The sequence below is a fragment of the Drosophila grimshawi genome, unplaced genomic scaffold (genome assembly GCF_018153295.1).
Source record: "Drosophila grimshawi isolate 15287-2541.00 unplaced genomic scaffold, ASM1815329v1 contig_848, whole genome shotgun sequence".
NCBI lineage: Eukaryota > Metazoa > Arthropoda > Insecta > Diptera > Drosophilidae > Drosophila > Drosophila grimshawi.
In genome coordinates, this window is record NW_025063692.1 from 16,066,025 (window position 1) to 16,138,113 (window position 72,089).

The following is a 72,089-nucleotide window of genomic DNA, read 5'->3' on the forward strand; positions in this document are numbered from 1 at the left end:
AAAGCAATACAAAAGCTGTACAGGATTATTTACAACTGACGAGCTTAAAGCAAAAACCAATTCAAAAGAACGAAAGAAACCAAACAACGAACAACAAATAAACCAACCAACGAACTCCCATCCCCCTCTGCACCTCCGCAATCGCGGCTCGCAGTGGTAAGGGCTACGATGTGGAGTGAGGTGGGGTCGGGTGGGGTTTGGTTTTGGGGAAGGGGAGGTCTCAGTAATACGCGTGTATAAAAGAATCAAAAATCTAGATTTTGATTTGAGATACTATGGACTATAGAGACAGACTGGCAGCATGTTCAGTTTTGTTAGCAGACTGGGGCCGGACTGGGTGGCTGAGTGGGTGTGTGGCTGGGTGGGTGAATGGTTTGGTGATGTTGGGGTCAGGGTTGAGTGCTGTATTGTGGATATGTATAAGTAGCTGTAGCTGAAACAACAACGATTCCGACCGTAAGTCAAGTGGCGCTTAGATTTTTATATGCGCGCGTTTTGCCCGCGACTAAAACCGCTCAAATTTCCAGACGGCGACTTTTGGGTTTCCTTCTTTTTTTTCCTTATGGATTCCACTTCAATGAATTGAAAAATTGCCTTGAACAAATTTGATGCGGCAGTTTCGTTGACGTCGCTGCTGCTTTGCATTTTGCTGTCTCTTTTTTTTTCAAGGTTTTCGTGCGGAAGTGCGCAGAGTTGGAGATGGTGGGTGGTAGATGGGGACCAAACAAAATTTTTCCAAACATGACATTTGACATTTGATAATGTCATTTGCCGCGTAATTGTTTTTTGATTTGATGCTCCGTTTTGCCGTTGTCATTTCAATGCTATTGTTCTTGTTGTTTTTATCTGCCACTTTGGTATCTTAGCCTGGGGATGGCGGCAGATGGACCTGGGAAACGGAGTGGAACTGGAGGTGGAACTGGAATTGGAATTGGGGGGTGAGTCGGCCTGTCTGAAACGCGTGCAATGTAAATTGATTTGACTAGCGATGCGTCAGTTGCCTTCACGATGCAGTAATTGATAAATTTCTTAAATACTTCATGCAACACAATATTCTACGTTTAATTCGAAACTGCTTAACGTTCCCCCAAAGTATCGTTGGTTAAATGAAATACCAATTTACAAAATTAATTTATAAAGCAAGTTCAATACTCACATCAGTTTATTTATGATAAGAAAAAATAAAAAGGAATACATTTAAAATGCATCACCTATCTTCATGACTAAACAAGTTCATTTTTAAATATTTCGCTTTAGTTTATTCCAAATATGCAAATGTAAATCTAAATAATCCATTCGCATATGCGGAGTATGCGCCAAAGAAATATTAAACAGAGTAACCCAATTTGTTTCAGCGACGGTCTGCAAATAAATATTTAAAAAAATTTAAGGTTTTTTAATTTAATCATAGCTATTCAGTGCAGAGTTTGGGTATTGCAATAAATATTAGAAGGGGATGCATAACCCCTACATTTCATTAGGGAATTACCATGCCCCAAACTAAACAACAACCCAACCCTACTTACTTTGATCGTTTATATCGTCGTCATATATACACCTAGGTGTTAGAGGATTGTTTGCGTTCTCTTTGTTCCAGTATTGGGCCATATCATAGACCACGTGGTTGAGCATCGGCGATGGCGATGGCGGAGGCGGCCCTGGTGGCAGTGGAGACAATCCCGGAACTATTTCTGCGCCAAGATATAGGATTGCATTTAGCAGGATTTAATTCATCCAAAATAAGCGCCTACCTGTTGAGCACATTGCCTCTTCGCAGGCCAACCAGTAGGCTGCATTCAATTCATTGTCGCTAAATGGCATATATGACAAAAACATTTTCTCCTCATAGGCGTCCAGGGAAAATTGATTAATGGTCATTACCGGGATGTGATCTTTATTCATTTATTTAAAGAACATTATCAAAGATTATAATCATATTTAGATATGTCGAACTTTCTGTGCTTTCTGATTAGGTTCATAGAGAAATTAGTTTAAATTTGTACCGATTCTGATATGGCATGATAAGAGCTTATGAAAATGTTAATGTATTATTTAAAATAGACTAGACACTTACCTGACGAATGTGAGTGCAAGGAGTCCAACGACGGCATTGTAGTGGACTGCGAAGAAGCTGCGTGTTGCTCACCGACCATGGCCAAGGAAGTGGCACGGGCCTGTGCCGAGGTGCTGGGCATCAGATTGATACATTCGCTGTGCAGAGAAGCGGCCTGAAACGGGAGCGTCTCTGTGTCTGGCATATAAGGAAGGGATCGCATGATAGACCCGTTCTCATACCAGCTGGGCAGTTGTAGTTGCTGAGTCTGTGGACTGGTGTCCTCGCCAATGGCATGTTCAGACAATTTGGCGGCAAACATCATATTGCCAAAATACGTACGACCTGAAGATATCTGAAAATGAGAGCATAGGAACTACTCCTCAATTTGTTGGTTCGGCTTACCCAAGGAAGCTGGCTCGTTAGCTATGAGCGTAGAATGGAATCGATTTTCCTGATCTTCACGCACACAATTATAGCGAAATTTCTCAATGTGTTCCATGCCGAATTCGCAATCTAAATCAATTTCGGACTCCAGCGAAGATGATGTCTTCAAAGGTGTCTCTGCAAAATTACCCAATTATTGTTTGTATTCAAAGTTTCTGCATTTATTTTGTACTTTGTGTGTGTCTCATGTCCAGCGGTTTGGGCAAGCGCTTAACAGAATTTTCCTGTCGCTTGAATTTCGACTTGGGAAGCGCACCAGTTGGCACACCCACCCCATGATCCGAGCTCAAGGGCATCTTCTGCTGCTTTTTTGCCTCCGACTCGGCGATCATCAGACTGTTTAATTCGCCAGACTCATGTTGATTCATATGGTGCTGAAGTTGCAGGACGAGGTCCTCGCAAAGCGTGAAAATATCTGAAAATTATATGGAAATTTAATTACTTAATTCCCATTTTAACGAACGATAAGAAGGTACATTTTCGTTCAGTGTATAAATTCCGGTAGGCTGAACTTACATAAAGCCCGCCGCTCGCAGCTCCTCCCCAAGCGTTTGGGATAAGGAAAGCGCGTATCGTAGCCCAGTCCGTTCCTCTTGGGTGGCGTGCATTTGGCGCCCTCGAAATTCTGGTGGGAGACGACTCGAATAGGGCAATCCATTTGTAGTTCGACGCTAGACGTTGTTGGCTGCAAAGCCGGTGCCATCTCCGAGAATTTTAACAGTTCCAAATGCTCATCCAGTGCCTCGTCTTTAGGCATAAGATGTGGCTCGGCTTCGGGCACCCCTGTCATTTGCGATTGGGGCTCATCGTAGATCTCTACTAGCTGCAAGGACAGCGGTTCGGGCAGCGGAGTTGTCATTCTAATAACCGGCTCACTCCAGAGCAACTGTCGCATTTCAAGATGCTCCAGACGCTCCTGCTCCCGGGCTATAATGTCCAGCAGTACCTGTTGCTCCTCAAGTAGTTCGTACAGATCTAGATCTATGTGACTTATAAAGTGATGTTCCGAAAGTGGATGCTCAGGCGAATTCGTGCGCTCCCAATACGGCATCTCGATTATCGGACTTTCCTATCTCTAAAAAGCACAGTAAAAAATTGAATTTTATATTTAAGTTTTGAGTTGTGTTCAGTTAACTAAGTCAAGCAACTAAATGAAGTATATATAAATTGATATCTGAAGACCAATCAAGTTTTAGCAACTTGAAATTGCAAAACTGCTTGCAGTGTGCTTGTTAGCTGAGCACGCCCAGGCGAACCTATTGGTTATTGGCTATTGGCTATCAGTAATCAGCTATCAATACAATAACCCGAGCAGGCGCAGTAGCCACACGAATACCAATCACAATTTTCAATCAGCTCCACGGAAGGGGCCACTTCAGGGATGCCAGACAAGCGCCACAATCATAAAAACTTTGTTGCAGTTGCAAAAAAAAAGAATAATAAAAAAAAACCCTGAACACAAGCAAAGTGAGAATCACACTAGGAAGAAATGTAGAGCGTAGCTTGAAATTGGCAGTCGTTTGGACTCTTGAGTGGAACATCAGGAAGCAGGCAGAGAGATAGAGAGAGACAGAGACAAAGATAGACAGAGAGAGAGAGAGAGAGAAAGAGAGAGAGAGGGAGGCGTGTTGGGGGTGGGTGACTGGTGGCAGGCACTTCCGGCTGTTGCCGCCCAAAATGTAAAACGCTAACCGTAAATTGCTCTCCATTTTTATATAGTTTTTCGCCCGCGGCAACCAGCCGGTGTCAATTTTGGCCAGTAAGCGCCCAGCTGGGCAGAAAGGGGTTACAGATGACCAGCAAGCGAAACAAACAAAAAATTAAACTAGACTTGATGCTGGGGTTGGGCAATAAAACCAAATGATAGCTAACTGCATGAACTAAGCTTTGGCTATCAGAGGTAACAACCATAAGTAAGAGAACTACAAGATTAAACATTAAAGTAAGCATATATTTGTACTTGGTTAAAATGTGTTCTTCTTATATGCAAGACTGGTACCAAAAACTTCACTTTAGTCATAAGGAATAATTAAATATATTTAAAACTATTGTTTCAAAGTATTTAAGTCTGTTAAATAAATGTGAAAAATGTTTAAAAGTTGCCTGCAGGTATTAAAAGCGTTTCGGAAACTTTACCTAAACGGAATTTGGAAGCGGCTCAACATATCCAATATAAAACTTATACCTTACTACGTCTATGGAGAGATTGTGTCCAAAATTGGTCAGCGGGCTTACTTAAGATATTTCCGCGAAAAAAATAATAATAACTGAAATTCAATATAGCAGGTAAGGATACGGAATCTGAAGGACTACAGTATTGTATATAAATATTTATGTATGTATTTCTCAAGTTTATTTATAGAGTTTTCTGTGTAAATCAGTTTAAATTTATTTTTCTTGTGTTTTTTTACCAGTTTAATTACAATTTATACTCGTCTATATGTGTGGTATATAACTTAATATCGAACCGAAATGTTAGCTGCTTTTAAATTGTAATTTCAACTGCATTCAGGTTGGGTTAAGAGCTCTTCGCGTGTTTACTCAACCCTGCCAGACCCGACTAATAACCAACGGGACTCCTTGTCGCTCCTCCCGCTCGTCGAATGCTTGAACACCCACACCCACCCCACAAGCACACCCACAATGCCCGCCCCCTATCAAGCACCACAAAGTTAGTTTACGGCCAAAGTTCAGCGAGAAAAAATACTACATAAAAGTCATAAAAAATTGCAAGCAAAAAAAATAAATAAAAAAAAAAACTAAAAAAAATTGGCCAAAACATAGTCACAAAAAAGTCACACCGTGTGAGAATCCTGAAAATGCTGTAGAACAAAAAAAAAAAAAAGACATTTAGTACAAAAAATGAATGGAACGAAAAAAAATTGGTTTGTAAAGCAATTTTTTTCGTGCTCCGCTTTTTATTTGGCGTTGGCAGCCATTAGAGCAAAAATCAGCAGCATCAGCGGGGAAACTGCGCAAGGGGGATGCGTTGTTGGAGGAGGGACGGGGTGTGGGGGCGATATGCAGCACTGTTGTTGTTGCTGCAGTTTCAGTTGTTGCCACACATGTGGAAATTTTGCGCGTTTTGCAGTTTTTTAATTGACCAACAAATTTATTTGATTCGTTAGTGAACGACACGGCGCTTTTCGCTGCTGCAAGCCAGACATCTTTTTTTATTATATACATACGTACATACGTACATACGTACATATAGACAAAAATACGTATAAACGTATATATGTTGTATATAATATATATTAGCAAGCATTTACAAGCATAAAGTTAGCTGAAGCCTTTAAGCAGGAGTCAAGTCAAGTCGACATCCAACAAATCTCTTTGCCAGCCAATTGAAATTCAAAGCCAACAACGCCTCTGTGGAACAAGTGCTTAAGGGAGGCGGGGATGCGGGGGTGTGCTCTTTGTTGTTTCTAAGGATTACATATTGGTAAACAACGATTACAACAACAAAACAACAACAACGACTACGACAACTTATTGTGCGGCAAATTTTGTTTGCCCGGCAGCGCCCCAACTTCGTTTCGGGGTAGTCAGGGCTGGATTGAGGGGCTGACAAGGGGCAAAAAGGGCAGCAGGGGCTGTTTGATTTCATTGTTGACTTTATCGGTCAAGCGGCATTTTGGTGTTGTTGTCTGCTATTGTTTGTATTGTTGTTCTTTGGCTACTTAGTTGTGGTTGTCTTTGTGTTTGTGTTGTTTTAACGATATTTAATCTATGATTAGAATCGGTTTTTGGCCAGTAAAATCAATTAACCGCTACACTTGACTTAATTTATTGTCGCGCTCGATGAGCATAGAAGACAAGTAGCCGCCAAGTAAGGGGGTTTTTTTTTGTTCCGAATACCCTGTAACTTCAGGCATGCGGTACATGTATACTAATCATAAGGCCAGAAGACCAATACAAGAATCGGCATCGGTCTGCAGTTCAGGATTAGTAGAAGTACTTCCCAAACATAATATTGTTAAATATTTTACATGGTTTAAAGAGTTTACAGAAGACACTTAATGGATATCTGCTAGTCGAAAGTGCTCAGTCTCTGTCTGCATTTGTATTTGAGCATAGGTCGTCCGAAAGCCAAATTCGATGCAAACTGATATCACATGAACGTACTGAAATGGTCGTAAAATCAAATTGGCCTCTCTCGGTCGTCCAGTCGAATGCCAATAAAAATACGACAACAAATCTGAATACACACAAGCACTTTGTCGGTGTTTCTCCGCTCGCATGTTGGCGTTTATCTTTATAGCTCGATCTCGTTCTCGACGTGGAAGATGACTGTTTCGGGGGGGAGCGGAAGTATATTGCCAAAAAACCAAAAGCCAAAAGCAAAGAATAATTAGACGAAATAAAATAATATAGCATTTAAAAGTCAGGCATTAGATAACCTTAGCTTATTCCAATTCGCAAGCATCCAATTTTGTTAATACCTGGAGAAGCATTGAACTATATAAATAGACACGTTTAATACACTGAATCCAATTCAAAATAAGTTAAAAGGGTATATTGTTTTTGTGTGAAAGTATGTAACAGGCAGAAGGAAGCATCTCCTATATATATAAATATATTCTTGAACAGCTTACTCGACTAAAGCATTCAAACTTACGTCAATTTTCGTGTAATTCATATATAAGTTGTAGTCAGCAATATGCAAATGTGATATTTCCCAAGGTAAATTATTTCCGTTGAAATTGTTCACCCCACCGCACTACAAATTATTTCTTCAAGCAGTTCAAGTCAATATTTTTGCATTGAAACAAACACAAATCGAGAGTCCAAAAACAAAAATTGGCAAACATCCATTTGCAAAGCTCACCAATCTAAAATCTACAACAGCAAAACGCAGACCAATATGCAAATGACATCTGCATAGGCTAGAGCTACACTGAACGAAACAAGATCACACGAGGGTGGCATTAAAAATTCCGTTTAATGATGCAATCGGAATTTGATGAGTTGGAAAACTGACTAAAAATCTGACACTGCTGCTGATGGAACGCAATCAATGCGATGTCGAGGAGCAGGAGAAGGAGCAGTAAGGAGCCGGCTCTGCAGTTTCAGTTCGAACCCGCTGCCGTGCTCTGGCCATGGAGTCCACTGTCCGCAGTCCGCAGTCCGGAGTGTCAACAGCAACGGACAGGTAAATTGCAACCAATAATAATGAATAATTGAAAATCCAATCAAACACCAAATGAAAACGGAGGCGCACAATGCTATTGCCATTGCCATTGCCATATCCCATATCACCACCCATCAAAAGAACACCACCCCCTCCCCCTCCACGCCACCCGTTAGGCACATTTTGACAAGGCCGAGCGGTCGGTGGATGCTGGTGTTGATTTTGCCGACTTTATCGAAGGACATTAGCAAACGGTCGTTGGATTCGGTGAAAATGCAATCAAAAGTGTGGGCCAACAACCAACAGACATATAAAACAACAACAACAGCAACAACACCAAACAGCAGCAGCAACAACAATAACAACAAGAACAGCAGCAGCAACGACCAGGAGAGTAACGACAAACCAAAGCGACCTGCATAGATGACACCCCAGGGACATGGCCAAAGTCAATGAATGGTAATAGGTGTCGACATGGCGTTAGGGCGTGGTACCCATACTCACACCACCGTCTGTTGCCCAATTCGTGTGTGAATGTGTATGTGTGTGTGTGTGCTGTTGTTGCTGCGGCTTTATTGGTGTTGTTCTTGCTGATTGCCACTTTCGGGCATTGGATCGAATGTGCCCTGGCCGGGAGACGGGTTCAGCTGAGGTTCAGGGCCATGGCCAGGACCATTGCCGGGACCACAGGTGCACAGGTTCGAGCAACATGCATTAATTGCCAGTTAAATTGACTTTGACTGCGGCCGCTCTCTGCTTACCGGCAATGCATTGATTCTATTGCAGAGACGAGGCTTATCCCCAATACAAACAGTTCTTACATGCCACTTACAAGTTGCGGCCAAATTAATTAAACAAATCTGCTTTTTTTTAGCGTATTTATTTTATTGTGTAAGTATTTTCCCATTTACATTTTAAAACTTCTTATTTTGTTATTTAATATTGAAATATTTGAAGATATAGTCACTTTTACTTGAATTTTCATTTAAATACAGTTGAAAGTACAAGCTGGGATCAATCCAAGAAATGTTCTTTGCGAAGAGAAAAATATATTATGTCAGTCTAAAATCTGAAATTCATATAGATTCCATAGTGTTTTGTTGGTGTATTTTAGTGGGCAACACTTTGTATACATATGTGAGTATAAAAGTGGGTCAGAATGTTGAGGAAAGCGTTTTGCAAACTGCTTCAGCTCAAAATGGGAATTTATGGCGGCGCGTGCTTTGCTATTTGTGCGGAGCAAATAAATTAAATATTTTTATTGGGCCACGTATGCATGTGTAAACAAACAAATATTGAAAATGCCACAAGGCGATCGACAATACTTACCCCGGGCAGACCTCGCAACCCGCCTACCCCCCCCCCCCAACTCAACCCCAGCTTCAGTATCAGACCCGTGGATTGGCAACCCTCCGCAGCTGAAGCCGCAATCGCATTGCAAATTGTCGCCGGCGGGCGTAGCAAGACAAAAGTTTATATTTGCCTTTTTGCAGCACTGATATGGCAAATATATACACACAGACACAGACACACACACACACACATCCATGGACATGTCTATATTACATTTTGATATAATTACACACAAATATGCCGCTAACGTTAAAATATTCGCGAAATTGAGTAGAGTCTGAGACGTGTGTGTTTGGCTGTCGAATGTTGTTCAATTAACATGGTGCGCTGTGTTTTTGTTTCTGTTGTCTGTTAGTATCGAAGCACACCTCCCCTCCACTTGGCCGCAACCCCTTGCCACACGGCAGCCAAATGACACCGCGAGCGTTTTGCTCGACTGCAGTGAGTAGCTGAGAGACACGAGACAGGAGACAGGGGATGCAGGGGCAGGAATCGCGTCGGGGCGCGTCGCATCGCGGCATCAGCATGTTGCACAAATATAAACATAAATCAATTAACAATTTCGGCGACGAGCGCTGAACGCCATCAAGTTGAGAGGGCTGAGCTCTTTTTGGGCGTCTCGCCTGCGGCCTTCAATACAAAATCGACAATTTGTGGCAGCTGCTGCGTTGTCTGCGAAAATTGCGCGTTACCTACTTTTGGGCGCACACGAAAATGCTGCCAAAAGCCAGTAAGTCCACGACTGTGTGGGTGTGTGTAGTGTATGTGTTATAAACTATAGAAAAAGTTACCACTTGTTGTCACTTAAATTGACACTGAGGGCTGCCTATTGGCCACAACTTGATTTAGCCTGTAGGCATATTGCCTTTCTTTTTAACTTTCACATCTTCAGATTAATTTCCACAAATATAAATGGTTGTTGCATAATACATTTACCTCAAAATTTTCATTTACCTCTGATCGAAATTTAGCTGTGTTGCAGTATATATTTAAGTCTATTTCAAATTCTTAAATAGAAGAAACGAATGAATTCCGAACATTTAACGAATTGCTCTTTCGAAGTCCGATTGAATTTATTTTATTTACTTTATATAAAATGTGAACTGAAAAATTCTAAATATACGAAATAATAGTGGTTTGGGTTACACAAGATAAATGTCTAAAATAATTTTGTATGCTGTTTATCTATACTAACTGACAAATACTTTATACGAAACAAGAACAACGTTTTAAAGAATTTGGAGCATCAATCGATGCTGCTTTCGGAATTCGGACAGGCGGCATTACTTCCATTTAGGTGGAGTGCTTAATTTCCTTTTAATATGGTAGCTCTTGGCCAAAAAAAAAAAAGAAAATAGAAGTGAAAAACAGTTTTGGTTGCTTGTCAATTATTCAGTTGAATGCAATCGTGCGGAGGAACGCATATTTTATGTGGTCTGATTCACATTATACCCCAAAACAAAAGAAAAAAGCAAAAAACAAAACGAAAAGCACACACATTCATATATGAGAAGACAGTTGGGCAATATAGCACACATGCCCATAATGGCACGCCCCATAACCGGCTCAGACCAGAGCGAACCGAACAGAAACCGAAAAACTTGTTTCATAAATTTTCTATTCAAAATGTAATTAAACCCTTTCGCCGCTGCTGCCGAAGCTGCCTGCTCATCTAATTACAACAAAAAGGCATACTCGAGCACCCCACCCAGCAGCACCCTCGCCATCCAGCAGCATCCTCAAACAGAAAGTCAAAAGCGTTACAGCTCAAGTTCGACTCGTAGAAGTAAAAGGTCCCAGGACGGAACGGGACGGGCTTTAGAGACAAGGATGGAAAATTATACTCGATAATTGCAAACGAAATGGCAGAGGGGGAAACAACAACAACAATAACAACAACACCACTAGCAACAATAGCAACAGCAACGAGAGCAATAAGAACTGGGATATGAATGCGGGAGGATCAGAGTGTCTCGCCTATTTCCATAAATATCTTCAGAGTCATTAAATTTCACACATGTTGGAGGCAAACGCTGAATTGTTTTAATTTTAATTATTTTCATTAATTGATTTTTGATACAGACTTACCACCCACCAGAGCCCATTTTCAACAGAAGTTGAGACCGGGCATCAGTCATAAATCTGCATGTGTGTAAATTAGAAGCAGGGACAGGGAGCAACATTAAGAACCGTGGGGAGGGGAGGGGTGTTAGGGGGGGTTACAGTGCGTAGCATATTTTCCAACAGTTGCGATAAGTGTGAGCAAAACAAATAAGAACAAAAACAACAATAGTAGTGACAAATAATTAGTGACTCCGAAAAAAGCAAAGGGTTAGACGCCTAGACAATCCAGTGGGTGGGTTTCGGATGTATGGAATTAAAATTGGAAATGGCAATGGCAATGGCAATGGCAATGGGAGTGCAGGGTTTGGGGCTGGCCAGGCGTCAGCAGTGGGAGTTGGTTCGAGGAGAGCCAGGGTAGGGAGACGGGTGGTTGCTTGTCTGTGTGCTGGCTGCACTTTACGGTTTTTGTGTGATTATTGAGACCATTATTTTTGTTTAATTACGTTACGGGCGTTAATGTGCGGATAGCACCAGCAGCATCAGCAGCAGCTCAACTTTATATGTGTGTGTACGTATATATGGGCCATGCCATGAATTCAACTCCCAAAACTCAACCTGGTCACATTAATTTCATTTTATATTTATATTCAGCAACAACAAAAACAACAACAACACTTAAAATAACATTTTTTTTTACTTTTCAATATATGTAGGTATGCTTTTATGTAAGTATTTTGGTAGTTCACCACTGGGGGTTGGCATCTCCCTCACTTTGGGGTTGACTATTGGATGTGCCAAACAACAACGTGAATAGGACTTTTGTTAAGTGCTTGCATATGACAATATAATAGAAACTAAAAGGCTTATAACCTATTAATATATGCTATGTATATGAATAGTAACTTATATAAATGAACAAAATTTATACTCAACTTAGATCTTCATATTGTTTAATCAAAGCAAAAATAATGATTACATTTAAATACATTTTCAGCTTAAGCATTAATCATCATTTCAACCATGGATTCCGTGTATTGCATATGGAGGTAGACTGTTCGCAAACAATAGTATCTGGCTTACAAATGCAGTGTCGAAGGGACTTTGAAATATAACTAATCCAAGCACACAATAAGTAACGTCCATTTAGGCGTTTTGACTCTGCCTGGCTTACCCAAGTAATCCCAAAAAGTAGGCAACGCTGTTTTATTTATTTTGTTGCTCTCATCCAACAAATTTGTGACACGTTTGCGACACGTTCGCCATGTCGATTTTTCTTAAGCAAAACGTTTGTCGTTCGCCAAACTCATATGCATAAGCATATATTTTATAACTGTAGACGAGCAAGCGAAAGATGCAAGGGGTCGGGGTCGGGAATGGGAGATGGGAAGATGGGAATGGGAATGGGAATGGGGACTGTGACTGTGACTATGACGTTGACTGCGATACATATCACGCTGCTGGTTTCGAGAGGGGAGCTAGAATCTGACACTGGGGTGCATATGCATACCTGTGCCAACGCCAAATGGGCTAGGGTGGTGCTTGTGGTGGTGGCGGTGGTGGTGGTGGTTGAAAGATAGCCGTCAGTGCCGTTGACTCATACGCAAATTTTTACTCATATGCCAGCTGGTTTTGGCCAGGGGCAGCTATGTGTTCACTCCCATTGTTGTTGTTGTTGCTGTTGTTGTTGTTAATGGTTTGATGGGTTTAAAGTCGTGTGGAGCGTGCGTCAATGTATCGCCTTCCTCGCTCTCGCCCCGCCAAAGTGCCAGCAGTCAGCACTACACTCATAAACTCGTATATTTTGCATATGGACGCACGCCTGGGCGGGCACTAGATTGCAGAACAGCCGCCTAACCACCCAACCACCGCACCACCCACCCGCTTGGCTGTCTCTTATAGCTTTAATAACTTTAGTGCCGCTACGTGCCATTGATCCTTGATATGTAAGCGTGTGTGTGTGTGTGTGTGTTACTCCTATATGCATAGGCAGTAGGAATAGGTATAAATAAATGTATGTGTGTGTGTGTGTACACTTGAAGAAATATGGACTTAAGATCAGAAATCCTAGACCAGCGAACTCTCATCTCAACAACGCTATTTGTAATTCGAAAGTTAATTTCTTTCCGCATAAACTTAGAACGATTGCGCTCATTTTAAAACAGTTGCATTCTTAAAATATTTTGAATCAAGAACTTGATTACGTCTCGTGAAATATTTTACTGAAACGTTAAGCGCTTTTTTATTGAGTATTGTTTACTAGGCTCCAGAATTTTTTACGTAGTTTCTTAAGCAACGTTTTCTCTGAGTGTGCGGATTTTTTAAGGTTCTGGCAACGTATGTGAGCTTGTAAACTAATCTCTAGCTTTAAGAATATGTGATGCGAAGAGAGATTGTCTGGGAATATTTAGCAAGAGATTTTGTAAAACTCACGCAGCTTACAAGACCATGTTCTTAACTCATTATGACTGCAAGCTAACCGAGAACTAGATTCAGTTAAACTATAACATTAAACAGCGTGAGATGCAAGACGGAGAATCACTTCATTTACATGAATTTCCATGAACGATAATTTCGAAGATTTGTACAAAACGATACAAAGGATGCTTTTTACTCATTTTCAGATTTATAAATTACTCACTTCAAAGATCACGAACTTATAACCCTTATCTCAATTCGTTTTTTATTAACATTTTACAATTGTACAATGAGTTGACGTGTGAGTGGCAAATTTACCACTTGATCCAAATAAAACAGCAGATCGGCTTATTTAAGTTTAGGAAAATCAATTAATTAATATATGGGCCAGGTTATATTAATTTGTCTGCAAACAACTCAATAATTAAGAATAAAATGGTATATCTGCTGTTTGTCACAATGATATTGGTATATTTTTCATAGCATCGATGCGAGACTCGATAAATCATCGTAAAAATTACGAAATACTTGGGGTGAATTTCTAACATTCGCAACATACTTAACGAATTTTGAATGTACAAAATGTTGTCTCCTATGGGAAACGTACTGTAGAAGTTGAAGAGTGTAAGAAGTGCTTGCTTTCACCTTATATTTTTTGTCTCTGTCTCGAATACGAGTTCGATTCAATCTTGGCTTGATTCCCCTAGAAATGTTCCACCCACTTTCTGCGCCTGGTTTGCTCGATTGTTGTTATTGTTGTTGCTTTATCGTTTCTTTTATTTGCCGCGCTTTTGATGGGCCATTTGTACGCCAGCCTCTTTGGCATATCTTTTATTTTTCTTTTCTTCTTTTTTTTGTTTTTTTTTTTCTTTTCTTTTATGCATAAATTTCATTTTCTGTTCTATGCTTATTGTTCATTTCTCTTGCATTTTGTATTTGGCGTTGCTTTTCTTTTTGCTTATTTAGCTACAAGCATGTGAGTGTGTATGTGTGTGAGTGTGTATGTGTGTGTGTGTTATTAATCTTCGTGGGAGTTATTGCTATTTTCTCATTGCTCTTGGAATTATTTGTAATTTTTTTTCCTTTTTTTTTTGTCAGCAGGATGCCACAGCAATTGGCGCCAAAGCTCCACCCCTCCCCACCCATGTTCAATGCCCCCGTGCACCGCAATGATTTGCGTTCATTTGTGTATGAAATTAAAATCACACCCATGAGATGCATTGGCCTTAGGGGGCGGGGTGCTGGCAGCTGGCTGCTGGATGCTGGATGGAGTGGAATGGAGAATGAACCTGCATTTGGCAGCCGATGAATACATATATATACACTGTATATATGTATGTAATTCTTTCATATTTTATTTGAAATCTCTTCTTGGTTTTGTTTTCTTTCCTGAAATGGTCACCCCGTGGGCAATGGAATTCCGCGCGTCCGGCAACTGTAAATTGAGTTGCTGCCCTTTCGACGAAACGGCCGACGTTCAGGCAAACTTTGGTCGTTGTCTAATTCATTCATGAAAACCGTTGAACAGCCTCCACCGCCTCGGTCAGCTCAACAACCCTCCCCCCAGTTCTCTTCCTGCAGCGCACAACATCTACTGCTCACTCGTCTTCTTCTGCTGCCTCAACTGCTGCTTAGCATACAATTGCCACATTAACTTGCCAGCCCCCCAAAGATAAATCGCGCAGCTAGCTGCGAAATTTTTGTTGCTGTCGCTGTTGCCGTTGCTGTAATTGTTGCTGCAGCTATTTCACACTAAGGCCCGCAGCGCAACACACACTAAAATTGAGACAAGTTTGGAGGAAATGCTTTTTTGCAAAGTGCATTTGACGCCTTGAGCCACAAGCAACAACAAGAGGACGGCGATTTAATAGCCCAAACCGCACTTAAGATATCCTAACTAGATCCAATTAAATACCAATTAATGTATTGCTATATATTATGCAAATCAATTAAATAATAAATATGCGAATCAATTGCTATATTTTAATTTCAAAGGATATGATAAATATTTCATCTGTTTATATATAACTGATAGCTTGGATACATTTCACTATATCACTATATATATCCTCGAGAGAACCGATTATCAACGATTTATCAGCATGAAAAAGCTCACAATTTATATTTTCACATCCTTAGAAATTGTCAGCTTTAGTTTGTCAAATATATCTAAATATTATCTGTACAGATGAAAATAACTCTTACTTTGAAAAACATTTAAATGGTTGCTATTATTACAAATAATTTATTTTGCCCACTTAATATTTAAGTGTTTGGATATTTATAGTTTCAGTCTAATATAGTATGTAGTATCTATCTATATGACAGTTGCTTCTATTGGCTATAGAGTAGTGCATATCCGCGAACAATAGCAACAACAATATCAACAGACTTTCAGCAGTAGAAGCATTTTTAATGTGTTTGCGCTTTAACCAAAAGTTGGCGTTGGGCCCATTTTTCTTGGGCTTGTTAGACGCGGACTGCTCTCAAGACACGAAATACTTTGGCAAAAGGTTCGCCAGGCAGCCAAGTGCAAGAGCAACTAGCCGAACAGACACAACAACGACAACAAGCTGCTGCTGCTGCTGCTGCGCTGCTGCTGCTGCTGTAGTTGTTGTTTATGATACGTCAGTTGTTGCAGTTGTTTGAAGAAGTTGTAAGAAATAGGCTTGCCGGCAACAAGACTGAATTGAAGACTGCGGGCAGTTGGTTGCTAACTTGGAGCAGCTAACCGCCAGACAAATGAGCAGGCACCGCACAGTGGTGCCAAAGTGAATAAGCAAGTAGCTGAACGCAGCGTTTTTCCGCCAGCAAATGATATTGCGGAGAGCGTGTTGCCCCCAAAAATGGGATGGCTAAAAATGCGCTGAAAAGTCGTATCATCTATTAACCGAAATGCATTGACTCCCTGGCCAGTTCTTCAGTGCTCACTGTTGCCACATGCAAATGCAGGAAGTTGCAGTTGCGCCGTTGAACCGAACCAGGCCCACTGAACCAAGCGCTTGATGAATTAGACACAGCCTCGTCGGCAATGGGCAATGGACAACGCGGACAACTGCATAGCTCATTTTTTAAAGCATGCAGCGAGTGAGAGACAATTCATTTATTAAACTGCACTTAACATCAACACCACATCATCATTAATATTATTGTACCCTGAGCTATGGGGGAAGACCGGCAACACGAACTCTAAACGGTTAAGCTGTTGAAATATTTCACATTTAGTCATGTCTTGGCCTGGCGCATTTTCACCACAATCAGTACAACAAAAACTATCGATAATAGCTCGAGTGCAACGTTAATTGCCGATAGTCTTAGAAATTTTACATAATAACGTTGTAACATCAGACCCAGAAGGAAAGCTTCAAAACCCAATTAGAGGCACTGTGGTGTCATTGGAGCAGCTGTTTGGCTTTTAAGCAATAACTTTGAAAACAATTTTATGTGGATCAAACTTGTTGCAACATGTGCAACAATGAAAGATTATTCAGGGTGTTCACCATGTATTCCAGCTGTCGCAAGCCACTGCCTCTCCCAATACTTAAACTATTTGAATACGTATTCGGTGGATTTACCTCAGTCACTTAGCATTTAGCGTTACAGAAAATAATTCTAATAGTTTCTTGGATTTGGATCGATGATTGGACATTGATTGCACGCAAATTATGCCTTTGATGCGCTCAAAAACTCAAAGACGTAAGAGCCAAAAAAAAAAAGCAAAAACGAAAACAAAAATCAAATCTAAAGCTAAATCTGAAGTCGAAGTCAAAGCCAAAGTCAAAGCCAAAGCCAAAGCCAAAGCTAAATCCAGAGCCAATTCCCGCGCGCCAAATGTCAAGAACTCATGTTCAAATGTCAAACTCAACCGACAAACCGTTAATTAGCAAATCAAAGATATGCCACGCCATAGTCAGAACTGAGACTGAGACTGAGACTGGAGACTACAGATAAAGTTGAAGCTGATGCTGAAGCTGATGCTGAAGCTGTGGCCACAACCACTGACAGCGCACAGAAATCCGACAGTTGCGCACATTCGAAAAAGATCAATGAGAATTGTGAAAGAAGCTGAAGAAATACAGCAGACGACGCGACGGCGAGCAATTAAAAGCCGCACAAGGGGACCGCGACGAGGTGTAAAGCTGATGCGGCCAAAACCAAAACGTTTAAAGCGCCCAAAGCACGTCAAGTTGTCATTGCGGATGGATGTGGACGCACTGGAGGATGGCGATGAGAATGGCAGCGTCAGGCCAAACATACATATATTCACCAGGAAGGAGATCTCCGCAGAGGCCACGATGCGTACATTTATGTATGTATGTGCACACATATCGTATCTTTTATATGTACATACATCACATCATATCATATATATGTACATACTCAGACTGCAGCTCAATTCAGTTGGTAGTCAATCATAAGCCGCCGAGTATAGTATATAGTACTATGAATATATCTGTCTGTGTGTGTGTGTGTGTGTGTGTGTGTGTATGTTGTATCTGTGTGTTAGTATCTTTTTCTAATTCTGCGCATTTCTGAGCGCTTCTAACGCGCAGGCGCAGCTGTCGGATTTGCATTACCGCGTCGAGTTGCCTTGAAATTATGTGAAATTGATCAATTTCAACGCTGTGTGATCCAAACTCTGGCTCAAGCTCTGGCTCTGGCTCCGTCTTTGGCTCCGAGTCTATCTCAGTATTAGTCTCTGGTTGTGGTGGTTGTGCTTGTATTTGTGGTTCTGGTTCTGACTATGGCTCTGGCCCGACGGCCACTCTCCCAGTCCTGGCGAGTTCATTTAATGTAAAATGTCAATCAAAAATTGCATATACACAAATGAATGGAAAAAACGTTGAGAATTTAATTAGAAATGTGGCGATTGTGGCGCTTTGTCTGGCTCAGTCTACCCAAATGTCTGGGAAACTGGAAAATGCTTAGCTCTAAGCAAAAAAAAAGGATTAGTCAATTGAAGCAATGAGAACTTCAACTGCCTTTTATGGATGGCCAAAGAAAAAAATTACTACGAAGATATTTATTTAATTTTCATTATTAATTACAGAATCTTATTTATAATATTATATTTACAGTACAAACTGAAGAGCGCAAGATTTAATTGTGATAAAAATCGGTTTGAAATTCTCCTTATAAATACTAAAAAAAGTACTACTGAATAGAGATGATCGTAAGTTAGTCAATGCATGGAAAGAAAAGCTGTAACTGAATCATGCATATATATTTTGTACGATGAGTATATTTATTATTATATTTATATTAAATTTAAATATTTAAAATTCGCATAAGTATCAAGCTAGAGAGCGATGAATAAAAGAGTTTTGCTTAAAAACAAGGCATTCGATTTGGATTTTAATTGATGAACTCACCTTGCGCTTTCGATTCAAAAAACAAATAGTAATAGCAGTTCCTCAAGTGGCAGCTGAAAGAGAAGAAAGAGGCAAGTTGCATGTAAAATATATATGTATGTTCCCATGTATGTTTGTATGGACAGAAAAAGTTTATTAAGACATAACTCAATTCCAAATGATTATAAATTTGTTGGCTTGTGTGTTTACACGAGTGTTATTAAAGTTTTAGCTCTATTCGCTGGAAAGTGTAAAATAAAGTAACAGCCGAACACCAAAACGCTCAAAAGCGGTGAGAAAATGCCCGGGCCATCAAATTATGGCGCTGTCCAGTAGAAGTTGTATTTCCAAGTTGTTGTTGCCGTTGTTGCTGTTATTGTTGTTAATTGTTGATGTTTTGCTTTTTATAGCACTTCCAATTTAGGGGGAACTGCAAGCAGCTCCAAATTAGAAATTCAAGTCCAGGCAGCGGCGGTCAACTTCAAACGAACCGATTGACAGCCACACAAAACAACGAGAACGCAGTTTTGTGTATTAATTTGTCAACCGATTTGACAATGCAAAAAATAAATAAATACAAATAAAACCAGAAAGAAAATGACAAGTTATCAGCGAGCTGACGAATTTGTTATACCCTCAGCCGAAAAATATATAATGCAACAAATAATGCAAAATGTCGCAGAAATCTCAAATGGTTAAGGACTACGTTGGCTGATGCAAAGAGATTTAATTTTTTTAAGTTTCTGATTTCCAAACAACAATAAACATATACATATATGCAAGCCCATAATAATCCATATTAAATAAAACGAATGCTTAGAAAAATAACTTATAATTACCAATAAGTCGAGTGTAACTTCTTCTCTATATGTTATTAGACCAACTTTGCCACTTCAATACTATTTTATTCGATTTTTGAAGACTTCATGACAAAGTTGCAATACTCAAATGCACATACATATGTACATACATACACTCATATATATACGTATCTATAACTTTTTATATTTTTTTATTATGCTTCATTTCTTTGAATTTCATAATTACACGGCTTTGACCGCTCAACGACTTTGTCTTCGTTTTTTCGGGGCCGTCTTTAGTTATTACCACTCATATGTGTACACAGGTAAATATCTACAACCCCCTCCACCCTCCACCCTCCTCCTCACCACACAAACACACGCACTGCATGCGCTGAGATAACTGTGTTTTTGTCGCCATTCTCAGTTTTTTCTTGAATGAAGTGGCAACAACTGGGCAGCTTGGCAACTGGTTGTTGAGTGCCTGTTGACTGGTTTTTTTTTTGTTTTTCTTTTTTTTTTTGGGCTTTTTAGCGCTTGGCTTAATTAATTACGAGTATTGTTGTATAATTTGTAGTTGTTCAGGCATAATTCAGCAGAAACTCATGAATGGCTCGCTTTACACATTTCCGGTACAGTTGCGCTCAAAAGTCTCAGCCAATGGGCCGCGGCCCGCCCAGTCAACTACTAAAAGCAAAAAAAAACACTGAAAAAAATAAGAAAAAAATAAAAGGGCGTTGTGGGCAATGTCAATCAATTGGTTGGCTGCTTCGGCCGGCTTTGCTTGGCTGGTTGGTTACTTTTAGCACTGGCAGTGCTGTGGCCCAAGCAAAAATGGCAGCTGACTGACAGACAGATCGAAAATGCTGCCACAGCAGCAGCAGCCAGCAACAACAACAACAAGAGCACAACTGAAAGGCTGGTCGAGACTTGCAACTTGACAGGCGGTGGCATGGCACGGCCACGACTTGCAGCCAGCCAGCCAGCCAGCCAGCCAGGCAAGCAAGCAAGCAGGCAGGCAGGCAACAGTGAGCCAAGCCAGCCAAATCGATCGAACTGCCTTCATTAAACAGCGCACTAGCCCTGTCTCGCTCGCGCAATGGTCACAAGCGCGCCCTCTCGCTCTGCCCCAGTGTCTGTGGTCTCTGTCTGGCGCAAGCGCCAAGCGACTTTAATAACTCCTTTCCTGCCGCCGATTTGCAGCCGCTACAAAGTTTCGAATCGAGATCACGGCTGCTGCTTCTGATGCTTCTGCTGCTGCTGCTGCTGCTGCTGCTGCTTCGATCAGGCAGCAACTGAATGGACGAGCTCCACTAATTTCCATGTTGGCCACAATTTGACTTCTGTTCGTTGCGACTTCACTACGCTGCTGCCGTTGTTGTTGTTGTTATGGATGTGGTTGCTGTTGTTGTTGGCCACATTTTGCAAATTTGCGCGCCGTGATTGCAGCCTGAATCTCAGCTCAGCTCTGAGCCACAGCTCCGACTGGCACGCAATTTGCGCTAAAAACAAAAACAAAACAAAACAAAAAAAAGACGAGAAGAGCAAAAAAGAGAAGCAAAAAAGAAAAAGAAAAAAGAGCAGAATCGACCAAGACACATCTGCAACAAATTGGAAGCCAATAATCAAATGTCAGTCAGTGAGTTCTGCTCGCAGTGTGTCAGCTCGCCTGACAGTCATTCAGCGTATTCGCGATGCGGCCACGTAGTTAATCAGTTTTACCCCCAGTGCCTCATTATTCAAAGCCTCCACTCCGCCCCTTCTCTTCGTTTTTATTCTCCCTGCCACCCCATCAGCCGTCTGTCTTCCACTGTTTTATTTTTCTGGCTTTGCTGCGGTAAATATATACATACATATATAAATACATTTTTGTGTTGTTGTTGTTGTTGAATTCTTATGGCTTGTCCGATCTGCATGTCTATTCATTTAAAGTTTTCGATTTTGATTTCATTTCATTTTGGCATTTGGCGTTTTGCCTTCACGCTTTACTGACTCTTGACGGCTTCTGAAGAGAGGGACCGGGATTGGGTAGATATGAGTGAAATTAGCTTAACTTGGCTTCAGCTCTTAATTGCACCTAATGTCGATCGCTTCAGGATTCTTGGTATTGAAACAATTAACGATTCCATGAGAATTGTATAATATCCTTTAAATGGATAGATGAGCTCGCATTGTCGAAATTCTTAATATATTTTAAATATGCAGAAAAAAAGTTTAAAAAAAATTACTTCATAAGAAAATTTCTTGTTTCTTTGAAGCAAATATACATGTATATGAAATTTTTGGTATTATAAATAGTTATTTCTAAATATATATGGTAAGCAGAGTGAACTAACTTACAGTCTGAATCTATTTGTCAAAATCTACAATGTTATAAATACTATTATTATTACATCACAATTATCAATTATTCAATGAACGTCAGATTTTGTGTTAATTCTTGTATTATTAACAACAAAAATGGAAAGCCATCGATGGTTTTTTAACACTACTTCCGCGTTAAATTATTCCCATGCATTATTACTCGAGCTATTATTATAGATTCTCATCAGCTTCAGCGTTAGAATTGGCTACTATGAGCTCCTGACATTGTCATTATCTTGCTGATCAATACATGGCTCAAGTGTTATTTTTTTTGTTCGTGATTGGCGTTGGCAGCATTTTTGATTGGTTCCACATTACACGCGCTTTTCGAATAATTAACAATAAAAAATTTCAAACACATTTTGACACAATTTTAATGGTCAATAAAAGTTGGTGGGGAGCGTTAAATGAACAGGAGCACCGTCAAAAGTGCCCCAAAACAACAGCAACAACAACAACAACAGCAACAACACCGACAACAATGAACAAAAAATGTTGTTGTTATTGTCGCTGTTAATGTGGCCATTGTTCGAGTTTTTTGTGGCTTGTCATTTCGATTGCCGTTGTTGCTGCTGCCATTGTTATTATTGTTGTTGACAAATCGATAAACAGCTCAATTAGCATTTTTGATCTTAAAACGTTCCAAGTGCTGTGCCGCCAAGCCCAGCAAAAGTAAGCCCTACCCTTGCCCCCCTCACTTTGGCCCCTTGACGAGCGCACACACAAGCACACACAATCGGTTGACTGGCGGGTGTCAGACGGGATGGAAACGGGGCTCATTGTAAATGGTAATCATAAATCAAAGCATAAAAAATTCAGTTCAATAATAAATTTGTATGCTCGGCCCGTAACGTCGCACAATTATGCAAAATGAGCAGTCAAACTTGGCAATTGACAGTTACAAGTTCGAAATATGGAAATATAAAAATGTTTTCAGCTTGGCTTCGACTGTAATTGTGACCCCCAACACTTGTTGCAAATGCGATAAGCAACTTAATAATAGAATATCAAGTAGGAAAAGTCACACGGTTCTCTCACATTGACACTGAGACACGGCTTATATCCATATATAATGCGGAAATATTGCGACAGAATAAAAAACACACATTTCTGCAACAGAATAAATTATAACCGAATTCAGCAAATAAATTATGTATTTATATAAAAATATTTTGTAACTTTACAATGAATACATCTTTAATAATAGTCTAGTGTAATGCTAATGTTAATGAACACTTCGAGTACAAGTGAAGGAGTATATGAAATTAAATACTGACTCCGTTCTACTTGTAATTGATCGGCTTACTCAAGTGAACAGGGATGTTTGGAATTAATAATATACGCCACGGCAATCCTGCCAAACTGACATCTTTATCCATATCAAATGTTGTGTATGAAAAGAAAAAATGGAAAGAGACTAATATTTGTGCATGGGGTATAGGGTATATTGAAGTGTGGTTGGATGGAATGAATGAAGGAGGGAAATGCAAAAGAGTCAAAGAGTTATTTCAATAATTCAATCACGTGTTATCGAATAATTGAATAAGTCATCGTGTCGAGCGACACAAATTTAATTTCAATACGCAGAACATTTAACGTTTAACGAACGTCCAACAGCGTCAAAGACATTGCCGATTGAGGCAGGAGGCATTAACCGAGCTGGGCAGCAGAGAGTGGCTGGGGAGGGGGGAGGGCGCTGCGATGTAGACGGAACCACTGTGGCAGCCAGGCAGGCAACGTGAGTGATTGTCGCAAAAGCTCAAAGGCAACGACTACAACTCTTCGAATTGTACTGATTTTTATTTATTTTATGTTTGAACTGAAACGCTTATGGAATTTCAAATGATGTGCGACTGCGCCCCGGACTAATGGGGAGACCCCGCATTATCAAAGCCCCAGATATAGCCCAGATGATCGTAATGCCCAGTCAATTGCCAATTGGTGTGGGAAAAAGATTTCGTTTTTTGTGTTTTTCGTTTATAAACAAGAAGTGGTGAAAGGCGTGGCAAATTTCCATTTGCATGTCCAACTCGCAGAGATCACAGTCGAATTGTAAAGTCTGCTCATCTTGAAGGGCTACCTTGAACTTAAAATCACCGATCAAATACCAATTAACCATCTCAACATTCCTAAAATCCCATGAAATCAATGAAACTGTGCTCTGCATAATCCAAACAAATAAGCATATCCCTGCAGAATATCATTTTGACACGCCAACCAAAAAAAAAAAACAAAATTGTTTGCGTGGTATTCATCTTGACACGATAACATATTCTAAATTATAAAATATGTTCAATACCTAAAAAAAATAGTTTTAAATGCTTTCCCATAATGAAGAAAATGTGATCCTAAATGTCTCAGAGCCAACTGAATTACCAAAAGTGTCAGTATGCAAATTTGTAAGTTAAAATAAAATTAATTGATTGGTATATAGCTCGATTTGATCGTGAAGATTATTCTTTTTGTATGAATTCCTAGACAAATGTATCGTTATTTTTAGACAAATGAATAATTATATATATAAATATATACAGATATATAAGTATATGTATATATTATGCACGTATGCAAATACATGTTTGTGAAGTGTGGATATCAATAGCAAAACGCCATCAAGGAGATGCAAGGAAATGCGAAACCAGTTGGAATATCCTCACATAAACTGGGTCGATAACTGACCTACAGGACGTGGAGACATGCAACCAGTCGGCCCAGCCAGTCAATCGGGCAATCAGGTAATCAGCCAATCCAGCCGTCAGTCCACTGTTGGATTCAATAGATTTTTGACATACTTGTATTTTCGATCGGCTCATTGAACTTGGAGTAACGTCGAGTGGATTTTCTCATTCACACGCTGCTGTGCCGTGGGAGAAAAATGCGTGAGTTTTGTTTTTGCTGATTTTATTGTTCCTGCTCGTGTTTTTGTTTGAATGTTTTGTTGGCAATTCTTTTTTTGGGGGTCAAAATTTGCGCTGATTGGCCTGCGTCTTGGCCAGAACTTAAACAAATCAATACGAAAACGATGCAAATGGCAAATGGCATGTCAACAATGCTGGCGAGTAATTGGCAGAGTGCAGAGAGACAATCAGCGCGATGAGGCTCACTCTGATGTTGATGATTGCGTTTTGAATGTGCCCTTGTGTGTGCGAGTGTATGTGATTGGGATCGCATCTCAGTTGCCGCCAAAGTGCAGCTAAACATCTGGAGCAGGAGCAATGGCAAATCACCGCCCAACCTGTCCAACTGTCCCAAAGGCAGGTGATCAGTGATCTTTGCCGACTCTGCGCCCAACGCTCAATTGTACTCCACAAAAGAGAGAGAGAGAGTGAGTGAATGAGTGAGTGTGAGAGAGAGAGAGAGAGAGAGAGAGAAGAAGTAGGCTTTGATCTGTCACCGCTGACCGCTTACGGCCTTACCGCTCACCAATCGAATCACGGCTGGCGCGCGAGCACCACCAGATAAAATTATTGAAATTACATTGGCAAGACGCCGCAGACGTCGATCAGCTACAAACTACAAACTACAGCTGCAAGTTCTCGGCCTGGCCTTAGCGTTTTCGAGCAAAGATCTCTTTGAGCTTACGCGACACGATCGCCAACACTTTGGTTGGGCGAAGGAGATCCAGATCCGTTGAGCTGGCCGCCTCGCGTCGCGTCGGCAATAATTATCGCTTTTAGTTTCAGCTTGGCCTGTCAATGTAATTCCAAAAATGTCGTCAGTGTCGCGTTGTACTTGTGTAGTAGCTCATCAGGGCCACAGACCCAAGTCCCATGTCCATGGCCAGGCCACAACAGCAGTCCAGAGTGGAGCTCCAGCTCTTGATCGGTACTGTGATTCGATTTCATGCCGCTTGCTTCGCCTTCGCCTTTGACTGTGCTCCTCACTCGTTTTTAAAATGTAATCATCATTAAAATATTTATGGGCTACCTCTCGCTCTAACCAACAGCAACAGCAACACCAACAGCAACACCAACAGCAACAACAACAACAAAATCAACAGCTTCGGTCAACGCAATCCCGTCAGTTAGTTGGGACAAAACTGTGGACGGCATGGAACGACCATACATAGCAATTGGTTCTCACGTTCGAAAAGAAGCGCTGCCAATTTGGCGTCATCGTTGTCACAGTTGGCCGACTTGCAGTTAAAGTTGGACTGAGTGTTGGATGGGGAGTTGGGAGCTAAGAGTTGTCAGTCGGAATCGGGAATCGGGAATCGAGAATCACAGTCAGCAGCATAGTAGTTATACTCAATTGTCATTGTCATCACTCCGTCGAAGTGCGCTACTAAGATGTAGAACGGCACTAAATTAGTAGGCAACTGACTCACAGATCATTGACCACAGATTAAACTATCAAATTAGTGAGCAGTTTGCATGGAGAGATGGCGAAGAGAGACATGTAGGCATCACAGTTAGTTATTCAAAATAAAACAAAACCCATATTGAACTCACAACCTCAAGTTACTTATCCTTACATAAGTTACGAATGTCAGCAGTAGTAAGCGAAAGTGTTCCGAATTAAGCCCACAAAAATCATTCGAGCTGTTGAAACAACAATTTTATGAATTGAGGCTCAGCCAAGCATTATCAATAAATTGATGTCTTTTTCAGATATTCCTATTGACATCATATTCTCTCTATTCAAGCTATCGATATTCAAATGTTTTCAATAATTATATCAATCATTTATATTTAATTGCAAATATAATTCAAGTTGAGAAAAGTTGATTTTATATTCCAGATAAATATGTAAGTAAGGTATATAGAAATGTTCGTTCAAATCGATCGGTAACCATCCAGGCAACTAGCTCTGTTCGTTCTTCTCCGCCTCAAGCCGCCCATTAACCCGTGTCGACCAACCCTGATGACTGTTCCACCCGCTGCTGTCGCTGCTGCTGACATAAATACAACCACGTTAAAATGACGACGCTTCGATTTGTCTGCCCGGCGAGGCGTTTCATTGTCATTGCCATTGGCATCGGCCCGGGGTCTGGCCTGGGTCTGCATCGAAGTCTGAAGTCTGAAGTGACTGACTTAGTGACTTGTTGTCATATGTGGCATATGTAGCCTTAAAAGCTGCTGCTGCTGCTGCTGCTGCTATTGCTGTTGCTGTTTATGTTGTTGCTGTGGCAGCTGTTGTCGTTTATCAATTATGACAAATCTTTGCGCATGCGTGGCCAGCGTCGCAGCTATTTTTAAAACTTTTGTAAAAGTGTTTGCCGTCCCTTCCTCATCGTATGCCATCGTATGCCCCTCATCAACTCCCCACGCTTGGCTTTCTTTCCCTCCATTCGTGTTTCGTTTTAATTTGTAATTATTTCTTGAGCGTTTTTGCTCGTCTTGCCGTCTGGTGATTCTGTTACTCCATCTGCAACTACGACCGACAGCTTTGTGCTTCGTTTTTCTTTTTACACATTATGTTCATTATCATCCTGTATAATTTCAAACGATTCCGTAGTTATTATTGTTTCTATTGTTGTCATTGTCGTTGTTGTTGTCTCTCTTGATGTTGCTCTTTTCTTTTGCATGCTGCTTTTTCGAACTTCATTTGCGCTTCGGTTCGGTGACAAATAAATTAAGTAGCTGGGCAAAAAAGCTGCCTGGCGACTTTGGCCATCATTACAACAACAGCAGCAGCCTCAGCGGCAATAATGATAACAACAACAACAACTATAACAACTAGCTGCAATTAAGAGAAGTTGTCGTTGTTGTTGTTGTTATTGTTATTATTGTCGCTTCACTGAAGTTGTCATTGTGGTTGTCTCTGTGCAAGTTGCTCGACTCGTAACAACAACGCCCCTTTTAAGATTTATTAAATGTTCGGTGATTGGAAGCAGTCAACTCCGACCAAGCCCCAACTTGCAGCAATTACTTATAATGGCGGCCAATATACAATGTGTGCAGATGCAAGTGGAATTGTCATTGATCGGTCAACTCTGTGCTGAGTTATTCAAATATCTTAGCTCAAATAAGTACTATAATTATTTTTACTATATTTGACTAGAATTCCAGGCAGCCAGAAGCCAATTTAATATCGAACTAAATGTGTGATGTGAGCATAAATATTTAATAAATCGAATATCTAATATTTTAAGAATAAATCCTTACAATTCGAATTATTTTAAGAGGCAGGAGTATTGAAAATATATATATATATATATATATATATTTGACGAGAAGTATGTAACACATTAGAAAAGACATCGCCTACGATATAAAATACATAACTAAATTCGATGTCAACATCAGACGCCAAAGAGATATGACCATGATCTTAATTTTGACTGTTTACATATCATACAACTATTTAACTATCCGTCAAAAGACGAGCTCATGTGTGAAGACCTTTTTGTTACATACAAATATGAGTGCAAATATGTATATAATTACTATTTCCTTAAATTTCGAAGACTTTAAGTCCGATACTGTCCTATTTGTTGGCGCAATTCATTGATTTCTGATTGTGGCGGACATCACACAGGCATCACGAGCCACAGTAGTCAAGACAAGTCAAGAGCCAAGCTCAACTTCAAGCCATACGAATCCCAGTTGCTGCCCACTCTCTCCCAGCGGACACTCAATCAGCAGTTGCTCTGCCAACTTAAAGCCAAATCAGCTGCTACTGTGTTGAGCCACCGGTGGCAGCGATGAGTGGTCAACCTGCTTGTGGTGCAACAATGTTTCAATGGCAACAAAGTATATAACTGCCGCTGGGAGTCATTTATTAATTTGGCATATGACAAATTATGCGTTGGGCAGCAATTAGAACTGAAATCAGCAGACAACTGTGAGGCTTCTGCCACTGACTTTTGTCTTGGCCATGTTCGCGCTCTCTCTCTCTCTTTCTCTCTCTCTCACTATCTTTCTCCCTCTTTCTCTTTTTCTCGCTCTTTCGGGGTCTGGGACATATGCATTTAGCGCACAAAAGCTTCGATCTGTCGGCGAGAACAGGCTCCAACATGAAGGCTCTGTAGCTGCGGCTGTGGCAAGCTGTGGATTTGAAGGACGAGGTGCATCAACAGACGACAAGTGGCACTTTGGCGCATTAAGAAAATCTGTACAAGTGTCACTTTGGCAGGGCAGCAATGCACTGAGCCAGAGCTGAAATTGGAATTGGGATTGGACTTGGAGTCGGTAGTCAGCAGTCAGCAGTCGGTAGTCGAGTAGAATTATAACGCCAACGTTGACCAACTGCAGTCCGCAGCGAACGGCCAGCAACAGCCAGCAACAGCCAGCAGCAGCCAAATGCAATTTCACTACACAAGGAGGATTATAAATTTGAGCCTACTGCCAACTCTGCCCCTCTTTGGCTTTTGCTTCCTTGCCGTGTTTAATCACTTTTCATTTAAGCAGCAGCAAAAAAAATTGTAAAAATATATATGTTATATTTATTTATTTTTATTTACGTATACATATATATGAATTTATATATGTATATCTGAAATTTGTCCAGTCATCGGCATTATTTAATGAGTTGGCAACAGGTTGCCCCCGGTCCGGGTTTGGACGAATCCAACCAGAAAATCAGCAGCCACAGACACAGACACAGTCGCAGTCGCAGTCTCCGCAGTCCTGCTTCAGTTTCAGCTACAATTTGCTGAGTCAGTGCCGCAAACAGAAGCCAACAGGCCAACAGGCGCAGTCGGCGCATCAGTCAGAGTCTGTCAGGTCCATGGTCAGAGCAGCCAGCCTACGCGTGCAGTTGCTTCCTTGTAGCTCCTGCGCCTGCCAGAAGTGTCATGTAAATTCAACTTGTTGGGCGCTGCCTTCGCCACCGTCGTCGCGACGTCGTTGCACTTGACATTGCTGCTGCTGCTGCTGTTGTTGCTGCTGTTGTTGCTGCTGCAACGTGTAATGTCAATTTGACAGACAAACTGTCGACCGTTTGAAGCATATTCAGCTACTGTCTACTGTTGCCCATCCACCGATTATGATTTGTTTGATTATCATCCCCTACAATTCAACAAATGCGGCATACTGATTGTATGATCAGCACCATGAATTTCAAAAAGCTTTCCGGCATTTATAACCAAATTCGCAAAGCTACATAAAATATACCTCTCAGCACATTTTTGCATTATCGTTAAAATTTTATTATTATTTTTCATATAAAAAGCTCATTTTTAATGCTTGATTTAATCTTTGTCCTTATCAGCATATTTACTTACGCACTATGTGAAATATCCTGTTAGTCATCTAAAGCTTAAAAGCTCCAATGGCTTTAATCAGCTTTCAATAATAATCTGTTCATTCGTTGGTATGTAATAATTAGCTTGACATACGTTTATTTGATGTACAGCAAATCTAAACCTATGCTAAAGCTCGTATTATGCAAATGATTGGAAAACACACAATTTTAGATAAACCCGAAAATACTTAATTTAAATATGAAACTCTTTAGTTTTTCCCAATTTTACGATTATTATGCAAATTAATATAAGTATTTAGCTAAGGAATACAAATTCTTAGTGTTGCAATTTTCTGAGAATATCATTTGTGATAATTGTCCATCCTAACCTTAGCTGATCCTCAGAAAAAGAGTCAAAGCAAAACTTTGAAAAGCTCCCCCAAATAACCCAAACGGTCTAAGAGCGCCACAAGCTGAAATCGAAAAAAAAAACCGAACCGAATGTGGTAAAGAAGCATATGCCGAATGGAATTTGGAGGCTGCCTGGGCCTCGGGTCTCAGTTCTCGAGTCCCTATGGTACCTATGCCACTGTGACTGGCTGGCTGCCGCAGCTACTTCAACTTGAGGCACAGACAAAGTGCTACTTCACATGCTTAGAGGCACGCAGATTACACTTGTATACACACACTCGGGCCGTACACACAATATATAGTACACACTCATACATATGTGTGTGTATGTACATGTGTATGTATGTATGTATGTATGTATGTATGTATATACTGATGTATGGATAGCCTGGCGTTGGCATCCACAGCATTCAATAAAGAATTTTTGCGATTTTTATCTTGTGCGCGCCTTGCCGCGTCACCCGAATACGGATACAAATACAAATACAAATACAAATACAAATACAAATACAGATACAAATACAAATTTGAATGCGAGTACCCGTTGCCTGTTTGGCTAAGTGATGTTAGTGTACGGCTGCCCCTTGCTTAATACTCATAATTGATTAAAAAGAAAATTTCCATGGCATTTATGCGTACCACGCCACTCATATACACAATGTCGAGTTGTTGACAGCCCCCAAGCAGTCGAAGAAGAAAGACTCAGCAGACCTTAAGTCTGAGGTTTGCCGGAGATGCAAACGAAGACGAAGACGAAGACGGCGATGGTGACGGGGACCAGAGGTCGGCGGTCGGCGGTTGTCGTTGGAGTTTCTTCTTTGGAAGTAGTTGTCGAAATGTTTTTATTTGTTATCGATTAATCGCTTGAATCAACAGCCAGCAGTCAGTCGTACAGTGGCAGTTGTCTGTCTACCTCCCTTTACCTACATATCTGTTGTATCTCTCAGATACGTATTCACAATCGTAAATGCTTATGTATCTGTATCTGTATCTGTATCTTTTGCATGCCGGCTTCTCTTCTTGCTGGAAATGTTGCTGTGTAATTGTTTTGAAGTTTGCCTTAAAGATTGTTACCAACTGCAGGCCAACTGCCCGTCAGCCTCGACTCGACTGTCGACCGAGAATGGGACTGGGACTGGGACTGGGACTGGAACTGCTGCCCACAGCTCTGCTGGCTCTCAGCCAGCAATTGTGCATTTGAGTCGAGAGCCGAGATTTGCGCTGCTGTCAAATTCTGATTGATCGATTGTTTGCACACGTTTTTATGAGCTTTCTTCTGCAGCGCATTTATTGAGTATTTTATTAATTTCAACTGATCGATGAGGCATTGCCTGGTGGCAGTTGCAGCTGATGTTGCTGCCGTTTCTGCCGTTGCTGCTGGCGCTAGTCTTTAATTATCCACGGACCTGCTACACTTGGCTTGCTGTGGGTGGGTGGGTTTCACGTTGAGTTGAAAGCGTGTCGAAAGCGACAAGTACAGAGCTGTATATTGAATGACAGAACAAGGTCAACAAAATGATTAAGTTAAAGAAATGAGTTTTAAATATTTTCGCTATGTTTGCTTTGTTACCCACATCCAATAACTTGTTATGAATTCATAAATCGAAATGTATAGTCACTTAGTCACTATTTAGTATAGAATATATATATATATATGTAGATATAAAAGTGATTTCCAAACTTTTAAACAGTCACTTTATCAATTGGGCCCTTAGTGCTGAGAGCCGCACTTCTGCGAACTGATTGATTTCGATTGAAGATCTCTTCTACGAAGTATGGCTACCATTTGACACCGTTTTCAGAGTCGACCCAGTTATGTCCCACGTGTCGATGGGCGTACAGATAACGAATACCAGATCAGCTGCAGCCCCCCCCTCGCGCACAGTGTGCCGCAATGGGTACATTTACAGTGGAATTTTGGTAGCTCTGCTGCATTTTGGTAGCTCATTGAAGCGCAGCTTCCAATACCCTACAATTTTGACAGCTCAAATGTAAAAAACAAAATAAATAAATAAAGTATTCGTTTTGGTGTCACTGTCTCGCCTTGGGGCGACAATATCGCACCCGAAACGCTACGAAAACGCGGAAAAAACATATTAAATACAAATTTCCTGGTAATAAAACAGTGACACAGCACCATGGGCCTGGGCGGAGGGCAGACAAGGGGCTGCCAAATAAAGAAATAAATCTTTACAACCAAAAAAAAAAAAAAAAAAAGTGCCCAATGTCCAGACAGAGATGGCTATAGAGCTGGTATTAAAGAGATCTTACACTGAGTGACTAACTGCTGCGACCATCGACAACCAAAGGCATCGGTTGCCTTGTTTTTTTTTTGGTTTTTATTTATTTTTTTTTGATATGGTTGTTTTTGTTGTCGCTGTAGCGCATTTTGTGCCTCTGCCTTTATTGTTATTTTTGTGTATTTCTTGTATCAGCGTGTAAATCTCGCTCACACACACAGCCCGCCAGATGAAATACTGAGCTGAGCTGAGCCAGCTTAACTGAACTCAACTGGACAGAATTTTTATTGGAAATCTGTACGTAGAAGTAGTCATCATCATCATTATCATTATCATCGTGATTGTCATTATGTTCAACGGCAGCCGACGCTTGTTCCTTGTATTTGGTTTTTGATTATTTTATTTTTGTTCTTCTGTTTTTTTTTTTTTTTTTTGTTTCAGATGCATATCTCAAAGCGCGTTGGCAATAAAAATATATATGAGCTGTTGATGACTGCATATAAAAATTATTCGAAATCAGGCACAAAAGTATAAAGAAAACAGCAACAACTACAAAACGAAGAGAAACCCTTGAGTTCTCTGATATACAGATGTATGTCGAGCCTCTGACATCGCCACATCTGCAACATCTCAATGCCCCGGAGCATCGAGCATCACAGATCCTGGCCAACAGTCGGTACTGGACCAATGCATTCACATGCACCATTTTCCTTGTGATATTCATTTTAAAGTGCAAATAAAACAATAGCCACAAGTTATCTAAAAGGCATCTTCTGGTCATTTGAATTTTATTTTATATTCTAACAAAAATGTACAATAACTTAAACAGTAATCAGTCGACTGTTGAAAAGAAAAAAATCATTTTTATTTTATTTCATGTTTTAGAAATAATGTATTATTTTAAAAAGATGCCTATTATAGGCAGTCGACTGTAAATTACAATGTTGAGCATAAATAATAAATTCACTTTGCAACCGGCCAAAAAATTACAACATCTGAATCCCACATTTTATACACGGCACTAGACAAAATGATACAAAATGATTTCAACCATGTAAAGAAAATTATGGCTATAATTGAGCAAATATTCATATAAAGTTCCACATTGACTTAAGTTGGATACGTTAAGATGAATTGGTTAAATCGACTTTTTGGCGACTATAACTCTAATCGATTTAAGCAAAAACAAGCTAGGATTATTTAAAAATATTAAAGATTACATCTTTGTTTGCAATTTGTCAACTTGTGAATCCTCTTGACTCCGAAGCAATTGGCCAGTGAGGGGCGTGGTATGACGATGGAGAATGCATTTAATTGCTATAATTTTTCAATTGTAACAAAACACATCCACAAACGGCCATCCACAGACAATGCAACAAATCACACAAAAGGCAATTGCAACTGCAACTGCGAATGCGAATTGTGAATAGTGAATAGTGATTGTGAATGTGCATGCGAATGCAACGAGCCATTCAGCCAGGTGAGTGAGTGTGTGCGTGTGTGTGTGTGTGTGTGTGACACAGATTTCCTGAAATCAAATCTAGCAAATCAAACCAAAACACCAAACCAAACCAAACCAAACCAAACGCAACTCAACTAAACCGAACTGAACCCAACCGATGCCCAAACTGATGTCAGCAAAAACTAAATGGCAGCGTTTTAAATGCTCTTCAGTGTGGCTTACATTGCGTAGGGTGTTGTTGTATTAGCAGAGGCAGGGGCTGCTGCTGGGACAGTTGTTGGGACTGGGGCAGGGACTGCGACTGGGTCGTACAGGCGCCGGAGCGTGCCATCAATATGCCAAACAGCAAACAGCAAACGGCAAACGACAAACGCAAACTTAGGAACGACTGAGTGACTCGACGCGGCGGCATTGAACAGAACCGCAGTCGAAGTCAAAGCTGAAGCTGATGCCGATTCTGATGCCGAAGCCTTAGCCCAGCATTTAGCTAGAACAGCTGCACTGAGCGAAAAAAGATCTACCCATACAAAGTGCAAAAGCTTCAAAACTAAACATTTTCAAATTGACAACGAAACAATTAGTAAAAACAGAAATCATCCATAAGTATGTAGGGTATATTTATTTAATTTTTCATCGCTAATTCGATTCGTTTAAATCGAAAAAAGAATAAGAATAAGAATAAGAATAATAATATTTTATATGTGTATTTTATGCATATATAAATCACCACGAAATTAGTTCACACATATTTTTAGAGGTTTGCTCTTGCGACCTATTCTGACAATTTTAAGGCTCTCTACAGGATATCTGCTAGTCGGCCACTATTCCCAAGGATACACTGCCTTGCAATATTTGGTCGTAATAACATAAATAAAATCCAACACGTATGTCTGGGAAGCTGCGTTTAATGTTATTTTCTCAGTGCAGAGAGACAGATAAACCTATGGCTAAAGTTATAGCCATAGCTTTAGCTATAGTTACAGATACAGATACAAATACAGATAGAGAAACAAGCACACTTATGGTATAAATGGGTCGGCCTTGCTGCCGTTGCTCAGTCAGCAGCGCTTGGTAGCTGGCTGGCATCTGGGTGTACAATTACCTTAACGCATCGACAATTATACGAATGGTTGGCCGCCCCACAATGGGCCACAGCTGCAGACGGCAGCGAGCAACCTATCAGGTGCGATATGCGATACGCAGCCAGGGCAGAGCAGGGCAGGGCAGGGCAGGGCAGGGCAGGGCGGGGCAGGGCATGGCGGCGGAGACAATTGCGCCACGACGCGTTGCGACTGGGCGCCCAAGAAGATTGTCAGTCATTCAGACGTTCAGTCGTTCATTTGCTCAGCTCTTCACTTTTGCCTGACGCCAGCTAACTAACAACAAAAAACACAAGAAAGAAAAGGCAACAAACAGCAATAACAACAATAACAACAATAACAACAACAAACACAAAACAAAACGCCCCAAAAACACTTTGGCCTGCTGGGCACGGGACATGTGTAAGTTGTGCGTATGTGTGTGTGTGTGTGTGTGCGTGCGTGTGTAAGTGTGGGTGTGTGTGCGGGTGTGCGGGTGTATACATGTGTCATAAGCAATTTGGGGGCGTTGTAGAAGGTATTGACACCGCCAACAATGACTACAACAACGGCTACAAAGATGTTGATTTTGATGACGACGTTCGCAACGCGGGCCCATCTTCTTGTTGCCTCGTGCTTTTAATTGTTGCACGCTACAGTGTGGCAAGGCTTTTAAATAAAATGTTCTTAAGGTGATTCAGGAATGAGCTGAAGAAACACTTCCATATATATTTAAATTAATCTGTGAAATCGGGGAAACCTTTGAGCCGGTGTTAAAATTGTGATTTATATGCTGATTGAAATGTATTTTACATCTTGTGCAAAAATCAGTTAAGGTCAGAAACCGGTTCATGAACAAAATCGCTGGTATAGTCAAGAGAACTCGTCCAGCAGATACCCTGTCCTCGGGATCAGAAATCGCACACGATGATAGACAAATTACTGAAACCACACAAAATTAAATAAAATATTGATAGCCGTAGTAAAAAGTAGAACACATATTTAATAAGTCAACTGTTATGGTATTAAAAATTTCCAAAATCTTTAAATTTTGAGAATTCCACTTGAAAAATCTTCGAATGATTCCACTGTACAGTCAGCTAGCATTCTTAGCGGGGCTTCACTCTACCAACTATCAACCAATTGACTAACATAGCGCCCAGCCAACAGACTAATGGTTGTAGAATATATAATTCATTTAAATATATATATATAAATATACATATATATATTTTGATTGGATTAAGCTGTATTGAAAAGTTTTGCAAGCAAATGCAGCATTCAGCATTCAATTCAATGCCCGAATCAGTGGCTCAGGGTTTTTAGTGGGTGTAGCTCTGAATGTGGATGTGTATGTGCATGTCAGTGGAAAAGGATGCAGGCTCTATTTACTTTTTAATTGGCAAAATTAATGCAATGCAATGAAATGAAGCCCATCAAGCCAATTGAGGGGCAGGAGGTGCGGCCAAAAATGAAATTGAAGCCGAAGCCTGCAACAGCTCGGCGGTTCAGTGGCTCAGTTGCTGGCATGCCAACGGCACATCGACGCACTGGCTTGTTGATATTGCTCTGCGGTTTGTTTTCGTTTTTATTATTGTTGTTGCAGTTGTTTTGTGTAATTCTTAGAAATTCAATTTTCAACTTAAACCGCCGTCAGCCGACGCGCGGCATCAGTTTCGCGCCCGCGCCCGCGCCCCCTCTCTTGTCCTGCCCACACACAGTTCTCCATCCCTGCTCGGGTGCCCCGCTCTACAAGTGATTAAGTGAAAACAACAACACCAACAACAACAAGAACAATAATAAGCAGAACATCAGCAACCCCAAAGTAGAAGCACATGCAAAAAAAAAAAAAAAAATACAAGGAAAAAAACTGAGCTGGCGGCTTTACGGTTTTGATCCATTCGCATAATATAATGATGATCATGACAATCATGAAGAGCGAGCGATGGCATTGGCATTGCGTCCCCTACTTCTCCTGCATCTGCTCCTCCTTGCACCACTTCTTACCCTGACCCATACGCTCCTCCACAGTTTTCCAGTCAGTCAGCCCAGTCAGTCACACATATTGAAATAATTATTATCTGCATTTTGAGATCAACACGCCAAACGGAGCCGAACCAGCCCCGGGCAGGCAACGACTGCGATAGCGGCAGCAAACAGCGAACAGCAAACAGCATCAGCATCAGCAAACAGCAAGAGCGACAGCGGCCTCAATTCCTACGCAGCTTCAATTTGAAGGCCATAAAAAATCAACGCATATTGCACACTGTCAAAGTCATCATCCAGCCGGGCGGGCAAGCGAATTCGAATCCGTATCCGAATCACAAAATGCCCCCACCCTGCCACACACTCCCGGCTGCTTCGAGTTGGAGTTGAGCCACCCAGCAGAGTCACAATGTATAGCTCATTAGCAGCCAGACCCTTGGCCTGTCCTGTTTCCTACAGTCCTGTACTCTGCCACATAAATGGCAGCAGGCAGCAGGCAGCAGGCACTGAGTAAGGGAAGTGATAATCCTTTGACAAAAGCTGCGGCTACCTCAAAAAAAAAAAAAAACTTAAGAGATTTCGCGCATTTCGGCACACGCAATAAAGGCGAAGAAAGCAGCTCTACAACAATAACACACACACTTTCAAGGTGAGCTGAGGCTGAGGCTGAGGCTGAGTTTTAAGCCCGAATCGAGACCCTGGCACAATGCTGAGCGTAATTCCCCTCGGGAGTCCAGACGTATGCCAACAAACAGACTACGACTCTCGGATCTCTCTCTCTGCAACTCCGCCGCCCCACCCCCTCTATTACGCCCCCCCCCCCCCCACCCTTGTCGTAGCACCCTTCATTTCGTCTACGTCTCAGCTGGCGTGTAATGCGACGTGTTTGCCTCAATTCGAGCATATGAAAACGGTTTATTTTGCTCGATTAAGTCGCCCGCTTTTGAAATGCGAGTGCCATGCAAAAAAAAAGAGAAAAAATCCAGAATATAAACGAAACCCAACCCAAAAAAAATGAATGAAATCAAAATTGCGGGGGCGCTGCGAGGTTTGTCGCACAGGAAGCTGGCAAGCGACAGGAAGCAATAAAAATCCAAATTGGATGCCAACTATTGAAAACCGTTTGCCTGCCAATTTCTTTTGAACTGCCAGCCAGGCGATGACAATGGATTAACGATTTAAGCTGGCTGAGAAGAGAGAGAGAGAGAGAGAGAGAGACAGAGAGGGAGAGAGAGAGGTGGTTAAATAGCTGCCCTCAAATGAAAAAAGGAACTAAGGAGAAAAATACTAAGATTTATGGACTCAGAAAGCAACTGCAGAGTTTGGCTCATGAGCACTTAGGATTGTTGACCCTCAAAAACTTTCATTATCTTCTATTTAGATATATAGATTCTACAGATAAACCTAATCGCATTTAAGAACATTAACCTCAACGTGTTAACAAGTAAAATACTCACAAACACCTTCACTTGGTACAGTTACAATAAATATTCCCCAACAGATTGAGATAAAGCTTAAGTCCTCTAATGAATATACAGAAGTCATATTTTAACAGTCATCCCATTTTAATATTTTAGTAAGAAAAAAAATTAGACTTGTTTCATTTCAGACAAACCAAATTTTAATCTTGTTTTAAAATGTCTGTTTCTAAAACATATATACGAACTCTATTTTTCTGGTAGTCTACAAAATATATTGATCTACGCTTAGCACCGCCTTTAAAATGCAGTTAAAGAGTTGAGGAGCAAGCACATCTGTTCAAACAATTGTTACGATCCTACAGATACAATCTCGTTGGTAAATATTTTTGCAAGTCCACTTGGCTCTCATACATTTATGTTATGTATGGGCAAGTAAATGACAGATTTTGAAAATTCGATAAATTACAGTGACCGTAAAAGTCAAAGAGTGTCCAGCTGCTGGCAGAATCAGCGTTAGTTACGAGTGAAGCAAGTCATAAAACTTTCTCCGATAAACCGATAAGCATCAATGACTACAACTCTGCATTTCGCTCAATGGAACAAATCGAACTTGCCAAATGACAATAAAGATCCGAACAGGTAGCCTCCAACAGTAGCTCATACCCATAGTTTTATGATCGCCATAAAATAAGTCAAAGGTTTCAATTACGCTCGGTCCTGAGACCCTGTCGATAGCATCTACTCGAAACGATCGTCGCGACAGTAGCCGAGCCATAAAACCCATTCGCTTCGTGCTCATAAAATCAATTTTAATGTGCAGATTTTCCAAATCTTGATGACTTTATTAGTTGTCATCCCAAATATAAGAAGAAAGCGTAAAGTCAAATAAGTTACTAAGGATACTATCCGGAATAGTATTTCACCTGTAAAACTTAATTTCTTTGTGCATCATGGAACACAGTAAATAATTTAATTACTTAGATATCTCGCAATGTCATATCTTGATTTATATCAATCATGATTCAAAGAATATTTGCGATGCTGAAGTGGACTAACTGGACTTAAAATGTTTCATTAAAGCTTGATATCATATCAACAATGTAAATCGTACATAAAACTATAAAATGGACTAACGAAACTACAACTGGTCAAATTATGTGTTTGTCATAATTCTGTAAAGTCTGAAGGCTGAAATCTTACAATTTGTGCATATTAAACAACTTAAGATAAGATAAAGAATAAATATTTTGATCAAAAATAGTTTCAAGTAAATTTCGATGATTAAACAAATGAAATCAATTTTATTATCGATGAATATTTCAAGTACATTTCGGTTTAATTCCAAAATTTTGTCTACTTACGGTGGCAGCCAAGTGGGCCTCAATAATGCGTGCCGCCCACATGGCCAGAGAAAGAGCGGGACACAGAGGGAGAATGAGAGAGAGAGAGAGAGAGTGAGAGAGACAGACAACCGCAGAGACAGACAGAGGAGAATTGCAAGGAACGCCCCGCCACAGAGCAAGGCGACAATATTTATAACTCTGTGTGGCGCGTCTCAATTCATTTGGCTCTATATATGATTATGCCCCGGGTACCGGGTACCGGGTGACTGCTCTACCGAGTACTCTGCCTCCAACTGTAGCTCCATCTGCATCTGTATCTTTGGCTGGTGCCTCTGCCTCTGCCTCTGCCACTGCCGCTGACTCTGACTGCTGACTGTGCCTGAGTGTCTGCCACCTACGTAAGCGTATAATTCGTTTAGCGTCAGCGGCAGCAGTCGAAACAACTACAACAACAACAACAACAACACAGAACTTAATCAGTCACTTTAACACCAAGCAGTTGCCACAGTTGCCACTTACAACGCGCTGCAAGGCGATCCGCAAATGTTGCAACGAATGTTGAATGCGTGAGCGTTGGGAAAACTGGCAAACTGGCAAAACTGGAGAGCTGGATAGCTGGGCTACGTTGATCGCCTGGTCTGGTCTGGTCTGGTCTGGTCTGGCCTGGGATATGATAGGATGGGATGGCGCTGCTGCTGTCATGGTCGATATTGCGTTGACACCAAATTTGCATTAAAATGCAATTGCCGCAGTCGCTGGGGGGGATCGTAATGCATCTTTAGTGTCTATTGAGTGGTGCATTAGTCATATGTGAAGGTGGCAGACACAAACGAGAATCAGCACAGCAACAACAACTAAAAACAACAGCAACAACACCAGCAAAGAAAGTTCTGCTATCTGAAGCATGCCAAAGATTACATACTCTTGTCGACCAGAGTCTATTTGATCACATCTAAATCTTTACAAATTTACAAAACTGATCTACTATTTCTATAGTAGATATAGAATGTTGTATATTGATGTTGATATTTTAGGAGCATTTAGAAATGAGTTTGATTAAGATATCTTAAGGATCGGGAAAGTTGTTTATGGCAGTACGAATTGCTAGACTGATTGATTCTATAACAGCTTTGCAAACGGAATTCTAATTCTGATAAGGAATACATGCGTAAAGCTTATTAGATCGTTGATGTGACACAGTTCTAGACAAAATAATAATACCAATGGCAAAGCTACAATGCAAGGGTAGCGCAAAAAAAGGAATACAAGAAGCATATCAATTAAGACGCAAAAAATAGAAACGAAAGCACTCAAAAAGCACTTTGATCTTGCCAACTTTACGATGCCTGGAACATCTTTCGCTTGCCACTTGCATGCATCTCTTCAGACTTATTGCTGCACTTGGATCAGGTCAGACGCACGTCGCGGACATTCCAATTAAAAATAGTTTTGACACGTCGCGAATTTCACGACAATTTCTTGATGCCGCCTGTAGCAATAAATTAATTACAAAATTGCCAACTCTGGCTGCTGCTTCTTTGGCTGTTTCTGTTGCTGCTGCTGTTGCTGCTGTACACTTTATGGCCATGGCTAAAAATCAAATGTGCTGGCATGTGGGCGTGGGCCAAACAGGAGGACGCTCTACAAGCTCTGCAGCTCTTCTTTTCTTTTTCTTTTCTTTTGACATCAACTCCATTGTGTGTGTGTGTGTATGTGTGTGTGTGTGTGTGTGTGTGTGTGTGTGGGCGTCACGTTGACAACAACAACGAAATTGAATTCCATACGAAACGGCACTTGGTGATAGTTCAGCTCAGCTGAGCTCATCGCTGCTCAACAGTCGCCTTTCTCTCTCTTATAATCTTTGGCGCTGGCAAGCTGCTGCTCTTGATCTCAGCGCGCTTGGCTCTTCAGCAGCTGGAAACGCTGAGTGTTTGCTTGCCTGTTGTTTGTAGACAACTCTCCACAGCCCGGCCAGGCTTCCAGCTTTTGATGCAGTCGCTCAGTTCAGGCAGCAGCACACATCATTGAACAGCGGTGGAGCGAAGGGAAAGCGGTGGGTGGGTCATGTGAATTTTAAAAACAAAACAAAAACACACACACACACTCACACACACACACACAGAGAGACTGCTGTCCAAGAGCAAAAACTGAGCATCAAGTTATTTATGCAAGATTCTGCGTATTGTTTCGTTCATGTCAAATTATTGACCCGCTCCAAGCACTTTGAAATGTTTATGCGTTTTCATGACTGAGATGAGCAATTGATAAATCCAGCTCGAAATTATGAATATGCAAACGTGGCAGACAGCCAGACAGAGAGACAAACAGACAGATAGACAGCTAGCAGCCAACAAGAAGCAGTCACAGCCAGCAGCCAACAGACACCGCCTGCTGTTTTTGGGCCGACTCAGTCAGTAGCCGTCTTTAGACTTGGGCCACGTTTACACGTGACCATTAAACTGCTGTCTGACTGCTATTCAGATATCATATTCATTTGGCCACAGAATGGCTTCTGGTTCTCCATCTCCATTTCAAGTGTCTACAAACCAACATTATGTTTCTATTGGCTATGGGCTCGAATCACATTCCTACCAGGACATGTGATTAATGTGAATTAAATATGTATGTACAAATTAAGTAATACAAATAAGATTTGTGCTGACTACTGCCAACAAATTAAGCAACTATGCAGAATTATTATGCTGACATACAAAGGGTTTATATGATATTCATATTGTTTGTATAGATAAATATTTATGATTGAATTGCGATAACATCACCTCAAAATCTATGTCTTCCACATGGGTATTATTGAACTATATATATATGAAATAGATTAATAACTAAATAGTAAGTGATAATGCCGATGATCACCTAAAAATATACCTAAATATGTAAGTAGGTCCAGATCATTTGTTTTTATTTGAGCACAGAATATATTTGTATATTTTGTTGACACTATTTGACTGCTTTTACTGTATGCCGGATTTTGGGTTGCACCGTGTAAACTGGCAATATCATTAACAGAGTGAACACCAAAACTGTATGCAACATGGAGCTGGAACTAGGTGTGTGAAGCACCCAACTGTGCTGATTGTGGCCAGGCCATTTATTTGTTATCAGTTACAAGCGATCAATACAGCAGCAATCAATATGGTCAATAAAGTTCGGCCGCGTCGCTGACTGGCTGCCGGCCAAGCTGCAGGCTCGCTAGGGAGTCACACACCGTCCAAGTCCAAGTCCAAGTCCAAGTCGGAGCTGGAGATGAAGTTGATGTTGGCGCTGGGAGCTGAGAGCTGTTGGAGAGTTGGATGGAACAACAGACGAACAGACGAAGATCGCTGCGTGCCCAGGCGCTGTGGCAGCTTGGTCAGATACAAGGCAACGTGATGTACACAGTTGAAACCCAAGAAGCCCAACTCACAGCTCACAGTTCACAGCTTGCTGTGTGTGTTGCTGACTGCGGTTAGCGGACGATGGTCGTCACTGGGCTCATGTTGTCACTGTTGTTGTCGCTTGATCGCAAATTTGCCATGGCAAGCTTGACAACTTGCAACTGGCGGCAAACGGGGGGACGGGAAGCGGAAGGGGGACGGGCAGCTTCAAGTCCCGGCACCTTAAACTAATGTTACAAACTTTTTGGCATGTAGCCAAAGTACGCGACTCCAAGATCGAGGCCCTGTTTGCGATTCAATTCGCTGCAGCGAGTGGAGTACCCCTTTGGCCCATAGCTCTCGCAATGGCAATGCGATGCGAAGCGACTCCACTTAATTCGACTGGCTGCAGCCAGCCAGCAGAGTCAACAAATTGAAGATCACGGTTTTCATGTACTACATGCAAATTCATTGCTACTGTTGCTCTCTGCCCAGCTCGGACTTGTTGGTCTCTGTTTGGGGCTGCCTGGCTACGGCTACTGTGTATCTCTTTGTATCTCTGTATCCATAACCATAAAGCCAGGCAGCATCAGCCGGAAGAGCGAAACTTAAATAAACAATCCAAACAACTACCTAGCTTCTGCTGCTGCTGCTGCTGCTGGAGACGACAAGCGAAACCAACCAGCGAAAACCCAACGTGAGCAGCCCAACTCAAGTCATTCACAAAAGCAGCAAACTGATACCCTACACATCTATCTGCCGGACATTACGCACCTGTTTATGGGTCAGCAAATATCAACTTGAGTTATATTTATTCTACACACATCTGCGAGGACTCTTATATATTGAAATATTGTCAAACATTATTTCCACATTTTCAATAGAAAACTATCTCAAATTGGCATTTGAAATTAATAAATTAGGAAAAATATTGTACATTTATTCCATAGAAACACAAAAATTATAGGTTATGTAATAGAAAATAAAAAAAAAGCATGAAAACTATATAAAAATATATAATACAAATAATAATTATAACCGAATCAGCTATCGAAATCAATGGACCCCAAAGTCCTGGGCTATATATGCAAAATAGCTGAACTGTTTGATCAGCTTGTCCGACTATCGAATATTCGTCGCCTTTTTAGGTGCCCCGAGCAGCATTTGTCCACTGGCGACAGGAAACCACCGGCTGCCCCCGCCTGCACCGTGATCGCAGCGCACGTGGCTACCCTGGCTGACAGGCAACAAGGCGAACTGACTGGGATTGGAATTGGAATCGGGATTGGGTTTGGGTTTGGGTTTGCAACTGTGCTTGTAAGACGAGGCACGGCCTGACGCTGCAAATAGCATCATGATATACTAATAGGCACTCACACACAACACGACGACAACTTGTATAATTTCTGGCGCCATTCCGTGGACAAATGTATAAGGGTATTTTATTAAACTTGAGTTGCAATAAACAAAAACATGATCAATGCTCGATTTGTTTATTTTATTAGTTCAGCTTAAGGAATGTTCCAGTAGGCAAAACCCATCAACGACGCGTCTCGCATTTCAGCAAGTGATAAACAACAAGAAAGCTCGGCTAGAAGGTACCCCAAATCCAGATAAACAAATCAAAAAAAAAAAACTAAGTTGGCCCGTGGTTTTACTCACACTGAAATCAAGGGCGTAGTCAGTGAGTATCAACTTTTAGGTAAATAAATGTGTAAACCAATTTATATTTTTATTTATGCAGCTGCCCCCTGCCTAAGCCTGGCAACGCCAATAAATCCAATAATATGTTTGAGTTAATGAAGTGAGTGTTTCTTATTCTTATTATAAATAATATATATAAATCGTTTGAATGGATGCATTTCTGTACACAAGTTCACAGAAATTTGCAAGTTTGTTTATAGATGGCTAGATCACCTCGACTTTTGATACTGAAGAAGACATACAGTGTCTCACAGCTCAAAAGACCCAGTGTCTAGCAAAAAATTTAATTGCTTGCCATAAACTAATTATCCAACATTTTTCAAAAATTCCAAATACCGATGGTAGGTACATATATTAAACACCCAAATGACTATATGACCCCCATAAACTGGGGTTTCCCCACCTGCTAGGTCGGGTTATCTAAAAAAGTACCTTAATTTATGGTTACATATTATTTGGAACAATGGCGTTATGGACACCTAGGTGCCATAAAACACGGATTTTTTACGTCAAGTTGATTATTTTCGGAATAAATAGACCAATCCTTCGTAGTCAGTTTAGTTATATCCTGAATCTCGTGTGCCACCACCCAACAAGGACTATGGACAAACGGACTACCATTGAGTAACGGAATCTCATCCTGGAACACTTCAAGATTGGATATTCACATCGCCAAATAGCTAAAATGGTAAATCTAAGCACCACAACTGTATTCAACATCATTCGGCGCTTCGTCGACGAAAATCGGATAGAGGACAAGGGCAGAAATGCACCAAACAAGATTTTCACCGAACAGGAGGAGCGGAGGATCATCAGGAAAATAAGGGAAAATCCCAAGCTATCGGCTCCAAAACTGACTCCACAGGTGGAGGATGAAATGGGGAAAAAGTGCAATGTGGAAACTGTGCGCCGGGTTCTGCGCAAACATGACTTTAATGCCCTTGTACCACGGAAGAAGCCCTTTATAAGCGCACAAAATAAAGGAACTAGGATGACATTCGTCAAAACCCACTTGGACAAGGATTTGGAGTTCTGGAACACATTCATATTTGAAGATGAGCCCAAATTCAACATTTTTGGCTTAGACGGACGGAATTATGTGTGGCGACTGTCCAATACTGAGCTGAGTCCCAAAATCCTAAAGGCAACAGTCAAGCACGACGGAGGAAGTGTCATTGTATGGGCATCTATCTCGGAAGCCGGCGTCGGAAATTTTGTGTTTTTTGAAACAACAATGGACAAGAGTGTGTATTTCAATATATTAAAGGAAAATTTACTCCAAAGTGCCAAGAAGCTAGGAATCCGACGTACTTTCCAGATCTACCACGACAACGACCAGGACAACATCCAAGCATAAGTCCGGATTAGTACAGTCCTGCCATATCTGGAACTGCCCCCACATGATAATTCCACAGGCCCAGTCTCCCAACAGTAAAAGACCCAGTGTCTTTTGAGCTGTGAGACACTGTATATATGAACTTTTTGCACAACATCATCATACACTTTTATTTATATATACCATATATCTTTATCTAAAATATCTTTACACTTACACAATTATGTGCCACAGACGACATTGACTTACCCGTGATCCACGCTACTGCAAACAATTCAAAGTTGAATTCTATTTGCCTTAATCGAATATCACGCACATTAATTTCAAACACTTGCTCGCTGATCAATCAGAACGTGGCAGAGCTGCGGTTGCCAGTGGCGAAATAAGCCAACTTTGATTACGAGCATTGGCGATGAGCTTCGGGGCTGCCAACTTGCTGGTGACAGAAGTATATTTCGCATGCTTGCATTTGCTGAGACAATCGAAATGCAATGAGGCAAAAATAGAAATGAAAACATACATTTGTGCGTATTTTCTAATGTGATAATGACAACAAATTCAAAAATTAAATTATATAAATTTAAACAGAAGAAGTGCAAATTATAAATTTGAGATTAAAGAAAACATCAATAAAGTAAAGAATATATTGAGTCTGGAGAAAAACAGAGAAATATCAAGTTCGAGGGAAAAATGAAAGTAAAAATAGAAAATTGTATTTGTTCACCAGTTCAATACTCGTTTATTAAATCAGTCAAGTATTATTAATGACGTCACCTAAATTGTGCAAGGCGTGTGCGTAATCTTTTTCGCTGATTTGATAATTTCAAATTGTAAACAAATTGGTGCGATTCGTCGAAATAATCCGAGCACTGAGCTGAAGAGTAAGTTTGGATAGTGGCAGAGTCTGTTGCAGTCCCAGTTGTGCACAAATCACTTCATAAACGTATTGATCAATAAGCACACTATATATTCATGATATGGATGAATCGATTGATGGCAAGTCACATGCACAGATGTATGTATGAGTGTCTCTCTCGCAACTGTCAACTGCGAGTGGCTAACAATTTTGCGGCCATTAATTTGTGGCATGTAGGCCATAAATTCCAGTTGCCAGTTACAATAAAGAGCGGCCCGGAAGCGCGGCTCGAGAAATGTGTAACAAAACGAGCAACAAAGGCAAAAACAAACATTTCCTGTGGCTTTTTGGACCGCCTTGCTTCAGGTAGCGCTCTCCTCTTGAGATTAACCTTACAAATTATTTATGTATATGTATTTATTTTTATTTTGTCGTTGTTAGAAAATCAAACAATTAACCTCGAACTTGCGCCTTGTTGTTGCCACCGCTGCTGTTGCGGTTGCTCAGTGCTTACAACATGTTTGAGACATACAAATTTCCAATTAATTTTTGTTTTTGGTCTTCGGTTTTAGTGGCAACGTCTACAAACTTCCACGGAACGCCAACAAGAGCCACCGCGACAGACAGACAGACAGACACACAAAAAAAAAAACAAAATTGTCACAGCCGCCGTTTACAAATAATTTTTGTTTCTTTCTGCTCTTTGGGGTTTTCAATGGAAACGAAACACATAAAACATGGCCAACAAGCCGGCCAAGCGACCGCCACACAAAATATAATAAAAATCCACACACACACACACACTCACACACACACACACATACACGTGCATGAGCTAAATGTTAGCCAGGCCCAGACCCCGAAAACCGATCCATCCCGCCACCCTCGGATCGCTCAGACAACTTCAAACGGGAGCAATTAAAAATTGCTACATTTATTTGTGTTTGTTTTTTATTTGTTCCTTGATTTTGTTTTCCAAAATTTGATGCAACACTTGACTAACCGATGCTCTTACTTTTAGACTGATATGTCGGCTCGAGCCAGAGTTCAAACTGGTCGACAAGTGTAGCTATTCATCATCAAGAGAAGTAAGAGCTGAAACCGGAGTTAAAGCATTCATGTAATACTCAGCTAGAAGTCAGCGTAAGTATTATAAATATTTTTAGAATACTGGCCTTGATCAATCAGTTCAAAGTCAAGACTATTTAAGATCTACAACTGCATTAGAAAATATAGTTTTTAAACTGCTTCCTGGATTGTATAACTCTTAGGACAATTTTTATACGAAAGCCCGACGATTTAATAATTAATACGCTTGCAAATATACCTCAAATGTTCCGTATAAAGGGACATTTGAGCCAAGTTACAACAAAACAGCTTAATGATTGAAATGTCAGCTTAACTATATTTATCGAGTACATATTCGATTAACTCAAAGATGACTTAGTGAATTCGATATACGTTTCTTGATTAAATTCGAATACCCTAAGAAATTATGAGAATTTAAACTCAGCTCATATTTCATATGTTTATAGTTAGATTGCAAGATGAAGAAACCTTTAGTGGCAGCAAACCAAAGTATTCAAGAATTTTCTTCTACACTTATATATATATGAAATTAGAGTCGTCAATAATTATCTCTCTGTCAAATTATTTTTTTTTATGACTTTTCACTAGTTTCTAACAATATTCCCAATGTAAATGATAAATAAAAAAGCAGAAATACTTTTAAAATTAGCAAGTTAACTGATTACTATAAATAGTTAAGAATTAGTTCAAATGAGAAATATTCCGATAGAATTTCAAATTTCAGTTGGCAGAATCAAGTGCGTATATATATATATATATATATATATAATATATGCGTATTGTGTGGATGTGTGGATACAGATTGCCCCAACCAACTCAAGATTTGTCCACATGTGTCCAATTTCCCGCCCTTTGCCCCTTGCCAACTGCTATTGAGCCCTCGCTCGACTCATCAAGCTGGTAATTAAAGTTCATTAGCGACGCTTCAGAGAGCGTCTAATCTTTGCCTGGGACTACATTGTGGAGTTTGGCTGCGGACGGGGGTTGCTTTGGTCAGTCTTTGGTCGCCAGCTTGTTTTTATTGCTAATAAATATTGGCTCATAAATTCATAATTATTAATATTTGTGGTTGGCACGACGCAAAAAAAAAAGAGAAGAAACTTTTCCTAGATTTCCATATTGTGCACTTTAGCTACTAGCTGGCCATCTGCCCGGACTTGGTTTTAACCCTCTAATGCTGTTGATTTAATGGCGTCAGCAATGCTGATGAGTATATTAAATGAAATTCGCAGAAACCATTATCAAAGAGTGTAAATTTCAAAATAATACAAATACATCGAAATTGGTCAGAGTTAAAAATAAATATTAATGCATATATATATTATACTTATTCCAAATAAAAGTTCTGACTTTTTATAGGACTTTGAAAATAAGCGAATAACAGCGAAAGTACACTTTGACCGTCAAAAGACGATCCTGGTCACTAAAGGGTTAAGTTGCTCCTTCCCAAAACCTAAACAGACACACACCACACATGTTTGTCTGTGTGTAATTTAGGCAAATATTTTAATTGTTTTTCGCGTTCTTGGGCACTCGGAATATGCTGACAGTATGTTGAGGGTGTGGCTGCAACCTGCCAAACCAACTGCCAACTCCCAACGCCCACCTGCCACAAACGCCACCTGCTCAGCTACATAAGCAAATCTTTGGCAACCATGATAACATTTTATCGCTTGGAAATTTTGTACATTTTCCAAACTGAGCAACATAGGGATATGAAGCAGAAGCAGAAGCAGCTCGCATGGATCTCGGCTGCTGCTGAGGATGATAAACATGTCGTTGATGATGATGAGTATGCTTGGTAAGTGCAGTGCCGCTGCATTCCTGGGAACAGGCTGCCGGGCTGCCCATGCCGTGGAAATGATGCCCCTTATTAAGGATAACAACCCGCAACAGGACAAGCACAAGTTGTGAAACCCTCGTGAGGCAAGTACTAAAAAAGGACATGTTCCACTTGAAAAATAACAATTTCATTCAATTTTTGATCATTTGCTACCAGAAATGGCAAATCAAAAAGCTATAAAAACCAACAACGACAAAAGCCAAGCTGTCCCACCGTCCAACCGTCCGACCAACAAGGACCTGCCAGTCGACCCAAAATGTTGTTCGTCCTGCCGTATGCCAAGAGCCACTTCTTAAGCGGTTTGGGGGCGCTTTTTCCTTGTTTTTGATACTTTTTTTTTTTTGTATTTTGTTGTTGTTGTTGCAGAGGAAAGGGCCGCTCCTTGGCTTTAAAATTGAAATGACACACGCACCCGCACACCCCCCTTAAGGAAGAAAAAAAAAAACAAGACCGCCCGTCCACTTGCATGTGATTGAGTTCTCGGCCTCGACGGCATTTCCAAATCCTGCACGCAAAATTTATGTTGCATAAAATTTTTCAATGAATTTTATACCAGGAATTTGACTTGGTTTTACATTTGGCTGTCGACTTTGCTACGGCAATGTCTTAAATTTTTAAATGACTTTTGTCTACGCACGTGGCATATGGAGCGTAAACCATTCGCATTCGCATTCACATCCAGATTGAGCTCGAGCTTGAGCCACCCCAGCACCACGTTGTACTGGGCGAAACCAAACCAACCAACCACCAACAGCAGCCGTATCGAAATTTTGGGCTAAGCACAGGTCATTCTCATTCTCCACATGGCGATTTAGGTTTGGCCCCTGGGCTTAGCATCGGTTTCTGTTTCTGTTTCGGTTTCGGTTTCGGTTTCGGTTTGTGCCCCAATGTTGCATGTTGCAATTGATTTGACAGGCGGTTCCACTTGCGGTTGCGTCTCTGCTGATTTAGCGCTCAGTGGCTCATTGTATTTGTCTTTTTCGCTGCTGTCAATACGGAAATTAAACTTCCTTCAAGCATTCTTAATTAACGCCAACACAAAAGATCAAATTCAAGATGCGACTAACGATCCAGCTTATTCTCAGTTAGAAAAAAAAAAACAAATTGGCACTCAACATATTTATCTGAATCATAAAAGTTAAATGTGGCTGCGATGACAATCAGATTATGCTGATATTTCATACGCTGAAAAAAACGCTCTGAATTTGGAAAATCGTCATAGGGTAAATCATCTTATTATTGAGAAAGTATATTTTGACTAGGATTTCTCTTTTCTTCATTTACATTTTACATTTCAGCTAACATTCTGCTAAAATTTAGTAAAATTATGTCTTATTTCTATGGTGTTATTTGAAATGTATACACAGATCCTTAACATTAGTAATCTTGTTGCTGAAACTACTATCAATTGAGCAAATTTCATAACTATTTTCTGAATTTCAGAAAGTATTTTTCCCAAGAAATAACAAAATTTCAGAATTTTAGCATTCAAAAAAAAATGACAATGAAATCGAATACTAAATAAATTAAATGAATGTGACAGAATGTGATGATTCCGCATGGACTTAAATCGAGTAAAAGAATAAGCGCTTTTTACTTGACACCAAAATCGAGGCAGTCCCACGCAGTGACCGTTTCCATTACTGTGCAACATGCAACACGTACATACGCCAAAAAGGAAACCCAACATTGGCAATAATTTTCTTAAATGAATGCTTACAAAATGCGAAGCCTGCAGAACAGGAACAGCAGCGCAGGCAACTGGCCAAGGTAGACAACTTGCAACTGGCGAAATGGACATGAAAATGCAAAATCTAAACACTTGATTGTTGTCAATACGCAACAAGCGATGCTCAGAATCAGAGGCAGACGCAGATGCAGTGGCAGAGGCAGAGGCAGAGGCAGGGGCAGGGCTGGGGCAGAAACGGCGCTAAGACACGACTCGATCTCTGTGACCAGCCATGTCCAGGATGCAGGATGGGGACTTGGGACTTGGGATTGCGTACAATTATTGCATTTTGCTGTTAAACAATGCCAAGTTGTTGCAAGGCAGGTTTGCCCCCTTCCAACCCGTCTGATGGCGGGGGGAGGGGTTGTTGCATGTAACGAATTTGTCGCTGTCTGTCGCTGTTTAGCTGCGGCCAGCGAGGTGTGAACAACGGCTGCTGCTAAATTTAGACGAGGGGCAGGGGCAACAAGACGGCGACGGCGACGGTGACGGCGACGGCAACAAGAACGCAAAAGGTGCATTCGGCTAAATAAATCAAAAATTTGGATGCAATGCGGATGGGACCACCAGCGTCATATACACAGCAACAACACCAACAACAACACAAAAGAGGAAAAAAATAAAACCACAACAGAAAGAAAAAAAAAGAACAGAAACAGAAACAGCAGACAGAAAATGTGGCAAAGGCAAATGTGGAACGGGGGTAACCTGTAACTAGGACGGTGCATGCAACCTGCTGCGCATTTTGACTGCTGTGTTAAACGCCTCGGCTACTAGACCATGCCGGACGCAGGGTTCAAGCCTCGATTTGAACCTCGACTCGAGGTGCATTTATTGTAATTTGATGAGGCCATAAGAGTGCTTGAGCTCGTAACTCATGACGCTGGCTGCTACTTGCAACACGATGTGGCATTGTTGTTGGGCGCGTCTCATCGATATCAAATCGATTTTGCCCTGAGATTTCCAACTAATTTGTAGGGCCAGCATTGTTATAGATGCGCTTAGCAGCAGGTAAAGGATCTCATTAGGCAAGATCAACACACAGAGAAGGCCACAACGAGAGAGAGAGAGAGCGAGAGAGAGAGAGAGAGAGCGAGAGAGAGAGAGAGAGCGAGAGAGGGAGAAAAGTGAAAGTACCGCTCAACACAGTTTAAAGTTGGGTGAAAGAAGAAAAAAAGTAAAGAAAGGCGGCACCCAGAACCCTCAACATTTTAGTAGTTGATGTGGCAGCACTCTTCTTCTTTCCTTTGTTTTTGACTTATTGCCAGCGATTTGTCAGCATTGGACATGGCCAGCAATAGCCCATATATCTATCTATCTATCTATCTATCCATGTGTGTATATTCGAATTCCTTGAAAATAATCATTGGCTCACGGAAAACAATTCTCAATTCTCAGTTCTCAGCTCTTCTAATAACTTAAGGTCGTGAGCATAGCACGGACGTGATACGACCAATCTGCCCACTTTCACACAATCTACTTCTCTATCCCTTTCTCTCACTCTCCCTCTTTCCCTCTCTCTCTCTCTGTCTATATATATATATATTAGCTATAAGCACAATCTATTTTTATATTTTTAGTTCAACAAAGCTTAATCTATCTATTTATTTCTGCTTACTTTAGTTATCTCAAAAGCTCTTGAGACTTGAACTATATCTTATGTAGGAATCCTTTTATCCATTCTGAGCCTTGAAAGAAGTTAAAGGACACAATAACTATAATGTGTTGTAAGTCCTTTGATGTTTATCTTTTAGACAAACAGGAAAATTGTAGCGACTACATATACAAGCAAATGTGCATTGAACCAATTAAATTGTCTTAAGAACTCGTACGATAACCAAAAAACAGTATATAGTATTCTTTACTTAGTAATCATCAAAGTTATTACAATTGTAGTTCTGTCACGTATATAAAGTACAGTCGCCTAATCTCAACTAACATTATGACAAAGAGGCAAATAATTCAAATCAAATAAGAACATTTTTAAATGGCCAGATCTTAAGGGATATTCGTCATAGGTTTACAAGCCATGGCTATAAAGCCATTATCTTTAATCTTAGTTTAGGCTCGACGATTGTTGGTCAATAAAACAACTTACTTAGGCCGTACTGTCAGTTTTCCTGACACTGGGTGGAGGTCAAAGAGATCAGAAGGGCGTCCAGTGCTTTAATAAATTTCGCAATTTTGATTACTCTAGAACGACTTGCTAACTGAGAATAGGGCTTCTTAGGATCCTCCATCTCTTAGTTGTCAGGCAAAAGACGAGGAACTCTTCTTCTTCCTCTTTGCAGCTTCTGGAGGAGACATTGTAGTAGATCTTTGATCTTATATCTAATATGATTACTGTTTAATTACAGATCTTGACGAACTGATACCCTATATTAGCAGAAGCAATAGGGTAGATACCCGTATGTTTTTAATTGAGATCTGTCAAAGATTCTCTCATACTTCCAATGTTGGCGCCAGTTTTTGTTTCTGTTTCTGTTTTTTCTTCGATATTGTGGGTTCGGTCGGATTGGCTGGTTGTGGCTTTCACTGCCGCTTACTCATTTTATTGCCTTGGGCCAAATAAACAAATTACTTGCCGCGCGTTCTGTTTGATTTCTTTTGAGCGGGCCCCGAATATTTACCACAGCCTCAATAAATTCTGCAGCGCTGCATTCAGCGGCGTTCATTGAAATGTTGCGCGCGCCGCTTGTTTAGACAACAATTTTCATTGTTGACTTTACTTGTTATGTTAATGAGAGCCCAACGACCCAGCGACTGAGCGACCCAACGGCTCAGCGACTGAATGGAACGACCATTCAAATGCTCATCTGGATCTCGATCGTTGTCTTTGGGGGTTGCGTTGGGTGGGGGGGCAGGAGGAGCAGGAGGAACTGGAGGAGGATAGAGCAATGTGCCTGACGCGTGGCGTCGCGCCTGTTGACATTCTGTTTGACATTATTGACACACAAGTCAACGCGCAACGAAGAGATAATCAACTAGACACACACACACACATACATACATATATACATATGTATGTATATGCAGACAACAGACTCATAGCAGGCAGCTTTTCATAGGCAGCGACTGCCAATTAGCCCTGAATCTAACAAAAATCTTCAGAACTTTTTCACACGCAAATCAACGATGTCAATTTGTCAATATAACCGACCAAGAGATACCCTGTCCATATTTTCATACTTCATTTAATATCAAAGGAGCCTTTTTACAACTGTTCACACTAGCTGTAAAAAGCGAAACTGATTTTATGAATACTCGACAAATATCTGTCACAATTTTCGCATTGTTTTAAACAAATACAAATACTAAATGCACTCGAGGTGAATTCAAACAAATAGATCTTCAACAGAATTGTGCTATTAAACAATGGAGTAGATCTAATGGAGTTAGATCCGCCTATTACAAATACCCTTCATTTAATGGACATTGGGTATATGTAAATATAAAATATGGATATTCTTGTGAAGTTGCTTTGAGTCGCAGCTTATCTGAAATTTGGCAATCGTAACAGTTTTGACAAAATACACACATAACCAGCAGCAGCAGCAGCACATGCTGGGAGTGAGAGAGATGACGATTGGGCATCGGGTCATGGTGCGGGGGTGCGGAGGGGCAGCAGGTATGGCTATGGGTATGGGTATGGGTCTGGATATGGGTACCTGCCCAGGCCACGTTTGTTGTCGGTCGCTTTGAGCTTTATTTTGATTTCAATCTAAAACACACAAATCGTTCATTCTGCCGTTGTCTGATGCCTGTGACGAGCAGCGTTGACTGCGATTGCGACTGCGACTGCGATGGTGCACAGTGGAGCAAATGTCGCGAGTGAAGCGTTCGCATTGCCGCCCACGGTGCGCAGGCACTGCGAGCTGCCCACCCCCGCCTCCTCTGCCCCCTGCCTTCCAGACGATGGCGGCAGGACGCAGCCCTTGCATTGCATTGAATGACATTTTTATGATGCTGACGCGCGTTGCCCAACACGAGCCGACAAGACCAACAACAACAACAACAACAACGACAACGACAACAACAACGACTGCAGCCGAGCGTGTTTTGCATGCATAAATAGCTCACGAAGAGTGCAAAGAAGAAGCATCAGCTACTAAAGAAACAGAAGAGAGAAGCAGAGGAGCAGAGAAGCAGAGCGCATGAGCAGAGCTTTACTTTGTTGCAGCAATGGGGGAACACTGGGAGGGGGTGGGGAGCACATAAGGTGCTTGGCTGATTAAGTTGACAGATTTGCTTGCTCTGGCAAAAAGAAAAAAGATACTTAATTATAAACAAATGTAGAGATGCACACGCGCTTGCAGTTGTCTATGCAGTTGGATTGGTCTTGAAAGGCATCTTGAACTGCAACTCGAATTGAAACTTGGGAATGCACATTAATCAGGTCAGAGTGTGGCAATCAGGTCACCTACAAATCTATATATATATCTAGTGAACAATATGCATGAATATGCTACAAATTTGTTTAGTAGTATCAGCCAGAAACTTCAAAATCAAAAGTCAATTTCAAACTCGATTGTTCTCTTTGTGGGCATATTTTGAGTAAACCCATTTAAAAGAGATTTTCCAAAAGTGTTCGAGGGTCAAAATATATACAAAAGGACGTTTAATAATCCTAAGAAGAAAATTCTTGAGAAGCCAACGGCAACTGGAAAATCAATAAATAATATCCTCATAGCAGGCATAACTGCATATGTGTGTTTGATATAGTTTTAGTATATATATATATATAGTAATTCGAGAGCGAGATCCTCACTGATCCGCGCAGTGCTCGTGAACTTGAAATCGTTGCGTCTGCAGGCGCTAACAATTGATTTGTCACATGGATTTCGATTTGAAGTGGCCCATTGAACTGGTCAGAGATTTGGCATAGTCAAATCAATGAAAAGGCCCCAATGCTGATGCAGTTTCTTTCACTTTATTTTTATTTTTTTTATTATTATTTGGCTGTTGCAACGGTCTTGCCCAGCGCATTAAGCCCGAGGCAAAGCAAATCGCAGCCAAAGTCAAAGTCAAAGCAAACAGCGAACAGCAAACAGATCTGCTGCGATCGTGTCACGTACGTTGAATTGGGTTGGCTTTGGCAAGGTGCCGTTGAAGATCGTCATCGTCATCGACATCGGCATCGGACGATGACGAACGTTTACTAGAACGAATTTGGTTAATTTTTATTGTGATTTCCTAGAACCGAACGAATGAACGAACAACAACCAAACGGACGAAGGGAACAACGGCAAAAATCTCAACTCGCTCAGCCGCTCAACCGCTGAGTCGCTGAGCCGCTGTGCCGCTGAGCCGCTCAGCCCAGCTAAATCGGGTAAATCACGAAAAAGTGTCGGCGGACACGCGCCTCTAAAAAGACCAACGAACGTTCCAATCGAATCGAAATGCAAATTATGCAACGCCGCAACGTTCTGCTGTGGTCGAGAACCACTCTGATCCTCAGTCTGTCTGTCTGTCTGTCGGTCGGTCGGACTTGTCTCTTAAGACTGTCTGGCTGGCTATTGTGGCCCGCTCTGCACTTAATTTTTAACGACGCAAGATTTGTGCATTCAGGCGCTACAAATTGTTTATTGTAGGCCCCATGGCCCAACATACATACATACATACACACATACATACATACATAGTTACACACATATATACATACATATATGCACAAGGGAATTACCCTTCGACAGTCAGTTTCCAAATAAAATTTGCTGTGGTCAGTCGTCATGTTTTGGGACCGTTTGTTATGTCAGCTCTCGTTTTGGGGCATTCAATCACGTGACGGTGACACAACTCGTAATTGTCCTGCCTATTCGCTCTGCAGTTTACAGTTACACGCCTCACGCCACAAATCTGCGGCAATTGCAAAGAACATGTTTCCAAAGGTTGACTGCAACCTGCAATTGCGAATCGCTGGCAAAATTATTACGATTTTCCCACCCAATTTACATTTTTGCCAGTCTGCAATATCTAAGTCAGTTTGGCAGATAGATACTTGATGTATTCTTACGAAATTTAGTATACAATTATGTGGAATATGAATTGCCTTCAAAAATTCTGCTCAATTACTTCACATTATTCCATTCGATGTCCAATCCAAGTTGGTTCCATTCAAATGCTGTACAATGAAAACTCACAAACTGTTTTCTATAAAGTATTTATCAGAAATACATCACAAGAAGTTTCGTTGATGAAAAGTATTCAAAGAAGAAGATATATCTATGGTTAACGGATCACAAATCAATGCTTGATAACTAAGTACACAGGTTCCTGTTCCCGTTCCTGTTCCGGCCTTAAGCCTCAAGGTCTGCCACGAACCTGAAAGTGAGCCTGAAAGTGTTCAAACAGCCGCAGTGCATGGCATTTGTAAGCCTTTTTCTTATGCTGCGCACAATTTGTCGAAATTAATTGAGTTATCGGCTAATAAGCCATTGGGCCCAAAAGACGACGCGTTGCCATCATTAATAATGCTCAAAACGTTTTGCCACCCCAAAAATAGACGGTCAGCCAACCAGTCATCCACTCAGGCAGCCGGCCAGCCAGCCAGCCAGCCAGCCAGTCAGCCAACCAGCCAGCCAGGCATTTAGCCACCAATCGTGTATTTAGTTTGGGGGAGTCCCAGTCTGGCGTGGCGATCGACGCATTGAACAGATCAATTATCGTCTGCCTGCTTGCCCCTGCTGCCTCATTGCTGATGCTTCAATGATGCTGATGCTGATGCTGCTGCTGCTGCTGCTGCTTCTGCTGATGTTGATGCAGACGCCGTTGCCGTTGCCGCTGTTATTGGGGCGCATAATCAGGAAGGCATCGGCATCAACATCGGCATTGGAAACGCTATATAATTTCGAATTTTTTGGATAAATCACGCAAAGGCAAACGGCAACGGGCAACGTGCAACGGCAGCAATAATCTATCACCTGTCAGCACCTGTCATTCAAGCGTCGCAGTTGCGATTGGCAGACGCAACACACATGCAACACACACACACACACACACACACACACACACACACATAATCTATTTGAGAGGCTGCCAGTGCGTCTGGTACCGGTACTGGAACTGAGACTGTGTTCATTTCAGTTCTTGATCGGCAGTAGAGGCAACTGGCCAGGCAAACAGCAGGGCAGCCATCCAGGCGTCGGTTGCTGCCTTCGAGGCAGTTGCCTCAAGTGTCAGTTTGACATCATTAATCATGCGATTAGTTAAGTGGGTGTTCGCTTATACGATTCTCTCACAGCATCCATCCTCCTCAACAGTTTGCTGCTGCTTATGTTAAATAAGTTCCGAGCTGTTTAATTTGACGTTTGAACGCATGATTGCATTTTCAATTTGACATCTACAACACACACACACACACACACAGCATCTGAGTACAAGCACGCACATTGCCCCGTCGTACCCCCAAACCGATTTCATTTTCCACTTCCCGCTTACCAAATGCTCTCCTGCCGTGTGGGCCACGGCTATTGGAACTTCCGTCAGTGTTGCCTGCTGCTGTCAAAATAATCACACGTACAATTAGCATGACGACAAGCTCATCAATTTGAGCATGGACAGTCAGAGAAGAGTAGAGGATGAGAGAGAGAGAGAGAGATGGAAGGGGGTGAATAGCGGAACGGGCATCACAAGCACGGCACACAGGTAATGAGCAGACAATGTGGCAGCATTGGAATTTTGAAAATACTCACAGACTTAAGCGCACCAAGTAGAAGACTGAGTAGAAACATGAGAATTTTGAAAAATCTCAGCTAGTAGTTGAAATAAAGCTGTGCAATATCGTATATAGATAAATATATAAAAATATGTGAATACTTATTAATATTATTTCATGCTTAATTAAAATTGAAAAACAATTACAATTTGAATGATATCACTAAACATCATGTTTCTCCTGTGATTGTGGGTCCTATTTCGCCTCGGGTCGACCCGAGGGCAACGCGTCGAAAATGTTGCAGGACTCGCGTGTCGAGCTGCGAGCGCAGGTCCTTATTTCACTTGCCTTCGCTGAGACATGTTCTCATGAGATGTAACCTTTTGCAAGGTGGGTTGGCTTAACTGTTGACCAATTCTGTGATGGTGCAAATCTAAGACAGGGTATCGTTGTCTCGACATACAAGATTCTTTGTTTCTATATATAAATCTAAATATATTTATAAATTAAAGCAGAATGATTAAATTAAAATCTTAAATGAAAACAAAAAGAAGGAAAAAGATAAGATAAGATTGCTATTGTGTCATTTGACAATAATTTTGCCAACAATTATGCTGAAATTGTGAAGAGTTTCGTGCAAGTACACATAGAATACATAGTCTATGTATGTACATCAATAATGTATTTATGTCCACCATTTCACTTGTTACGAACCCGAGTTCCAGAGAAACTATTGAGTGTATATTGAAGCAGGTGTCAGACAAATACTTAGTACATACTCCTATCACAGAACCATCTACTGTCAGTTTGATGCAGTCTCCTCATTCATTCATTGCCACATCCAGTCTAGTCCGGTCTGTGTTGCTTTTCCGCAGGCCCCTAGGCCCCTCCCCCGCTACGCTCACAACTTCGAACTGCAACATTCGGTGGCTGCTCGCACATCAATTTTGCGCATCGTCATCTAACGTGTGGACCACCAGCCAAGCCCAAGCAACACCTACAACGACACCTCATAGACAACGACACAGCGACTGGTCGCCGAGCCATAGGCAGTGGCTGTGGCAGAGGCAGAGGCCGAGGCAGAGGCATAGAGTCAGAACCTAGCTGCTGACCAGAAAGAGAAAGAGCAACTTCAGCTTCGAAGCTGCAAAACTGCGGCCCGGGTATCAAGTGTGTAATTAATGTTTTATTAATACAAGCGACAAGCGATCGCTGCCAACGACTGTAATGGGCAAAGGGATTCGGATTCGGATTGGGCACGGATGTCGGGGGCAGGGGCAGGGGCAGGGGCAAAGGGAAAGGATGCGGTACACAGCAGGCTCCCCTTATGGTGTGTGGAGTTGAAGCTCAGGTAACGACATTCGCGTAGCAAAGATGAACAGCAGTCGAATTGCAATCGATGCAGCCAACAGCCAACAACCAGCAGCCAGCAGCCAGTTCCAAGTCCCGGCCAAGATTCATATGTACAAAGCCCATAAAATATGTGGCCAGTGTGCTCCGACTTTTTTGCATAACTGGAAGCGAGCGACAGAGAGGGACAGAGACAGCGAGAGAGACAGAGAGAGAGAGAGAGAGAGAGAGAGAGTGTGTGTGTGTGTGTGTAGAGATGGGTTCAGTTTCGTGTGCTTAAATGAATTACCAGATTAATGGACACCATAAATCACATTATCGCTTCGGCTTGTGGTCCCAAAACACACGCAGGCCGCATTAAGAAGCTGGAGTTGAGACTCAGGAAGAGGACCAAGGATGAGGATGAGGCGGCCTTTGTGGGCGGCCGCTCTGTGGTGTGCTCTGTGCTTGGTTAATGATGCTGAGCTGGAGTAGCTTGGCCAGAATTTATTGAACCATTGCCTAAAAGTCCATACACAGTCCAGGGTACAGAGCCAACCAGTCACAGGTTCAACAATGCTGATTCACTCAATAAAAAATAAATGCCAAGCGCTCAAACAGACAGAGTGGCATGGAGAGAAAGAGAGAGAGGGAGAGAGACAGAGAGACAGAGGTAGGTTGGCGTAGCGGTGGGGAGCGAGGTGACTGTGATCAGTACAAAGACAAATCACACCTTCTGCATTTGTTGAACAAAATAAATCTCGTAATGAGTTACGATAAGACGACGATTTCGACAGCTAAACAAATCACCTGCAATTGATCTTGCGTACGCAAATCGCAACGGGGAGACGACACGAGATGGGGCAGTAGACGGACGAACGATCGCCGTCGTGCATAATGCGCTTTAAGAAGAATGCCTGCGATTTCGAATACTGGAGCAGTCCCGTATGTCGACTGTAGGAGTGTAGACTCTCGCTGGCCTGTAGCTGTGTGCCCTGGTGTGTTATGCTATGGTGTGGTGTGGACAATCAACAACCAAACATGACATTTATTGACTGCATTGCTCCAAAGTATAAATTACGAATGAGTGGATGAACGCGCGACGCGACGCGATGCGACTCGACGATCGTGCCTGAGTGAGATATGGCAACTTTGCGATGCGACCCGTCCGCTTCGCCAGATCGAGAGACAGTTCGATGCTAACGCCGCAGGACATTGCTCTTGTTTCCTTCTTCTTTTTTTTATTTTTTTTTTTGTTTTGTTTTTGCGATCACACGTTCTCTAACTTACGCTCCCGCTCACTCTCTCTCTCTCTCTCTTTCTGTCTGACTCTCTGTTTTTGACTTTTCGCAATCGAGCCGACAGGTAGTAGCCAAGAGGCAGACCAACCACAGCGGTTGCCTGTGCGTGCCGTTTCTTAGTAGTCGAATATAGTGGATTGTGATAATGATCATGACAGTCTATATAGTCGCTCGAATGCTGCCAAATGACATTTGTCTCGACGCACACACACAAACACACACACACACACTTGCACATACACTTGACGACCTCTTGCTGTGTTTTTATGCCTGGTAAAATCAAAACCAGTGGCTAAATTGCAATAATAAGCCACCTTTATAAATCGACCAGAGAAAGACCACAACAAATACAGCAACAGCAACAACAACAGCAACAACAACAGCAACAGCAACTGCAAAGCGATGACTCTTTTTTCGCTAGGTTATGCGACTATTTGTCTATTGCAAGCCCGCAGACCGGCCGTCGGTGGTGCAGGGTGGTGCGCCGGATTCGCTTGTGTGCGATGCGAGAAACGCCCTCGGTAGGTGGGCGATGGCGTTGGCAACGGCAACTACCGATGGTCACACTCCGATCGAGCTGCTTGATGGACGGCAGCAAGCTGCGGTTAGTGTGGCCCACAAGGCGGGGCGCTTAAAATAGGTTGCAACCGACTAAATACATAAAAATGAACAGATTATTTGATTTACATATTGTTGCAGAACAATTGTCTAACTGCGCTGAAACTTTTCGAACGTTCTTTTTTTAATTTATTTCTATTTTTATTTGTCGTTTGTTGCAATCAAAACACTCGAAAGGCATGAAAGAATTTAGAAAGAAAATCGTTTGTGATAGATCATATTATAATTTTTAACTAATACGTAAGACATTATTAATAAAATTCAAGTGTTGTTCGGCATATATTTGTCTATGTCTAATCTGCAACTTTTTTAGAAATCTATATGAAATTTGATTGAAAACTTAATGTATATTGTGACAGCTCTAATGACTTTTTAAACTTGTGTTGGCTAATTTGCGGCCCAAATCTGTGCTGGCGTAATCCGCTCCTGGTGCCAGCTGCTAGACGTTGCCTCGCACTATACATTTTTGACAGTTTGAAAAAATTGCGAATCATTGTGACCCCTATTGTGTGTCGTGCGGCTGCCAGTGCCACTGATCAGTGATCATAGAGCAGGCTCCGGCTGTGACTGTGACTGCGACTACGACGGAGACGGAGACGTAGACGGAGACTAGACCCTGGGCTGCAGTTTGTGTAACACGAGCCAACAAGAGGCACAAGTTTTCATACATAACTGAAAGACTCATATAATGGCACTCTGGTGGGCCCAAAGCACGACGGCGACTTTGTTGGCTTTTGGTAAAGACTATTGTCGTTGTTGTTGTTCAATAGAATTGTTTGCCAAGAATTATGCTTTATTGATGATGATAATGATGTCCTTGTGGCCGGCTTCTGACCACACCACCCAGCGAAAGACACACCACCAACAACAACAACAACAACAACAACAACACATTCGCATGTAATCATGAAAAATTCCCGGAATGCAATGCCAACGCCACAAAGCCTTGTGCCACACGCCTCTCTGTCTCTGTCTCTATCTCTCTCTCTGTTCCTCCCCCCTGTCCCTCGATCCATTATGATGTCGCATAATAAAAATGCCATAAGTCAATATCAGGAGGACCGTCTTGCAGCCCGTCTCCGTCTGCGAGTCCGACTCCGACTCAGACTCCCACTCCATGTGTAACCGTGGCTCGCAACACTTGCTTAATGAGCCACGAGCCCGACTCCGACTCCGAGTCTGAGTCTGAGTCTGAGTCCAAGAGATGTGCATTTTCTTCCATTCTTGCAGTGAGGGTCAACTTTATGAGTTCGACGGCAATAATGTGCCAATGCGGACGCTTCATTTTGATATGATCAATTAATGCAAAGATCGTTGCTCCAGCGAGTAGATTCAGGGGGCAGGGGCACTGATCGACGCATGAATTACGAGCGTGTGTGTGTGTGTGTGTGTGTGTGTAATGTTTGCTCAGCAGTTAGTTTTAATTGAATGTGACATTTCAATAAATTGATAAGCCCCACTGCTGCCCTAACACTGTCTCCTGTCTGATCTCTTGGCCAAGCGATCATTAATGCCCTGACGCTGGGCTCTCGTGCCGTACTCGACAACTTCCAACTTTCAACTTCCAGTTTCATCTCCGCTTTTCGTGTTTTAATATGATCAACGGCAGCTCATCAGCATCTTAACTTTTCCTCGGTTCGTTTTCAATTATGATTATTGCTTTTTTTTTCTCTTCGTTTTTTTTTTTTTTTTGCTTTTTTTTTTGTCGCTGTCAATGAGCGGCGCTGATCGCATGGCAAAAGAGCGTGTGAATATGAATATGATTGCGAGTGCGTGAGTGTGAGTCTGAGTGTGAGTGTGAGTGTGAGTGTATTTCATTTGCAGAGACAACAGCATTTAAGTTAATTGAAAGTGCTGCCTTTTTATATTTCCATCATTTTAATTTGCGTTACAAGTCAAGTTGTAAACGCATGTAAAACTGTTTGAATGATCAGCCAGTCGATCCCTTAAATAAGCAGCAAATGCAGATCACAAATGAGGGCGTTTTATTAATATTGTCAGCGTATTGATACAGCCAACATTATTATCTGGTCATTAGTGGTATTATGTCCACTAAAATTAAGCTGTTAACATCTAAATTTGTAGTCCGGAGTTTGAAATATTTTGTGCAAAAATTGTATTTATTTGCTTTCCATTTGCACACTTTTGTAGTTATTTTGTATCAGAAAGTATCTTGTAGGTTTACGCCTATATCGATCCCACAAATTAAAATCCAATCGATTATTATTAAGGCAGCTGTATGATTTAGTGATCCGATGACGATGATTTTTGTTGTCAAATGTCAAGAACCTTAAAGCATGCATATTTTGTGAGTTTGGTGAAGATATCTTGTTAAAAAATAATTGATTATAGAAGGATAATCTATCCTAAACCATATGCTAATTGTGCACTTCAATTGTGAATATCTGACTGCTAACTGTGTGTGCGTGTGTGTGTGTGTGTGTGTGTGCGTGTGTAATTCCACATATGGATGTGCGTGCGAAGAGACGAGGCTGGCGCTGCCCAAAAATAGTATCCAAATAGAGATCGGGTCAGATCTAATATGCCAGATACTATCAAACTATCAAGGTGGTCCAAGCTGGCCCGGGTGCATTGTGGTCGTGTCGGCTGCAATTTTTATGATTTTTGTTCATTTTTATATGTTTATTTGTTGCTCATCCGTCGTTCTTTAGCCAGCGAGCGAGCGAGAGGGGGAGAGTGCGAGTGAGAGAGAGCCCATCATTAACCCATTAAACTTCCGATTTGCCGACAGCGATAAACGACGCCGTCGGCAATCGTTGTTCTTGTTGTTGTTAAATTTCTGTCTGTATGTGTGTGTGTGTGTGTGTGTGTGTGTGTGCTCTCTTTAGGTTTTTTACGGTATTTGTTTTTTTGTTTTTTTTAATGACATATCGTAAAGATTTGTTAAAAGCCGGAGCAAAGATCTTTGAAATAATCAACGCTTCCTGCGTCCATGGGCTGATTTTGTTGATGCGTGAAAATGTAATGATTGGATGTGAGAGAGAGAGCGAGACAGTGAGAGACAGAGAGAGAGAGAGAGAGACAGCGATCTGGATAGTTAGGATAGTAAGAAAATGCTAGTCTGGTAATTGAATTGGAAGTGGCCCACCCAGCTGGCCAATGTAAATTGAGCAAATATAATTTCGCTATAAATTATGGGCCGCAAAATGCAAAAACCTCAAAATATTGAAACGTGTTCGAATTGTTGCTGGCGGCCCACCCGAGAGTGCTGTGCCAAAGAGAACCTTTAAATGCAAAATGCAAACAAAGATAATCAATTTTTTGTTATGGCCACGACTTGTGCAGCATTTTGCAGCATTTTGCCGCAGTTTGCCCGCGTTTTTGATTGAAAATTGCAAATAAATTGTATAAGCGTCATCTACTTGCAGATGCAAATATCTTCTCCGGTGGGTCCTCGCTCCGACTTCACGTCCAACAATCAAGCAGCTCCAGCAGCTCCAGCAACTTCAGCAACTGGACTTCACTCCGGTCAGGCAATTGAGCAATTTGTGAGAGACGACGCATAATTGTGGCACGTTCGCGTTTAATGCTTGGCTCTAAGGTGGGGCTTACGGTCTTTTTGGACATCTGCCTCATTTCGGTAGCCACTGAGAAACCACAGAATATCGTGATTGCGGCAAGCATCTTCATTGTACATTTGTTTTTTTTTATATTTTTGTTATTTTTTATTTACTTATGTACATACGTATGTATATAGTGAGTATTATGGTGGAAATTATGTTCATCAGTTTTGTACTCTTCTTTCGCGGAACCCGGCGCCAGCTCTATTATTTTGATCGCTACCGGTCTTGGGGTCTTGGGCGTTTGATGTTAAATGTTGTATGTTGGATGTTAGGTGTTGACTGCTGGCTGTTAGCCGTTAGCTGCTGCGCCAGTTCAAAGATCGTTCCACTTTTGCTGTTTGCTGGCCAACTTAATTTGCTAGTTGGCTCAGATGCTTTATTAAATAAATTAAAAATGAAAAAAACAAACAATTTTCGACATTCGCGAGCTGTTTTTATGGTGGAAAGGTGAAAAGTTGATGTCCATATTAATTGCTCGGGGAAAGCTATCTTAAGATTGAAACCAAAGTTTCTCTGGGAAAAATATCAAACGAACAATACTACATAAACATTATTAATTATTATCATTATCAAATATGCAAATATTATTAAGAAATTTTGAAATCTTTGCCAATATATGCGTATATATCTAATTATTAAAGTCTGTATGAAACTAAATTGGAGAATAAAGCACCATTCACCATTGTTCAAAGTTGTTGTTTCATAAAGATCTTTGTCAAGCTTAAAAAAAAAACGATTTAAATCTTTGGGGAAACCTCAAAACAAATAATTTAAAAGAAACTCAAACTTTAACAGAAAATCTTTGTAAAGGGCATTGAAGCTTATTCTTGTTCAGCAAGTGACAGAATGAGAAACTCAGTTCAAGCATATTTCATTTGGCAACTCAACAATATTAAGTAATCAATAAAATTGCTAAAGACTGTGAACTCAACTTTAGGTCAAATGTAAATGTAAATGTTGCACACTGCTTTTAAATTATGTGAGCGAACCCCTTTGCGAAATCGCTGGGCAAACGCTAGACATATATCCAGCTGCCACTATTATCAACGATCTTGCAACTCGGAGGCGCCATCAAGGGTAAGTCTTATGTGATTTTTAACACAAAACTTGTTGCGATTGGCGATCGGTTGATCGTTCGCTGAGCACCACCCCAACAATAGCGAAAAAGTCAACAACAGCAAAACGTAAATGAAAATTAAGTTAAAATGTTGAAAATTGAAATGGAAATGAAAATGGAAATGGGAGTGGGAGTGAAAATGGTAACAGGCAAGTGACGCTGACGATGACGGGAAGGAAACCGTCACATGCGAAAACAAAAGACGTCGCGAGTTTGTTACGTTGAGCGATCATCAGCAACATCAGCAACACATGAGTGTAACTTGGTATTATACAGGTATAGGAGTTATATTCACACACACATACATATATATATAGAGCCCATGGCATTGTATGTATGTATGTTATGTGTGGAGTCAAGTGTGGTAAGGTCTTTTTGCAGAGCTTCAGTAGTTCCCTCATTTGATGTTGTCTATTGTGTGGGACCTTCCCCTATACGTCTCCTCACACACAAACACTCAACCATACACACATATATATATATATAAGTAGTTGCTCTGTCTCTGTCTGACTAAGGGGGGCAGTGCGTTGATGGCTCATACATGTGTGTAAGTGTGTATGTAACAGGAGACATGCTCTACTGAACATGAGGTTCGATTAAATGTTAATGTTGGTTAACTTTGGGGTTTTTCTTTGGCTTGTTTTTTTATTTATTGTGTCTATTTCTCTCTCTCTCTCTCTCTCTCTGTGTCTCTCTCTCTTTTTATCACTCTGCGTCTGTTGTGCAGTTGCGAACGTGTGAGTGTGCATCTATTTAACTACCAAAACTTGTCTATGTTCACACATAAAAATCGCATACATATCGAATGGGGTCTGCTCTCTTAAAGGTAAGTTTTTAAGTGGGGGTTGCGAGTTGCTGGGAGGGGTGGGGGGGAGGTGTTGGTGTAGTGCTTGCTACTTGCTGCTTGGTTGGCTGGCGCGCTCAAACGTAATGAACTACGCTTCTTATAGTCTAAATCGCTGCTGTGTCTGTGTACATGTGTAACTTGGATGCCGTCGTCGTCTCTGGCGCATTGCGTAGCGCGCAGTGCGCAGTCGCAGCAGCGTTGCCTTTGCAGCATGCCATCTCTGTCGAACGCCCACACACAGGCAAGGCGAGAGCGAATGCTTTTCGGCTGCGCTTTTCATTTCGGGCCCAACCTCAAGTTGGCAGACTGTCGCTGCTGCTGGTGGCAGGTGTTTGGGAGCTCGTCTCGTTTTTGAACTCAAAGTCAAGTCATTGTTGTTGTTGTTCTTGTTGCTGCTGTTGTTGTTGTTGTTGTTGTTGTTGGTGGTATTATTGTTATAGTTGTTTGCCTTTTGCACTTCACTTCACTTGAATTTTGCATCGCTTGGATGCTTCTTTGCGTTGAGCTCAGCTCAGCTGGGCTCAGTTCGGCTCGGCTTCAGTTAGGCTCAGTTCAACTTGGTTTGCTTTGCTTTTGGCTTTTTTTTTTGTTAATTTTTTTTTTTTTTTTTTTTAAGTTGGGGGGGTTGGGTTGGAAACCAATGCGAAACCTGGTCGTAAATTTCTTTAGGCCTGAGTTGCTGTTGCCTATTAAAGTGCGATTTGTTTAATGATTTACTACAATTCGCTGTATAAATTTTCCATTTGAAATTACCTACATGCGAGACGAAACTGAGAAACTGAGTAACTGTTGCCGGGCCCACAGACGCTTCAGTTGAGCGTTCGGAGTTTTGGAAATGCGCATGAAAATTAAGTGTTTTATTATGCAAAAAAAAAAAACAAAATCCAACTACCACTACAAAACTGAAAGAAGATTGCGGCCAATGCGCTGATTGCGCTTCGAGACCCCAACGTAACCGCTCCCACCTGCCCCCCAGTGTATCCATCCCCCCACACCACTTCTCGTGGCAGCCACCTCTTGACTTAGCCAACTGAGTTACGCTGTTGGCTTTTGTTTGAACTTTTGCAGCGCTTTAAATTCCACTTCACTTAGTTGGTAATATTAGTGGCTTTAATTAATGGTCTACTTGGCTATCCTCATCTGCATACGATTGTGTCTGTCTGCTGCAAGCCAACCTATCTATGAATCTATGTCCAACAGTAATTCCAGCTCAAAGCAATGCCAATTTCAATTTTGTAAGTGATTTCTGCTCTACATTAATTTGATTTCATCATTTTATTATTTTTTTAATATTTTTCTTTTTGTAGAACTTATCAAGATCTTAAAAATAAATCACCAGACGCAGTTGATTTATTTTTGTTGGATTACTCAGACTTACAAATGTTGCATTTAAATTGATAACTAAGAAGACTGAACCAATTACTATTAATAATAATAATAATAATTATGGTTACCCTTTATATTGTTTTATCTTTTTATTTTTTATATTAATACTTTTCATTCAATTCATTGGGCTCAAAGATTCTATAAAAATGTAGTAAGTTGTGAAACGCATTCCACGGTGAGAAACTGATCTATTTTAAATTTATACATATAATTTTTCTTTGCATGACACACTTGATTTGCTAAAATAAAGTCTAAACGAAATAATCTTACATTGAAAGCGATATAAACATACAGCTAGGAAGCTAGAAATTACTTCCTAGACAATGGTCAGTCAGTCAATGCCCCGCATCAGGCTCCCAGACCAATTTCGAGCTGTGCCAGTTGCCGCTATTTACCGCACACATTACACGATGCGAACAAATCAAACAACGCCAATCTATATATATGTATATATATAGCCAAAGACGACGACAACCCAGACAATATATATGTATGTATACATACCACTAAGTAGTATGTGTGGTGCAGGTCTTAAGAGGTGGCAATCAAAGAGCCGAACCAGCAACAACTAATAATTCAAATTGTAGCACATGCGACATGAGGTACTCTTCGAGCAGAGGGAAAGAGACAGCACTAGCTGGTTAAGGTTGGGGGAGAGTTCTTAGACAACTTCTGCTTCTTCATCCTCTTGGACGGCTTCAGCAAGCGCCGCTGCTAGCATTGCCGTCATCATTTTTTGCCACTGATTTATGCCCGGAGGCATAATGACTGGAAGCAATGGAGTATGCATTACATACAAGTCCATAGCGATGGGGATTGAGAATAGCGAATGAAGAATGCTAAATAAAGACGGTGCGGATGGGCAAGGTATTGGCGGGGGTATTTGCCATACATCAAGGAAGCCGTAAACGCGAACGGCGATTCGCGTGATAGAACAATGTAAAAATGATAAACGTGTAAAATATGGACAAAAATTTGCTGGCGTCTTTCAACATGCATGTGTGCTTGTGGCAATGGGCGGAGCGGGCAGAGCACGCTATCCTGGATTAATATCTGTATACCCAATAATTGATAGAGCCAAAAATGAAAATAAATAAATAACAACAAATATTTAGCCAATATACCAAATCGGAATTGGTATCATTAATTGGATCTGAGATCGAGGCTTGTGATCCCATTCTACAGATTAAATTATGATTTGGCTAAGTAATTAGTATGCTTGAGTGGCCTGATTTAATAGGTGTTTCAGGCGCCAGTGGATTGGACTGTAATTAGTCGTCAGATGTTGCCAAAGAGTGGTGAATTCATGCCAAAGACTTGCATGCATAATCTGAGAATACGTTGAACATTTTAAAACACTTGCAGGTGCTCTAACGCCCTTGTAAAGGGTATGTATACAGCCATATATTCCTGCTCATCTCATCTGTCCGATTTTTATTTTGCTTATATGAGGAAACCTACACAGACGCATTAAATTCCGGTCGAAAGATAAGTTCTTGTATAACAATAATAGAGTAAATAAAATGCATACTCATATGCTCCTCCCGTTTTGACAAATCATCTTCGAAATCGGATTTCTATATCGTATAGCTTCCATTGATATAGATATAGATATTCTATATTCATCCAAGATATTCCATTCAAACTCAACATTTTATTACACCTAACATTTTCACATAAAACCATCAGTATCGGAATACTATATCATATAGCTTTCATGGGAATAATCGGTCGGTTTTTCAATTTATAGTGAAACTTAGAAGACAGTAATTTGACTCCGTCTGTAATCTTCTACGGGTCTAAGATAGCCATTATTTCTTTTAATTTTGATTTCATTTATTTAATGCTGACTATTATTATTCGACAAACATTTTTGAATTTTTTCCAATTCGTCAATAATTAATTAAGAATATTGAAATATATGACGCGCATTAAAATTATTAACTAATCAATCAATAAGTAATCATTTATGTTCTAGATCAATCTAATTTTCATTTAGATGCAAGTTGATCTCTGCATAAATTGAATTATTAAAATAACTTATATGTTTTTTTCTCGAACCAAGCCTAAGAAATGAGGTTCGTTCCCAACTGTTTTTGACATTGTCTACAAATCTAGCGCTTTTCGTGCTGTCTCTCGTTGAATTTTCTGCTGCAGGCACATAATAAAAAGAAATCCAACTAAGTGACAGCCAATGGAAAGTAACTTCCGAAACGCGGCCAGAACAATGGGTCATAGATCAAGTTTTAATGTGGACTCCAACATCGTTTGT

General features: G+C 41.1%; 1 protein-coding gene across 2 annotated transcripts; it reads right to left on the reverse strand.

Annotated features, from left to right (window-relative positions):
* Positions 1–1,214: 1,214 nt before the first annotated feature.
* LOC6564930 lies at positions 1,215–46,837 on the reverse strand. Of its 2 annotated transcripts, XM_001991727.3 has the most exons (9): positions 46,714–46,833; positions 18,839–18,891; positions 3,017–3,575; positions 2,673–2,915; positions 2,459–2,617; positions 2,075–2,398; positions 1,752–1,892; positions 1,527–1,691; positions 1,215–1,362 (listed from the first exon to the last, which is right to left on the reverse strand). In XM_001991727.3, exons 3-9 carry the CDS (start codon positions 3,549–3,551, stop codon positions 1,352–1,354), a joined length of 1,578 nt encoding a protein of 525 aa, XP_001991763.1. In that variant the 5' UTR covers positions 3,552–3,575; positions 18,839–18,891; positions 46,714–46,833; the 3' UTR covers positions 1,215–1,351. The 2 variants fall into 2 exon arrangements, with proteins under 2 accessions (XP_001991763.1, XP_032594121.1); XM_032738230.2 differs by lacking the exons at positions 1,215–1,362; positions 1,527–1,691; positions 1,752–1,892 and adding an exon at positions 1,947–2,008 and having other exon boundaries at positions 46,714–46,837.
* Between the last annotated feature and the right edge of the window lie 25,252 nt (positions 46,838–72,089).

Bases quoted from the DNA above. Each gene is read 5' to 3' on its own strand.
- LOC6564930 (XM_001991727.3), bottom strand. From the start codon at position 3,551: ATGCCGTATTGGGAGCGCACGAATTCGCCTGAGCATCCACTTTCGGAA. The intron at 2,916-3,016 runs GTAAGTTCAGCC...TATAATTTTCAG, and splicing joins CTGCGAGCGGCGGGCTTTAT to ATATTTTCACGCTTTGCGAG. The intron at 2,399-2,458 runs GTAAGCCGAACC...AGATATCTTCAG, and splicing joins TAACGAGCCAGCTTCCTTGG to GTCGTACGTATTTTGGCAAT.